Source organism: Phoca vitulina, unplaced genomic scaffold, assembly GCF_004348235.1.
Source record: "Phoca vitulina isolate PV1807 unplaced genomic scaffold, GSC_HSeal_1.0 scaffold26, whole genome shotgun sequence".
Lineage (NCBI taxonomy): Eukaryota > Metazoa > Chordata > Mammalia > Carnivora > Phocidae > Phoca > Phoca vitulina.
In genome coordinates, this window is record NW_022589729.1 from 1,977,250 (window position 1) to 2,049,338 (window position 72,089).

The window sequence follows — 72,089 nt, forward strand, 5'->3', positions numbered from 1 at the left end:
AAGTGGGTTTAAGTGCTGCATTTTTTAGGATAATTTACAGAATTGTTGATTAAATATATATTGTATTTCATTTCCAAAGCTAGCCCAAGTTTCCAGCTAATTTCAAAGCAAATGTGAGCTAATAGACAAGAAATGTTGCAGAGATTCCTTTGCAATTTCACCTTTTAACTGACTGACTTGAAAAATTAAATTATCTACACACACACACACACACACACACACACAGAGGAATTAATTGTATGAAATAACCTTTCCTTGTAGTCAAGCCTGGACTTCTACTTATTTTATCAGTCTTTCCCCGTCTTGCTTTTTCTACAAAGATTATAAGTTTCTTGAGAGCAAGATTTGGGTTTAATATTTTCCTTGTTCTAATCAAAGAGTTTATCATAGTGTTATAAATATGATATACTCTCAACAAACACTTGATTAAATAATTAGGAATTGATGTTAATTTATTGTTGCAATATATAAAAACCTTCAAGTAGCTCTAAATTCTGTCTATTCAGAAATGATGAAACCCTAAGTAATTAATGCTGATCCATACACTGAAGATCCGCATTGAATTAGGCTGTTTTGGAGGAATCATGCTATAGTCACATTCGTTGTCAACTTTCAACCAAACACTGAAAATTTCACCCGAAATTTAAAATATATCCTCCCCCATAGCAATATACTTGACTATTTTAATATGTTAGTGAATTTTCCCGGTACTTCCATTAGATCCAGACAAGCAGAGCCTTTGACCCAAGCCCTGTGCCTCAGGGGCCCAACCTCTGGACCTTTGGAGTACATTCCTTGAAAATTTCTAAGTCCTCTGCTAGTGCCTGGGACAAGCTAGAGCTATAACTGTATCCTCACAAGGTACCTTAAAGCCAAACTGGAACCCAACTGGGCCCTGGTCTCATCTTGTTTCACTTGGGGCACCCTCTGACCTTGTATCTGACATGTGGAGTTGACCAGGTGTCCCAAGGAGCTCTAGGATTCATATCCATGTGTTGTATTTGGGTGCCATGCCTAGTAGCTGATTCGAGGAGGATAGTCTACCAAGTAGGTTACACTTTCTGGCAGATGAGGTACTTCTTTCAGAGTATTGTGCAAGATCTGGCTGAAAGAATGGTGTTAACACACCAATTTGGAGCTGCATTCACTCACATGGGAACATGAGTTCAGAGATCTGAGCTACCAATTGTTCATCTTTGACCATTGGGCTTTACCTGCATATGGAGACCTTTGCATCAGTTCTGGACATTTTGTATTCTGGCAGTAGTAATGCCTCTGGTCTCCAGGACCAGAGGAAGCTGAGAAGGATGGCAGAAATTTTTTACCCTCTGCACCTCCTACCACTGATACTAACCCTGCAGTATCTTTGCTTTGTGTTGGGCAATACTGTGTAGGTGGTTGAGCCTGTATTCTCTGAGGGATTTCGATAGTTGCTCCATAATGCCAGTTGTTTCCTTCAATAAATAATCTATCTTAACTCAAACCAATGCGGTAACATCCTGCTTTCCTGGGTCAGTCTTAAGCCAGGCTAGGTGTATTGGCTAAGGCTTCAGTAACAATACCACACACTTGATGGTATACAACAACATAAATTTATTCTCTCATGGTTTTGGGGGGCCAGAAGTCCAAAATCAGATTCCCTGGGCTGAAATCAAGGTGTAAGTAGGGTCATGCTAGTTACAGAAGCTCTAGGGGAGAATCTATTCCTTGATTTTTCCAACTACTGTGGCTGCCAGCATTCCTTGGCTTACAGCTGCATCACCCAATCTCTACCTCCATGTTCACATCACCTTTCCCTCTTCTGAGTCAAATCTCCCTCTGCCTCTCTATTATAAGAACACACATGATTGCATTCAGGGCCAACTTGGCTAATCTAGGATAATATTCTCATTTCAAGTTCTATAATTTAATGCCATGTGCAAAATTTCTTTTGCATATAAGGCAAAATTTACATTCACAAGGTTTAAAGATTAAGACCTTGATCTATTTGTGTGCCATTATTCAGCCCACCACACCAGACAAAGGATAAAAATTCCAATAGAAAATATGCCACTCTCCTTGCTCCCTTTACCCACCCTCTCCAATGGTGATGATGTGTGGAAAGCAGAGGTGCAACCAACTTTGCAAGAGATCTCCTCTCTTGCATTCTTAAATGCAGTGATGCCTGCCCAAGGGTTCAAGAGAAGACATTGTTGTAAGATCTGTTGTTTACACTATAAAATTCCAAGAGGTGAATTAAAAAATTATTGTGTACATTTTCCTTCATGTCCCAAATAAGATTTGCATTTGTAGTTATCAATGAAAGACACTATTCACAGGTGGCATGATGAGTGATGCAGCATCATTTATAATGAGGTAACTAGTACTAAACAAATGGTATTGTGGGAAATGCACAGGCAAAAAGACCTATATTGTTTCAATAAAAACATGTTTCAAAGACTCATTTCTCTCACCTTTTCCTCATGGTGGGGGATATGAAAATAGGAATGGCATATTCGACAATAAAGAATGCAAAGAAATGACTCTTAGACATGAAGAGGAAAGTATGTGCTTGGATGATACAAATAATCTTCTCATGCACTGATTGGACAATAAATAAATATTTAAGTACCTCTTCTATTCATCACCCTAAAACTTTATTAATAAGTCACTATATGTCACACAGGTGCGCAAATTGTCTAATACATTTTTAAACCAAATTATTTACATAGATGGGAGCCTCACAAAACTTGTTTTGTCTGGGGCCCCCCCCCACAAGTCCTAGACACAGCTCTGAACTCTTCTATATATTGTTTCCAGAGAGGGGGAAACCTGACTAATGTTAGAAGTTTAGATACAAAATTCTTGTTCACCTACCTGATTATGTGGCAAATCGTATGAGCAACTGCTATTAGGTTTGGATTCATACTGAAATCTATGGAAGTTTTGTAAGGACAAAAGCTTTTCACATTTTTGTATGCTTAATCTCCCAACTGAGTAGGAAGCTCCATGAGACCAGGAAGTGACTGTTTTAATTCTTTAATTTTCTACAGCATTGAATGCATAGCAGGGAATCATAATATTTGGCAAATGAATAAATGAATAGCTCCATCCCTGAAAGTTTCCAAGACAGCAACATTCCCAATCTAGAATTCAGATACATTATATTGAGAAAACAGAATAAAATGGCAACTAAACTAAGCTGACCCAAAACCCAGTTTCCCTGCTCATCCCATCCCCTGGAAATAATATCATATTTGATATCCAATAGTAAATTTGATTTTTCCATTGCAAAAATAAAGTCTTTGATCAATTTCTTTCAAAGAAAAATTTCTTTCTTTACAAATTTCCAGATAAATTAGTTGCAAACATCTCCAGCAGTGGCCATTTACAGGGGGTGATATTGCTTCCTAGAACTTATTTTAAAAATGTGCAGTAGTTTTCTTGGTTGCCAAAAGGATTGTAGAGAATGATGGATGTTTAGCAGACAGGGGCCGGCAATGTGTGGCACAGTCTAGTACAATAACAAAGAAGGATGGCCCTGTGACTCAAAAATCTGCTTTAAATGATCTGAATTTTAAACCTAAATCCACATTACATGTAAAGTATTGTATATATTTTTAAAAGATTTATTTATTTATTTGCGAGAGAGAGCAGCAGGGAGGGGCAGAAGGAGAGGGAGACAAGCAGATACCCTGCTGAGTGTGAAGCCCAACATGGGGCTCAATCCCAGGAGCCTGAGATCATGACTTGAGCTGAAATCAAGAGTGGGACACTTAACCGACTAAGCCATCCAGGTGCCCCAGTATTATATGTTTTTATATGTTTTTAGTATACACTGAATTTTCCAAGATTGTAACTTCCATATCAATTGAAGAAAGAGTCAGCTTCATTTTGTTGGAAATTTTACATAATCTGGTAATAATTTTGAAAAATCACATAATTGCAGGAAGAACTACTTGTGGTATTAGGTACCCAACACAACACATATGTTACAGTTTGCATCAATAGCCGTCACATTCCCAGTATATCTACATACAGAAGCAAGCATCTAGTGACTTATTTATGACTTCTACTACAGCATTCCCAAGCATCTCTACATTGAAATGTTATGTCTTATTATCAATTGATTTCCTTTGATTTCTCATTTATATTGAAATTAGGGAATCGTATTGATTTTTAAAAGTCATGTCTGTTACAAATAAACTTCATTTTAAGATACAAAACAGGGCAGTACAAGTGATTTCTGAGACCCAGTAGTATAGAGCATTTAAATGCAGCCCTGTCTTTGCAGAACTAGAGTGTAGTTGAGAAAGATTGAGGGCACTGGGAATAGTTTGGTGTACAATGCAAGGAAGAAGGGGTGCTCATGTTCAACTATTCAATCTCAGTTGAAGTTCTTTCTGTCCCTCTGATGTTATTTCCAGCTAATAGATACACAAGGAGAAGAGCAAAGCAAAAATGGACCATGCAGAAAGACAATACTCTGGGAGCCATGGGGGAACCAATGGAAGCAATGATAATTATACTCTACTCAGTAACCAAAACTCAACCAGTTGCTCTATACAAATAAGTTTAGTCAATAATAGACAGAAATGGTACAGTTGTCATGGAAAAATTCTACCTTACCTGAGTTTATTTGAACCATTTTGAGCACAAGTCAAATGTTATATTTTCTTAAAGAAAGATCTCGGGACAAACAAACAAATGCATTTTAGCAAGACTGGAACATAAACTCCATGAAGAGACAGATTTTGTATTTCTTGTGCATATTGCTTCCCTAGCTCCTAGAATAGTGCTTGAAAAAAGTAGGCATTACATACATTTTTCTGTGTTCAATGGATGTGTGAAGGAGTGCCAGCCTTGGTACCTTAGCTTTCTGGACACTACTGTTATTATTACTAACTATTTTTGTAGGACTAGAACCTAAATCCAATATTGGGAATACTACCTTATGATGATGCCACAGAGAAAGAAACCATCCACAAAACGTAAAAACAACCTATTGAATGGGAGAAGATATTTGCAAATGATATAACCAACAAGGGGTTATTATCCAAAATATGTAAAGAATTCGCACAACAGAATATGAAAAAAAAATTCAATTAAAAAATGGGCCAACAAGCTGAAAAGACATTTCTCCAAAGAAGACATACAGCCAACTAACAGAAACATGAAAAGATGCTCAACATCACTAATCATCACCAAAATGCAAATCAAAATCACAATCACAATGAGATATTAGCTTACACCTGTCAGAATGGCTATTATTAAAAAGACAAGAAATAACAAGCGTTGGCGACAATATAGAGAATAGGGAATTCTTGTGTACTGTTAGTGGGACGTAAACTGGTGCAGCCACTATAGAAAACAGTATAAAGTCTCTTCAAAAAATTAAAAGTGGAACTACCAAACAATCCATCAATCCCATTCCTGGCTATTAGTCCAAAGGAAACAAAAAGACTAATTTAAAAAGATATATGCACCCTTTTATTCTTTGTAGCATTGTTTACAATAGCCAAGATATGGAATCAACCTAGGTGTCCATTGATAGATGAATGGATAAGGAAGATGTGATATATTATTCAGCCATGAAAAATGAAATCTTGCCATTTGCAACAACATGGTTGAACCTAGAGAGTATTATGTTTAGTGCAATAAGTCAGACAGAGAAAGATAAATGCCATACGATTTCACTCACGTGTAGGATATAAAAAAAAATGAAACAAAACAAAAAAATTAAAATATATTTTTGATAACTAATCATGGAAGATTTTCACGGGTAGTGGAATTAATCTTCCAGCCTGAAATGTGAATTGAAAAGCATGTAGAACAAGGAATTCTCTCCAGAATCTGCCTCAAGGACATGGATTCCTACAAGGAAATCTTCACTAGCCAGAAATTTGTCTCGGTTGGTGTTTATTGGAAGTTTATTTTGAAGCTGCTTGTTATTCAAATATAAGAAGAATTCAGCAAAATCATGAATCACTATCATTAATTATTCACTGGGATTAAGGAATCGGTTATAGCCGTGTCTCCTTTTAATCCTGTTTTATTAATTTATATTCTTGGCAAACTCCTCTACTAAACAGATTCAAGCTTACTGTGGGGACCCAGAGAAAGAATGGAAGGTCCCTGGGGTCAAAGAGCAGCATTTGCTTTAATTTGATAAAATAAATTAGCATGGGATTATGGGGGCTATTAGCATAAAATTCCCCACTGCTGCTACTCTGGCCTTCGAGAAAATGTTCAGTGATTATATTGACTCGGGCCTGATTCTCTATTAAATTGGAGTTTCCCAAGTAGCTATACTAAAATAGTCAGGTGGTGTGAAAATTTGCTGCTGTTTGTGAATATGTCAGTGTGCGTGCGTGTGTGTGTGTGTGCGTGCGCGCACGTGTGCGTGTGGTGTTTGTACATGCTGGCATATGGAAAAAAAAATCAAGGTGGCTTTGAACCTCAGAAAAGACCTCCAGGTCACTAGTGGTCCATCCAGCATTATTTACCTACTCCGGCAGTCGAACAAAGAGGAACAGAATATTTCCCCTGAGATATCACTTCCAAAGGTTAGAACCGAGCAAAGACTTTACTTTCTCTCTTCTATGACTCAAGCTATGAATTCCAGCACCTGAATCATCAACACGATTTAGCCTTAGGTTTCTCTCAAGAAAAACAGGGGTTTATACTTTTGACATATACTGGTCAAAATTCTGCTTCTAGATTGGCTTTAAAATTAGCTCATCTGGAGATTAAATGGTGTTCAAAGTTTTCTGGTTTTTATCGAACACACTTATATTTTCCATTGTGTGTTCTCTTCGTTGTTTTAGATTTCAGGGCTATTTACAACTGAGCTTCAATTTCTCAGCCAAAGGCAGTGTGTAGATTTTCACCTTCAAAGAGAGTGGAACCCATCACTTCTGCTACATGGGTCTTCTTAATTTGTTTCATCAGCTGTACCCTTAGTGTCTTTATTTGCATTTTGTATATGGAACACAGAACCAGGAATCACACATTCTTCCAAAGACAAAAGGTAGAAACATGCATGTACCTTATTTTGTTAAATATATTCCTGGATTTGCAAATCAGTCATACTTTAACTTCACTAAATCTATTTTTAAATATACCAACAACTAATCTTAGAATATTTTATGGTGCTAACAGTTATCTCTGCTTTTTTCTAGAATATCAATTCCAGTGTAATAATTGGTTTTGGTTCTTATAAAAAATGAAATATTGAAGTCTAAATTCTCTTTTCAATTTTTTAAAATATTTTATTTGTGTATTTGACAGAGAGAATGAGAGACCACACAAGTAGGCAGAGTGGCAGGCAGAGGCAGAGGGAGAGGGAGAAACAGGCTTCCCACTGAGCAGAGAGCCCAATGCAGGACTCGATCCCAGGACCCTGGGATCATGACCTGAGCCGAAGGCAGATGCTTAACCAACTGAGCCACCCAGAAAAGAGAAAAGATTCTCTTTTCAAGTTTATCACTTGTTACAAGATGACTTTGGTGTTCTGGGGGGATTTGAAGAAAACTGAAGCCTAGCCAAACCCTCAGAAAATGTGAAATTAGATGGAGAAGTATCTGAAGGGCCTTGCCAGACACTTATATTCTGACTCAGCTGGTCTATGGTTTGAGAATGGCTGTTCTGATGAAAATGAGTTTGAATAGTCTCTTCCCTTTGCTAATTGAGTGAATTTGTGCAACAAGGGACTTAAACTTCTAGAACCTCTATTTTCCATGTTAAAATGGATATAATCATATATGTGTCATGTAGTTTTTAAGGATTGCCTAAAATGCTGAATGTACATTTATCATTAAAGAGGATTCTCTATGTAAAATCACAGGATAGAGTTCCTTGGTGCTGTAAGACAAACCCCTCTTAAAAAAGGTAATAACTGATATTTTAATTAGAGGCACTATTCAGCCATTCTTTTTTGACTGATACGTAAGTAAATTTAAGTTCCCATCTTGTTTAGAACAGTGTGGGCAACTCTTGCACACCTGCATTTCCAAATCCCACTGGAAACAGATGACGTCACTAATAGAGCATCAAAGATCCAAAGATGACTCCCCTCCCCTTTTTCCTGTGCTTTATGGCTTTCCTCCCCCCACCCCAATATTGATGAGAAGACCTTGAATAGTTCACACTTGGGCATGGTGCCAAGAACTCCTCCAACCCACCAACACCAAGTGAACAATCTGCTAGGCAAGGACGGAGGTTCTCACCAATGCTTCATTACCCTGGAGCTACTGCTACCAGTTAGCAAATGAAAATCCTGAGATTGCTTTGCAAAAATGAGTTATTTTATTTTATGAAATTTGTATATGGGCCGTTCAAAGTTATTTGATATTAAAAATGTGAGAGGAAAACTCCACTGGGAGTCACAGAGCAGCAATAACATTTAAATAAATTACTAAGCCTGACATCCAAATAGTTTATTTTTCAATACCCCACCACTCTTCATGATAATTCCCAGCCATAACCATAATGTTTTCGGTACCAGCCTTGTTTATCACATCCCGGGAATGCTACCTGTTTTGCCTTTAATCCGATTCTGAGTGCTTTATCTTAAGAACATACTGGACTACTTGCACACATAAATAGAGGAGCGGGAAATGCTTCTCAGTGGCTCTTCTGCTGAGGGATGCCACTACAAGTGTGATCCAGTCAGAGTCAAGTTCTCTGAAGGAGGAGATGTTTTCAGTGGTCAATCCTATAGCAAAGAAAACTCATTTCATTTTTTTTTTCTATTACAACTTGACTCCTCTGAGTGCTTATCCAGAGACAGGCAATTGGTTTTAAGGACTACTCTTGCTGTCAACAGTAGATATTGATTTCTTAGGTTTTTTGTCTAAGAAACCCAAAGTAAAATGGTCACTGGGTCTGAATTTCAATGTGAGTGGTGGTGTGAGGGACCACAAATGTTGACCCAGGCCCTGCTCCTGATGATGTCTTCTGGTTTGGCAGGTCTGCTGGTGAAAATCAGATTGAAAAAGAAGGGGCCACTGGGCCTGTGTGTCACTCCGCATCACGTTCAACGTGGGGGCTGTGTGCCAGAAAAAGGGTTCAGGGCCCAGCCTGCCGTATTCTGCCCATTCAGACTTTTCCCGTCAGTCTCGGGATAGGGAAGCAGAGTAAAGATGGGGAAAAACAGTGACACAGGAACCCAAAATGTCAGACCCTGTTCCTCATCCTGCCATTAAATCACGGTGTGCTTTCCTCCTGCTCTCCTTCTAAAGCCCCATTTCCCCATTTGTAAGATGAGAATATTGGGCTGGGACATACATTCTCAATGGAGAGTCTATCACCCCCCAGGCAGACAAAAATTGGTTCTTGAAGGATTAAAAAATTCTTGACTATGGCACAGGTTTGTGACCTTTCAAAGTTCAACCCAACCCACTAAACTTACATTCATTGCCATTGAACTTCTCTGAAATTTAAATATAATTTAATTTTATCCACAGGGGTGTGATAATAGAAAAAGTTTGAGAAACAATGTGCTAAATGAGTTTTTTTTTTTTTAAAGATTTTATTTATTTATTTGACAGAGAGAGACACAGCGAGAGAGGGAACACAAGCAGAGGGAGTGGGAGAGGGAGAAGCAGGCTTCCCACTGAGCAGGGAGCCTGATGCGGGGCTCGATCCCAGGACCCTGGGATCATGACCTGAGCCGAAGGCAGACGCTTAACTGACTGGGTCACCCAGGTGCCCTGTGCTAAATGAGTTTTAATGACTTTAAAATTCTAAAATTATTGGATTCAGTGAAATACAGAGATCCCCATGAGTTGATGGGACATAGAAAATGAACTTAACAGTGTACTTTTCTATACTTATAAGTTTAGATTTGTAAAATTAAAACTAGAGTTTATTTCTTTATAAACCGTTACAAGATAAATAGTGGTATCTAACTATACCTATGTTACATTGTTTTCAGGCACAAATAACTAAGAAAAATAGAACTTTCTGAAAAACTATGATTTTCTATAAAAATTATTTAAAAATAGCAGAAGTATTTACCTATCATTAATGGAAAGGTATATGCAATTTAGAGCAAGATATAAGGAAATAAAAACCATTATCTAGAGTTCGGTATCTACTCTAAGTTTCCAACTATTAGCAAGCACAACTCCCTTTAATCTTTGTTCCAATTCTTCTTCAAAAACATGGTCAACTATTTTTCTCACTTGGTGTTTGCAAAAACAAGATCCTTTATGTTTTGATTTAACTCTCAGATGCTTAAATCTTATAGAGATGCCTCAATCCTTTAAGGGTCAAAAGATCTTACCTGCCAGTTTATGGGCATATTAGCTGGCAGATAATAATTTTGCATTCTTCCAATTCTGAATTAGCTTTCTAGGTATTCCCTATATATTTTCTCCTTTGATCCTTCTTTACACAAAGAAAAAGCAGTTTTTTTGAATGAACAACACAAAGAGGAAACACAAAGAGGAAAAGTATCAGGTGTTATGATAAAAGCATGGGCTTTTAACATGGGTTCAAATTATTGACCTTGGGAAATATCACAGTGTTGTGAGCCTCAATTTCTGTGTAAAATATCTGCCCTAGGGATATTGCAAGAACTCAATGGGTAAGTATCAAGAACCATTATAGAATTTGCCCATAACGGGCACTTCTTTAATGATGGTTATTGTTACTATTAAGCAGGTTTAAAATTATATAGTAGGTTTCTTTATATTTCAAACCTCCTAAATTGGTAGATGTCTTATGTGCTTCCTCCCTTTTCTCAGAATATCCCAATAAGCAGCATCAATGTAGAAGAAGTAATTCATCTGCAGTCCTCTTGAGAAATTTCCAAGTGTGTACAATTCAAAAGATAAGATAAAGCCTGTAGGAACAATGGAGCCAGTCATATAGAAATTGCCCGACTTTTGGATGAGCAATCTCCCATGTTAGTCAAAACAGAAGTCCTCTCCTCTTCTAGAACTCTTATTTCCAATCCCCTGTGCCTTGTTTCCCATCATCTAATGCAACAACGATGCCCTTCTTGAAACTCTTACATGTTTTCCAATGGTAACGTTTGGCCTCCTTTCTTCTCCTCACTTGAGCAACTATTGCTTTAAGACAGCTACACATCTGGCCAAGAGCTGTTACCATGTTTAATGCCCTATGAAAAAGTAAGCATTTTATAGGAGTAATTGCTGTGTCAGGCAGCTGGTGGTCAGATGCAACAGAGTTGATCCATTAGTGGCACGCCCCACCCAGAGGCAGAACGTGTGTGTGTGTGTGTGTGTGTGTGTGTGTGTGTTTGCACACTGAAGTCTGAAGGCAGTGGTTGTCAACAGTTGCTCTATCCAGGCGAATCTGAAGACTGAGCCTAACATGACAAATAGGCTGAGTCTCTTTGCAGTGGTATCAGTCCATCTTGCCGGCGCCGAACTCGGAATATGAAGTATGGGATGGTTTGTGAAGTGATAGATTGTTTTTGTAAATATTCTTACTCTAACTTTTGAAACAATTTACTGTATGTGATATTTGTATTATCTGTCTCCGAGGGAAAGGGGTCTGGTCTGCTCCTTCTGAAGATCATGGAGCTAGACAGATGATCCATTTGTTATAACAGTGTTCTTTTTCCTCCTCTTTCCTTGATTTTCGAAGAATGATTTGGGACATCAGAGGTATAAGGAAGCAATGGAGATTAGCAGTGGAAGAAAGCTGAGACCTTATCTGGTTCAACTTTAAGTGAGAAGGGAACAGAGCCCAGAAGCATCCTGGCCAGTGAGTGAGTGTGTGCGAGGGAGGCCAGGACTGGGGTGCTAATGCCCAGCAGGTACTTCCGATGGCTCATTGTTGCCTCTGGAAATGTTTACCAAGGCTAAGGAAGAAGGTCACTGAGATGGGTGCATGATATACAGTCTAGTTTGCATAGAGGGAGATTCAGATCCTTTTGAAAGATCATTAATGGATCTTCTGCACTATGGCTGACTCTGCTTTATTTATGCACAGAAAAGCACTTAATAAATGCTATTAGATTGAGTTTAAGTCAGGCACACTTCTTAAGTCAGGGTGTTTCTTAACAATTCCGTTGAGCCAACAGTTTATAAACTGGAATATCTATAACATGTAATCATGTTCCATATTAACATGTTCTAGAATGCTCTCAATTTATATGGTATCATCGCCACAAATTCACGAAGGATTTTCTTCTGGGGTATGTATCTGAAGAAACAGAATACAGGTATAAATTGCAATTTTAATAAAAAAAGTATATACAATCCTAGGATTAAAACAGTCATTAAATACTTTAAAAATTTATTTGAACTACAGAAAGGGATCGTGGCCAGAAGTCCACCAAAAATTCTTGCTCTTCCTTATATGGTAATGAAATGTGAGTGGCTACAGCTGCCCTCACTGAGATTATACGCACCCCTCGTGCCCTTTACATCCAGCTGAGGTGACATGACTAATTCTCATGAATTTGAGGGGAAGTGACATGTGTCCTTCAGGGTGAGAACCCCTGAGAAGCAGCTTAGCTATCTCTCATTTTCTTTCTTCTTCTACCAACTGAATTCAGAGCACTCCCAGGTCCTGGGGGCAGGGTGGCAGATCTGCAAGATGGAGGTGCCTGAGTTCTGGAATCTCTATGTGGAAGAAAGCCACTCGCCAACAAGGGCTACCCCCTTTTATTATTACCCGAGTTGAAACAAACTTTTATTGTGTTAGCCCCTGATATTGAAGACTCTATATTACAATAGCCAGAGTCAGCTTAATCCACAGGTCAAAGTAAAAATGACCAGGTTGGATCCTCACAAAATTTACTTTAAAAGGAAACTACAATTCTACAAAAAAAGACATCCAATTGTACCAAGTGTTGTTGGTACCAAACGAAGAGTTGTGTATTTCATACTCCATCTCTGTGATATATATACTTAGAGTCATGAACTGGGATAGTAATTGAAAGGTCAGATTGATGAGACTGGCTCCAGAGATAAGATTTCTATGACAGGTTGATGGATACTCCACTATCAAGGTGTACTTTTAATCATAATCTCATTACTTTACTTCTGATGGTTGGACTCACCTTGCAAGAAGAATTTGGTTCTGTTTCCAAACTAAGAATGGCCTTCAAGGCCAGGGGGAAAGTGCCTGAAGTAGCAGAGAGAAGGGAGACATAAACAGAGGGAGGGAGAGAGCAACAAAGAGAGAGAAAGACAGAGGGGAGAGAGACACACAAGAATATGTGAGTGGAGAGACTCTACCCTTGGAGCGGTAGAGAGGATGGAGGGCTCAAACTGAATGCAGTGTCTGCAGATGTCTCTGTAGGACCAGGAGGAAGTCATCCCAAGCCAATAAGCGTGTCATGGGGAGAAATGAGGATTTAAACTTAATAGCAAATAGATACAGCAATGCAGCTTTGTAGAGCTGTGGGGGAGTTTGGTTCTTAGCCCAGAGAGAGCTTAATAGAAGTCAATAATGAAATCATCAAGATGCAAGCATTAAATGCTTAAATGTGCTGTCTTTGCCTCTGATTACAAGGGCTTTGTTTCTCTCCAAGCACAACCTCAAAGTACACTACGGAATCCTCACTCAAAAGAAAACAAAGTACTCACTTTACAGAAATACAAGTCATGTTGTCTTAGTTCATTATCTCTTTCTTTCTGGAGGGAAAATCAAAACAAGGGCACAGAAATAGTTAAAGGTTGGAGGCAAGGGAGAGCCTCAAACATAAATTGAAATACACATTTAAACAGCTTTTCTGTAACAGCCATTCAGTTAAAAATACTGCTTTTTACATGACCCTTCCCCTCCCCCCACCAAATTCAACAGCAGTGATGACCAGTTCTTTTGCATATTTCAATTCTTTGCCAACATTTATTTATTAAACTTCATTACACTCCAGATAGGAATGTAAACACATTGTACTTGCACAAAGCAAAGGCCAGGCGCTATTTTTAGTGACACCACACCTCATGCTAGTGGAAGCATTTAGAACCAACCTGGTGTTAATTCTCCAGGAGAAACTCTCCCTGTAGAATTACAGATACTAAGATCCTAATCCTAAGGATATTGGAACTATGATAATATTATTGTTTGATGATACAAAGGACAACTCTTTAAAAACATGCTTTTCATCCATATATGTATTCATTCAAGCAGCATGTATTCAAAGCTTCTCTGAATTAGCCACTGTTCTTTATATACTGTCATCGTAGAGATGAGTATGGAATGGTTCCTGCCATTGAGAGGGTCAAATAGAATTCTTTTACTCTCTTCCAGAAATACATTTCTAAATAAAAAAAAAAAGAAGAAACCAAAGATCAAAAATTACATAGAAAATTACACTGTATTTTCCAGCATAGAGAATAGCAGTATATTTGTCAACAAACATTTCCAACTTTTCTGCTGTTTTTTGCTTTTCTACATGAAGATTAGAACACAACAGGTAAAGTGAGGGTTCTCTCTTCTCACATTTTGAAAACAGGAATATTCCTTCTAAATATGACAAAGAACTTTAGGCCTTCCTATTTCTTTTTCTGCATCCTCTCTCTCACCAACCTCAGGCAGGGAGGACATCACAGAGAAAAGACACATCGTGCTTCAGTACGTTACAAACAATAACATCCTAGATGAAGCAAGTCCGAAGTGGGAATTTAAAAACCCTCCTGCTTTGGGGCACCTGGATGGCTTAGTTGGTTAAGCCTCTGACTCTTGATCTCAGCTCAGTTTTTGATCTCAGGGTTTCAAGTTCAAGCCCCGCATGGAGCCTACTTAAAAAAGAAATGGATAAAAACCCTTCTGCTTTGCCTATTCCACTCTCCTGGGGGGTCCTAAGGCAAACATTCAAAAATGAACATCAGGTTTCCAAAATGATGGTTACCTATAAGATTCAAGCTATTGGTTTTCTCCTTCTATTAATCGGACAGAGGGCACGACAATGAATATGTACACTGCCTGTTACAGGTTCATTTATTACATTTTCTGTAGTTCATGAGTCTGACTGAGGGCAACACTGAGAAAGGAATCCAGACCATTGAATAGAATCTGTAAAGAAATATAAAATTTAGAAAGCAGTTATTTTTTGTTTATTTTTCTTTTTCAGTATTTTTTTAAATTTTATTATGTTATGTTAGTCACCATACATCATTAGTTTTTGATGTGGTGATCCACGATCCATTGTTTTCGTATAACACCCAGTGCTCCATGCAGTACGTGCCCTCCTTAATACCCATCACCAGGCTAACCAATCCCCCCTTCTTCCTCCCCTCTAAAACCCTGTTTGTCTCTCAGAGTCCCTAGTCTCTCATGGTTCATCTCTCCCTCCAATTTCCCCCCCCATTTTTCCCTTCCTTCTCCTAATGTCCTCCATGCTATTCTTTATGTTTCACAAATAAGTGAAACCATATGATAATTGACTTTCTGTGCTTGACTTATTTCACGTAGCATAATCTCCTCCAGTCCCATCCATGTTGATGTAAAAGTTGGGTATTCACCTTTTCTGATGGCTGAGTAATATTCCATTGTATATATGGACCACATCTTCTTTATCCATTCATCTGTTGAAGGGCATCTCAGCTCTTTCCACAGTTTGGCTATTGCGGACATTGCTGCTATGAACATTGGGGTGCATATGGCCTTTCTTTTCACTACATCTGTGTCTTTGGGGTAAATACCCAATAGTGCAATTGCTGGGTCATAGGGTAGCTCTATTTTTAATTTTTTGAGGCACCTCCACACTGTTTTCCAAAGTAGCTGTACCAACTTGCATTTCCACCAACAGTGTAAGAGGGTTCCCCTTTCTCCACAACCTCTCCAACATTTGTTGTTTCTTTCCCTGTCCATTTTTGCCATTCTAACTGGTGTAAGGTGGTATCTCAATGTGGTTTTTAAATAGAGATGCACTTTATATACAGTAAGAGGCACTGTTGCTCATAATATGTTCTTGTAATTGTATTTCTTTGGTGTTGGTTGTGATCTCTCCTCTTTCATTCATGATTTTACTTATTTGGATCATTTCTCTTTTCTTTTTGATAGGTCTGGCCAGGGGTTTATCAATCATATTAATTCTTTCAAAGAACCAGCTCCTAGTTTCGTTGATCTGTTCTACTGTTCTTTTGGTTTCTATTTCATTGATTTCTGCTCTGATCTTTATGATTTCTCTTCTCCTGCTGGGTTTAGGCTTTATTTGCTGTTTTTTCTCTAGCTCCTTTAGGTGTAGGGTTAGGTTGTGTGTTTGAGACCTTTCTTGTTTCTTGAGAAAGGCTTGTATTGCTATATACTTTCCTCTTAGGACTGCCTTTGCTGCATCCCAAAGATTTTGAACAGTTGTGTTTTCATTTTCATTGGTTTCCATGAATTTTTTTAATTCTTCTTTAATTTCCTGGTTGACCCATTCATTCTTTAGTAGGATGCTCTTTAGCCTCCATGTATTTGAGTTCTTTCCGACTTTCCTCTTGTGATTGAGTTCTAGTTTCAAAGCATTGTGGTCTGAAAATATGCAGGGAATGATCCCAATCTTTTGGTACCGGTTGAGACCTGATTTGTGACTCAGGTTGTGATCGATTCTGGAGAATGTTCCATGGGCACTAGAGAAGAATGTGTATTCTGTTGCTTTGGGATGGAATGTTCTGAATATATCTGTGAAGTCCATTTGGTCCAGTGTGTCATTTAAAGTCTTTATTTCCTTGTTGATCTTTTGCTTAGATGATCTGTCCATTTCAGTGAAGGGGTTGTTAAAGTCCCCCACTATTATTGTATTGTTGTTGATGTGTTTCTTTGCTTGTGTTATTAATTGGCTTATATAATTGGCTGCTCCCATGTTAGGGGCATAGATATTTACAATTGTTAGATCTTCTTGTTGGATAGACCCTTTAAGTAGGATATAGTGTCCCTCCTCATCTCTTATTACAGTCTTTGGTTTAAAATCTAATTTGTCCGATATAAGGATTGCCACCCCAGTTTTCTTTTGGTGTCCATTAGCATGGTAAATGGTTTTCTACCCCCTCACTTTCAATCTGGGGGTGTCTTTGGGTCTAAAATGAGTCTCTTGCAGACAGCATATCGATGGGTCTTGTTTTTTAATCCAATCTGATAGCCTGTGTCTTTTGATTGGGGCATTTAGCCCATTTACATTCAGGGTAACTATTGAAAGATAGGAATTTAGTGCCATTGTATTGCCTGTAAGGTGACTGTTACTGTATATTGTCTGTGTTCCTTTCTGGTCTACGTTACTTTTAGGCTCTCTCTTTGCTTAGAGGACCCCTTTCAATATTTCTTGTAGGGCTGGTTTCGTGTTTGCAAATTCCTTTAGTTTTTGTTTGTCCTAGAAGCTTTTTATCTCTCCTTCTATTTTCAATGACAGCCTGGCTGGATATAGTATTCTTGGCTGCATATTTTTCTCATTTAGTGCTCTGAATATATCACGCCAGTCCTTTCTGGCCTGCCAGGTCTCTGTGGATAGGTCTGTTGCCAATCCAATGTTTCTACCATTGTAGGTTACAGATCTCTTCTCCCGAGCTGCTTTCAGGATTTTCTCTTTGTCGCTGAGACTCGTAAGTTTTACTATTAGATGTCAGGGTGTTGACCTATTTTTATTGATTTTGAGGGGGGTTCTCTGTGCCTCCTGGATTTTGATCCCTGTTTCCTTCCCCAAATTAGGGAAGTTCTCTGCTATAATTTGCTCCAATATATCTTCTGCCCCTCTCTCTCTTTCTTCTTCTTCTGGGATCCCAATTATTCTAATATTGTTTCGTCTTATGGTATCACTTATCTCTCGAATTCTGTCCTTGTGATCCAGTAATTGTTTATCTCTCTTTTTCTCAGCTTCTTTATTTTCCATCATTTGGTCTTCTATATCACTAATTCTCTCTTCTGCCTCATTTATCCTAGCAGTTAGGGCCTCCCTTTTTTATTGCACCTCATTAATAGCCTTTTTTTTCAACTTGGTTAGATTTTAGTTCTTTTATTTCTCCAGAAAGGGGTTTCTCTTTTATCTTCCATCCTTTTTTCAAGCCCAGCTAGTATCTTTATAATCTTCATTCTGAACTCTAGTTCCAACATCTTACTAATGTCCATATTGATTAGGTCCCTGGCAGTCGGTACTGCCTTTTTTTTTTTGAGGTGATTTTTTCCATCTTGTCATTTTGACCAAAGGACAATAGATGAATGAGAGAACAAAATGCTAACAGGGTAATAACGACCCCAGAAAAACATACACTAAATAAATCAGAAGAGACCTTCCAGAAAGTGGTCGCTTTTCTGTTCAGAGAGTTGCTGCTATTCTTTTCTTTGATCTCCTGTTGAGTTCTAATTTGCATTTTCTTGATTAATAACAATGTTGAGGGCCATTCCACATGCTTATTGTTTATATTTCTATCCCCTTTCATGATGTATATATTTTTAATAGATTGTTTGTCTTGGTTTTTTTTTTCATTGTTGATTTGTAGGAGCTTTTTACTCTAGACATGTGCCCATGGTCATATATATATATATTGCAAATATTTTTCCCAGTCTGTGGCTAAAGTATTCATTTTTTGATTTTGCCTTTTTATGGATAAAATTTTTAAATTTTTATAAAGTCCAATATATGGTTGTTTTTTTCTTTTTCAGGCTATTTCTTTTTGTGCCTTAAGAAATCTTTGCCTAGTTCAGGGTTGCAAAGAAATTCATTTATGTTTTCTTCTTTAAGCTTTACATGATCCATCTCAAATTAATTTTTGTATATGGTGTGAAGTAGAAGTTAATGTTAAAAAGTAAGAAAATTTTCCTTTCCATCCCTAGAACTGAATTCAATATACATTTTGTGTGTGAGCCCACATACATCTGTAAATGTGAGTAAATGTAAAACATCATGATCTATTGCTATCTTTAGGTATACGGAGAATAAGCACACAGTTCATCATGATTGATAAATTTTCAAGGGTACAGGTAGGATAAGGCCATAGCTCCTTCTTTTAAAAGAGTGCCTACAGGAAGTCAGAGCTAACAAGGGATTTGGAAATTTTTCAGCATATTGGTTAAAATTGATATCTTCAGAACAATAAACTGAAAAATAAGAGAAATATGTTGGCCATATAAGATTTCAACCTCTCTAGAGCTAGAGGGTTTGGCTAACATCTTGGGAAGTGACTGGTTAGTCTCCAGAAATCTTTGGGAAATAGGAAAAAAAATCATTAGATATTGATTTACAGTTGGAAAAACATATTACATCTAATGATTATGTAACACCTGCACCAGGAAGTGATCCCAGATGTGGAAATGTAAATGGAAAAACAACAATGTATTAGTGATGGGTTCAATATCTTGGAAAGAGGTACAGTCATGAGGTATGCATTAAACCTAAAAGCCCTCTAGAAAGACTACAAATAAGAATTAATTATGGGTTGGGGCTTCTGGGTGGCTCAGTCAGTTAAGCATCTGCCTTCAGCTCAGGTCATGATCCCAGGATCCTGGGATCAAGCCCCACGTCAGGCTCTCTGCTCAGCGGGAGCCTGCTTCTCCCTCTCCCTGCCACTTCCCCTGCTTGAACTCTCTCTCTGTGTCAAATAAATAAATAAAATCTTTTTTTAAAAAAAGAATTAATTATAGGCATATTTTGTTGACATTTAACATCTTAATTCACCTCAGACTACTAAGATAGGCGTGCAAGACAATCTGACTCTGTTCTGAAACTAATTTTAGTACACAATCCATTAATTCCTGTGAGACTATGCCATGATTTTTATTTTCCCTGCATATCAATCATTACCCACTTTATCTGTACCAACTTTACCACTACTACACACTCTGTTTTTTTTTTCTTCATTTTCTTGGGCAAAAACATGGCAAAGGAAGTTGGTAGGAGATCCTCCAGTGTGTTAAGCCCTCTTCATGAAATTATTAAGAACCATACAAAAAAAAAAAAAAAAGAATTTTAATCTGGAAAGTTTCCCCAAATGGGATTCTTGTAATTATAATTTATTCATGCTTAAATAAAGTTGGAGTGTTTATTAAATAGAAATAAGTGGGGTTTTGCTTTAGAATGTCTCAGGTACATCAACATGACAATGTGTTATGAATATGTTATGTTTCTCAAATATGTTTGATGACAGAGCTCTTTAATAACATCTTCTGGAATCGAATCCTATTCACATTTTCTGGAATAGTGTCCTCTGGAACACAGTTTGAGAAATGACGATCTAGTCTAGACCAAACTGTAACATCATCCATGAGCCACCAGCTCTTGTAATCCTTAATGCCCACAGAAATTTTAATTTTCCCTTATATACGTTTTTAGCCATCATAGAACACTAATGAGGAAAGACACAGTAAAATTTGATGGTTTTGTACTGAAATTTGGTGGGCCTTACACTGGCCTATAGCAGACTTCTCTGTTCAAATCCCATCCAGTAGCCCCTAGCCTAATAGCTTGTCAAATCACAACGTAATTCATTCTTTTCCCCCTCCCTTGAACCTGCTGGAAGAGTTAGTATGTAAATTTCAACCTATTTTTAAGGGTTATTTTCACTCAAGTGAAATCTATCAAGGAAGGAGGGTTATTTTTACAGCATACAGCAACCGCTGATCACCATGGCAACCGGCCTGGTGAAATGCAATAAAGCATCCCTCTGTTATCGTAAACACAAAAGGGAAACACTGAAATCTAAAAGAAAGGCAATTATTGTAGAGGAAAGAAACAACACGCCAATGGAACATTTGCAATATCGTGTGACTTCACAGAGCCAAACAATATTTCCAGAGCTAGCAATGTCCAGCCTTTTGGCTCTGCTAGTTGGGACTGAACAAAGGTTGGGTGAAGAGTCTTTGGAAGAACCAGGATTGTTTTCACTTCTAAAAGACAGAACAACACACATGATTTCAAACCGATATAAACTTTTTTTTTCCTTTTCTCATTTCTTAAAACATGAAATGGGCTTAGGAAACATAGACATTAGGGAGGAGTCTGGTTTTCTTTAGGGGCATATTTTCTTGTTGGCTGTGGAATTGTGGATAGAAAAAAAAAAAAGAACAGTCTGCATGGATCGCAGCAATTGTTTTATATAGCTTCTCCTCTCTTAATTGTCTTTTACTAGGGTTATTGGTAAATTCCAAGTAAATGAAAGCAGAGCAACTGTTAACAATTACTAAAATTTAGATTCAGAAAACTCTAAGATTCATGTAAAATCCAGTGATCCAAGAGTATTGGAAGACATATAAATTGACATATAAATTGAGATAAGTTAAAGTGTAAGAATTTTTGTGCCACTATTGTAGATTAGGGAATTGGGGTCCATAAATGTTTGAGTTAAAGATGAACTGAATACAGGGGCGCCTGGGTGGCTCAGTCGTTAAGCGTCTGCCTTCGGCTCAGGTCATGATCCCAGAGTCCTGGGATCGAGCCCCGCATCGGGCTCCCTGCTCCGCGGGAAGCCTGCTTCTCCCTCTCCCACTCCCCCTGCTTGTGTTCCCTCTCTCGCTGTGTCTCTGTCTGTCAAATAAATAAATAAAATCTTTAAAAAAAAAAAAAAAGATGAACTGAATACAAAGAGTGGCTTGGAAGTGTAGGAAAAGCATTAAGGAAACTTAACAAGGCATTTTATCTTTTGAGGATATGTTTCTGCACCTACATTTATCTTGAGTATCAGTTTTTCCCTCCCCATAACGATCACTTCCGACTAGTGTATTTAGGATTGAGGGAGGACTGTCTTCCGTCTGCTCCTAGGCTCTAACCTTGATCACTACTCTGATGCTCTGCTCTGGGTACAGTTGCCTTAGCCATACTCATGGCCTGCAGATGACAGCACATCCTCTACCCCAACACAAGTCTGCTCCCTCAACATGGAACTCTGTGGAGGTGGGCCGGGTGTTTTCCCTCAAATAACTACCACGCTGAGTTCCATTTTATGGACTTTACTGTGTTTGCGTAAAACTAAAGGCAATTACATCATATGAAACAAGACAATAAAACTTACAAGTCATATAATATAACATTTATAGTTCAAAGGGAAAGTGCCCAAGGTTAAAGGATTCTTGTGTACAGTTCAGTTACAGAACTTGCTTTTGGGTCCATACTTCTCTCTGAAAAAAAGCACCTTCTTTTTTGTCTTCATCTTCTAATTTTCTCTAGCCATTTTGGAGAGCACTACCTCCTCCTCACCAAGGTTGGGCTCATCCCAAGAGCCATCCTCCTGCCTCTATCAATATGTTTCTTTATTCATCCAATAAACATATATTAAGTGCTGTATGTGCCAAATTATGATCCACACCTTGGCCATACAGCAGTGAAGAAAACATGAAAATCCAGGCCTCATGGAGCTTCTATTGTAATGGGGGTAAACGGACAACAACAACAAATAAACCAAATATGTAGCCTATCAGATGGAAATAAGTTCTACGGAGTAAAATAAAAGCAAGAAAGAAGGAGGGTGAATACAGGGGTGAAGGGGAGGAGGGAAAAGACAAATTTTAATAGGATATTCAAGAAAGACCATAGTGAGAAGGTGACATTTGAGTTAGACCCAAAGGAGGTGAGGAAACAAAGCACATAAATTCAGGAAGAGATGGGTATTCTAGCTCGAATGAGTGAAATTGCAAGGGTGCGGAGACAGGAGAATTTCCAGAACATTTGGGGAGGCCAGTGTGGCTAGAGCCCAGTAAGCAAAGAGAAAAATAGTAGATAATGAGGTGGGGTGGGGGCAGAGGAGCAGCTCCTGTTTATGTATTCATAGTCAACTCTTGTTTATATATATACATATGCCATCATGAGGGTTCATATATGGCACTATATGGACTTTGGTTTTAAAAAGAGGAGTAATATGATCTGATCTATATTTTATGAGGACAGCTTTGACTTCTCTGTTGAGAATATACTGTAGAGAGGCAGAAGCAGAGATCTTAATTTGTCAACTATTGCAATAATCCAGGAAAGAGACAATGGTGGCTGGACAAAGATGGTAGTAGAAGTAAGGTGAGACCATTTTTTTCTGCATATGTATTTGTATAGACCTATATATTTAAGACTTAGACTACAGGATTTTCTGATGGCTTTCTAAACCTGTTGAGCCACATGCAGCCTTAGAAATTGTTTGTACCTGTATGCTGGGGGAAAAAAAGTGTGTATCATTTGATCATATTCATCACTCACTATTTCCTTCAGTAGTGAGTTAGGATAATGAGTCCCAGATTGACCAACAAGTAGTCTTGGGGAATAAAGTTGTATGGGTTGGCCTTCCAATATATCTTCTTTTATTTGCATACCCGTCTTTCTGCTTCTATTGATCACAATGTATCATTTTTCATTTATATCATATCTTGCAAAGTGATAAAAAACATTATAATTCCTGCATCATGGCTCCTTAGTGATTCATAGAATTGTCTTTTAATCCTTCCCTTCACTTGATTTGTGTCAGGAGCTGTTTCAGACTCTGTACACCTGTCATTTCATCCACATACAAAGCCAAATACCTACACCTAGACATAACTGGTAGCATTTGCTTCTTCATTTTGTGCTATTGATGTTCCATAATGTCCAGACTGTGCCTTTCCACTTCAAGATTGCTAGTGTTCTATTGAGTTATCTCTAAAAGATCCTTTTGTCACTAATGTCGTGTAGGTTTCACAGGGAGTGCATGATCTTGGCCCCCATGGGGTGTGCATTCATCCAAGGGGTGTCAATTTGATTTACACCTATGGAATTTTTTCTTTTCCCTATTTTTGATAATAAAAAATTACTTCCGTTTCTCTTTTTCCTGGAAAGCATGATCTTAATTTCAATAGGGGGAAATAATCAATTACTTCCTAGAAATGTTAGTATGCATCATTCCATAACAATGCAAAAAGTTCAGTGACTTCACGCTATAGTTTGAGAATAACATACAAGGCATCAGAGACTAAAGGTGAATGTTTCTGCAGCTTCATAAGATCCAATTTTCAGAAATTCATCTCTATACATTTCATTTGCCAATCCATACAACTTTCTTTCCCAAGACTATTTGTTGGTCAAGTAGTATTCTATCCATACACACCTTTTCCCCCCAGCATGCTGGTACAGATCATTTCTAAGACTACATGTGGCTTGCTTCAGCGGCCTAACTTAGTGACAAAGTGTGTGCCTATCACTTTAGTGGAAAACATATTTTTTAAGTGTTGAGGTTAAAATATTAACCTCAAGTTTTTTAGAAATCCGATCTATGTGCAAACACTTCAATCACCAAAATTTTACTTTTTGTCCTTGCTTGATTTTTATCACTCAAAGAGGTCAATTAGCCATGATTTGTAATATTTTAGAACCACATCAAAATACTACAATAATAATATGAAGAAATACTTTACAGAGCTCAACGAAACCTAAGGCTGAAACTTCCAGCTTTTTAGAGTCATGGTTCTCCACCTTGACACAACTTCACCTTCACCATCATATTTGTCAATGCTATAAAAAAAAAAAGTCTTTCAATTTCTGGCTCTTTGTTTGATCTGCACATCCAGAACTCTCAGAAGGAACCACCAATATGTGCTTACGTTTCACAATGACTTACATGTGTAAATTAGCATTTTTTTACATTACTAAAAGAGTATAAAAAGAAGTTAAAAGATGTGAAAATTGTATAATTAATATATTGAACAAGCCACACATCTGTCTTGATCTTTCACCATGATATTAAGATTTACTGTATAGGGAAAAGCTTTCCCTGACACTGGATTTTAAAAGCGGGGGGGGGGGGGGGGGGGTACAGTGTTCGTTCCCTGACTCTTCTACTTACTGTTTACCCAGAGAGAGCCCTTAGCTACTTTAGTTCATAAACACTGTCTCAGTTCATGAATAACTAATAAAAGTCCAAAATGCATTTCATGACAAGTCTCTCCACCATAGGTCCCCGTATACTCTCTGCTTATAGAGCTAGAGGCGTTGGTGGGTCCTTCCTCTTTCTTTCCTTGCTGAGCATTTCCTTCTCTGCTCCCACTTGATAATCACTGTTTTAAACACCTCTGAGGGAGAGAAGCCCAAAGGAAAAGAGTCCAAGTAGACAGGGACAGAGCAGTTGTCTTCTGGTCATAGAGCTCTTTCTGGGCAGCGGGACAGACGAGGGCTGTCCCAGGATATTTTCACAGGTGGTACTTCCCTGGATGGGGCTTTTTGGCTGCCGCTCCCATAATGTGAACAAGACATCCCCTGAGGTGACCTTTCTCCCTTCATCCCCTGGCTCACTCCACACCCACATTCTCTCTGGTGAAACCTCATTGTCATTCCCAGGTGATCTGGAGCGGGACAGAAGAGATCTCCAAGCTGGTCTTTTTTCCACTGTGGGCCACATCTGTTCCACTGAAAACATGCCTACATGACAGCCACTTATTTTGAAGGTTTGCATTTAGTTCTGGCCCCATGCTTTGGTTTGGGGCATCTATTAAGTCTTGGTGTCTTGGCAAAGCTTCACTTTTTTTTTTAAATTTTTTATTGTTATGTTAATCACCATACATTACATCATTAGATTTTGATGTAGTGTTCCATGATTCATTGTTAAAGCTTCACTTTTAACACTTCCTGTGGTTTCAAGCAATACCTTTCTTCAAGCGGACTGGTAGGGCTGCCTGGCTCTCTTTCCCGTTTCTCAATTCACGTCACTTTTCAGTCTTCCAAATTAGTATTTCATACCTCCTGCACACGTCTCCAGCCACCATAATGTCTCTCCAACTGATGACATTCCTCATTTTGCTGAGACTGGAAGCAACCAAGTGAGAACTTCTACATTCCCACCACCAAACATACCAAGCAATCTGCCTATGTTACCTACACACCAGGTGGCCTCCCCCACCAGTAAACGTATGAGCTTTCCCCGTCCATATCAAAACTGATCCCTCCCCTTATTATCTGGACCCCCACCTGTCCACTTCTAAAATGACACTACCCTTCAATTTTTTTACCCTCTCTCTGTGCCATCAAGATTTCCCATGGAATTGAGTCATTCTCATCAGGATACACACATACCACTTCCATCTTTCTGCACTGCCTTCCTTTTTACTACCCTTCACAGCAACACTCCTTGAAAGTGGTTTTCTACGCTTTCCATCTCTACCTTTGTTCCTTCCATTCTTTCTTGAATCAACTCCAATTAGGCTTTTATCACACCACACCAATAAAACTGATCTCAGAAAGTCACCAGTGGCCATGCCTGTAAATTATTTTCACTTGACCTGAGAGCATTTGACATGAGATATTTCCTGTCTTCATGAGTCACTCTCCTCACTTGGCCCCATGACATCACTCTGCCTGGGCTCTCCCTGCTCACTGGATGCTCCTTCTCTGTCTCCTCTGTTGGCTCCTCCTCATCTTATTAACTGTGACCTTGTGCAAGTTACTTAACCTTTCTGAGTTTCCTCATTTGTGAAACAGAGTTAATAGTGATAGCCGACTGGAGATTGTTTTGATGATTAAATGAACTAATATAAATAGTGTCTGATACAAAATGAACACTACGTAGGTGTTAGCTTTTATCACCATCACCATCATCATGATCATCATCCTGACCACTTAATGCCACCATGCCCCCAGGGCTCAGTTCCTGGAACCTCTCCTTTTTACTATTTACATCATTCCTGTGGTGATTTCATCACTTTTATGACTCAAATTACCATGAAGATCCCAATAAAACCCAAATTCTTATCTGCAGTCTTATTTCCACTCTGAGCTCTAGACTCACATATTTAACTTCTTACTGACTCTACTTGATGTTCCACAGTTATTTCAAAGCAAATTTCTGATTTTGTCCCTAAACCTAAAACTCCCATGAGTTGCACTTTCTCACTAAATGACAAATCCATTCCATTGCTCAGGCCAAAAGCTTCACCTCTTCTTTGTGGCCTTTCTACCTATAATTTGCTTTAGAATGTAAGGGATAGTCAGTAGGATGGTATTTTAGTTAGGTTAACTTTGAATGTTGGGGAAGGTCAGCTGACTTGCTATCAAGAACCCCCACTACGAGCACAGCCACCCGGCATCCAATCAGTTGGGCGATCTGGCAGATCTCATTCCAGATCTGGCCACTGCAAGCCCTTCTGTTATCCCTGTCTCACTGGGCAACCAACATTTGCTGATTAGCATACTGGATGTCAAATTTAATTTTTATTGGTGAAACTAACAACCTATTAATTAGCATGGTAATGTTAGAAATGGGCTGTCTTTGGTGAAATTAAAGCATTTAACATACAAAGATTGGCTTAAACAGCTTAGAGATGCATGCAAATATTCCTCTGAGGCCTATATTCTGCAGCTTTTAGGGATGGGTCCCTGGGGTGGGATTCCTAAGTAGTCTCTGTCCAGCCGGTAATGTAGGATTTCTGATTGCAAGATTCTGACTTATAGGGCAGAGAATCCTGCCTCCTGCCTCTGCAAAGTTGCTGCTTATACCTAGAGTTTATTTTTCCAGCATGTGAGAGCTTGACTACACTAAATGGGTCTAGGTGAATCTATGAAATATTTTGTTTCTCTTGGCAAAGAATGTTTGGCCCGTACACAGCATGTCACAGAATGTGGTCTGAGATCTGTGTTCATCATAACCAGATATTTCGTTGTTCCCTCATGTCAGACGTCTTCAACAGCTACAGTCATTTCCTGAGAATAACCTAAGGATTGCACATGACCGAACTGACTCAGATCTTATCTCACACCCCCTCACTTTGTCCATCAGTGAACCCCCACCAGGCCCCATGAAGCAGGGACTGTTTTGCTTCCAATCAGAACTCCAGCACTCAGAACTGTCAGGCACATAGTAAGTTCTCAATAAATTTTGTTGGTAAATAAATCCTTAACATACCTATGGAATAAAACGTAATGTTGGAGTAAAAATTGTCTTGAATCATTTTTTTAAAAAATTTCTAAAATTGATATTCTGTGTGTGTACCAAACATCCCTACCAGACAGAGAGTCCTTAGGACTCTTAGCTTCAGAAATGCTCACCTAACACTAAGAGGGGAAGAGAAATATTTTTGCAAATTAACCTCCAGTTTGAGAGGATTTGTCTCTCACTGCCATCCTGGTGTTGATCATTCCCAAAGAAAGCAACAGCAATTTTGTTCACCCTTTGGGTGCCAGAGTGAGGAGCAGGACTCTGCCAGACCATGTACCTCTTAACAGCTGTTCACCCAGCTACACAAAGACCCTACCGAAGCCTTGAAATTGCTTCTTGTAAGGGCTTGATTACTTTCTTGGATGGGATTTTGTTTAGATTGCAGGGAAAGGGGGAGAGAATAACTGGGAATAGAGGGACTGTTTCTCTTCTCTGTTACTTTAAAACAAGGCTACACAGCCCTCTCTCGGGTCCCCTCTATCTGCTCCCAAATGGCAAAATGGTCCTCAGAAGTATCACCCAATCAAATCCTATGACTTAGAAATTAGGGATTAAATTAGGGGAACTCAGTAAAACCATAGGTGATTCCATCTGCCCCCCCTCCACCACAGCCTTGGGAGGAAGGTGGGGAAGTAGGGGGAGGGGTGGAGTGGGCAGAGTGGTAAGGGACTGGATGGGCCAGTGCAGTCCTTGGCAGGTCTAAGGACACAAGCAAAAGATGCACATGGATAATAAATCTGAGCAATAGTTGAAGAAAGTGGGTGGAGGGTGCAAAAGAAAAATCAAAAAGGTAAGTATCTGAGATAGAAGAGGAACCTAGGTTACCTTTTGAACTTGTAAAGCTGGACAAAGGAAACCTCATTTACATGAGTCCAGAGGCCAGAAGGGGAGCTTGTGCCCCCACCGCCCCTGATCAATTGCAGACCCAACAGGAAGAGACAGTCCCTTGCAAGTGACACTACCTTGACTACTGTTTTACTACCTCAGCAGGAGGAAGGAAGAATTTCTCCTTGCCCAGAAGACGCAATCAGAAAATACCACAATTCAGCCAGTGACAAACCCTCAACCACATTGAACTCACTTTCCTCCAATGAACTTTCATTCAAAGCAGCCCCCACCAACTTCCTCCTTTTCCCTATAAAGTCCAGTCCCTCTTTTTTGATCTCCTGACTTACCAGTCCTCAGCTTGCCCATCCTGAATGGCAATTCTTCTGAGAATAATCCCATTTTGTTGGTAAAATAACTGGCTATTTTAGTTGTAAAGGTCTACGCACTATAATTCTGTTCTCTGAGCTCTGAGCAGGTTTTCACAACTAAAGTCTCCCCTTTTGTTCAATCCTCTCCTTCTTCCTCCTTCTCTTTCTGAAGTCTCTACTTTTCTTTCTGGCTCTCTGCCAAAGTCCAAAATAGTGATTAGGCATCAGAGTGAGAGAGGTAGGACACTCTTAAATTCTTGTGTTTTACAATTCCAAGTTTGATTTTTTTTTCTTTAAGAGAATATATGGTCAAAAATAATGTCGCATAGTGAATTATGTCCTGTTGCACGAGCAGGCTAATTGAATAACAGATATCCTTTCAGTACTGTTACCGATCCCCTGCTTATATATTGGACTCATACAAATCTGCCTACTTTCCTCTACCCCCAGTATTGAATCTTAAATTGTCCAGGGCAAATTCATGGGACAGAAACCCAGAACTGTAGTCCTTGGTCCTGGTCCTCACTCCTCACAGGCTAGTTCTCTGGTTTCAGTGCATGTTACTTGCCTTACATCATAATTACTATCCTGTGATTTGTCCATTGAGTTTCCACCTTCATCTCCTATTTTGGTCATTCTAACAGAGAATATTTGATATAACTGGATGATTATATATGGAAGTGACTTATGTATGAATGGGGGTACCCCCTCACAGCATTTTATGCAAATCATATATGATAATGTATATTAAGTACTTTGAAAATTGTAAAGCACTATACAAATGTTATTATTCACTCATCTCTCCCTCCTCCCTGCTTTTTATCCCCTTATCCTTCTTGCAGACATGCACTAGAGGATGTGACTTCAATGATTATATGTAAGTTCCTCTCCAGAAATGCCACTGTAAGTGGTAGTTATAATGTCAAATTTCAGCAGCTGGCTCTCCAATGCGGACTTGTTTAACCCAATTGTCATTCAGCTGGTAATCACCTTTCTTTCCTGGAAAAACCGCAGGAGTGGTGCTGTATCAGCAGCGAGATGGATAATAAAAGAGAGCAACTTGGAGACGAAAGGAGAGAGAGCTGGGCCCCCGTGCATTAATGGACAATGAAAGCAAATTTGGCTCACAGTAAGGTTGGCTTCGAGCTGTAGATCATCTCTCTTCTTCCTGCCACCCTCTTAACTGAGGGGAGGAGTGTCTCCAGGAGAAGGGAAGCCATCAGGTCAAGCAAGATCTTAATTACCTGGGGACAGGTGACCATATTCAATAATTAGGTGGCTAACTCAATGAGAACCGGAAATGGAACTATTGGTTCAAAAATACCTTACATGCGATCTGACCTGTTCTCCAGAAAATTTATAGTTCTATCTAGAAAGTGTTCCTTCTCACTAAGACCCTATTAGAAGAATCAGGGTAATGTTACATGTTGGAGAATCTGAAGATATGCCATGATTCCGTGAGATCTAAGTTTAAAATATTGCAGTCACAATCTTGATACTTGCCTAACCTAGCCTGTTGAGTCAGTCAAATTCCCAGGCTTTAGTCTTGCCTTCCCTAATCCATGTTTTGTAAGTAAATATTAAGTTGGCCTTATGGAAAGTGTAAAAAGTCAAACTTAAATGTTTTAGGAAAGAATTTCACCTGAAGACTTAACATTTTATGCTAAACATCTTGGAGAAATTCTATCTCTGTAGTTAGTCTACATAGAGATACAGTCTCTTCAAAAGATTTCAGCAGAACTCAAGCCTTTTTCAACTATTGCCCAGGAGAATAAAATACCTGCTTCTCAATAGTACTTACGTTGAATGGTTGTCTCCATGTTGCTAATTGAACATTCCCATTCTATAGCTTTTCTACATCCATTTCAATATTCCCAGTATGAAAAGAGTCATCATCCTTAATGCATGGCTTTTTGGATATGACCTTAATGTCTATATACTTATTAAGAATTTTATGTCAATATTTACACATCTAGTTTCTACAGATAATAGATAAGCACTTGAAGATTGGGAACATATTTTATTTTACTCATTTCTGAGCTTCCCATGGCACTGTATTTTGCAAGTGCTCAATGTGTCTATGTTAATTGATTCAAAAGTCCTTATGTTCCAAATGTTATGTCGGACTGTCTAAATCAGGGGCCAGCAAACCACCACCCATGGGCCAAATCCAGGACCCCATCTGCTTTTGTAAAGTTTTATTGAGAAAACATCCATACTTGTTTGTTTACATGTTGTCTATGACTGTGGTCCCCTCCAGTTATAGGTCTGAGTAGCTGTGACGGTGGCAGTCTATCCCGCAAACCTAAAATATTCATTATTTGGTCCTTTAGAGAAAAGTTTGTTGATTCCTGATCTATATAAATAGTAGTGTCACAATATAAAAGAATTATTATTAGTCTTTGAAGACACCTGGGCCCAATTGAACAGAACCCACTGAAAGGTGAACAGAGTTGAAAAAAGAATCCCCATCACTTTATTCATTAATCATCCATGAATCTTACTTGGTATCCAATATCTGTCAGTCACTCTCCTAATGCTTGAAATACAGCAGTGAGCACAACAAAGTCCCAGCCTTCCTGGAGCTTTCCTTTTTGTGGTGGAGTCAGGAAATAAATGCAAAAGTAAAATAAGTTCAGAGAGTCATTAAATCCTTCCTAAGAAAATTAAACAGAGTCATGGGATAGATCAGTGGTGTCTAATAGAAATATATAACACAAGCCACATGTCTGATTTTAAGTAACCCTATTACAAAGTTTAAAAAGTGAAGTAAATTTTCATATTGTGTTTTATTTAATTCAATAGATGCCAAATATCACTTCAACAGGCAATATTAATGAGATATTTTGCACTCTTTTTTCCTATGAAGTCTTTGAAATCCAGTTTCTTTTTTTTAAACTTGTATTTGCAGCCCCTTTCAATTCAGACTAGTCACATTTCAAGGGTTCGATAGCCGCGTGTGGCTGATGACTATGGTGTTGGACAGTGCAGATCTAGAGAATGACTGGAGAAGCTTCTCTGTGAAGGTGGCATTTGATCTAACACCTTAGGAATGAGAAGAAGGCAGCTAGACAGGGGGATCAGCTGGTGCAAGAAAACGAGGCCGAATTCGGAGATTCAGGAGATGGAGTGGCTGAAGTATCAGAATAGGAGAGATTGGGAGAAAATGAGGTAGAGAGGTAAGCAGAGACTAGAGCTGCAGGGGCCTTATGCCCATCTAGGGAGCCCGATTTTAATTCTAAATGGGATGGGAACCCACTGGGTGGTTTTGAGCAAAAGAGTAACATAGACTGCTAATTCTCTTTCAAAATTTCTCTCCTTGATATGTCTCCTCTACGGTGTATAGTGGGTCAAGAATGCAGACAGGGAAACCAATGAGAAGGCAGTTTTGGTGGTCCAGTTATAAGAGAAAAATAACTTGAATGTTTATGTAACATTTATATGGATTTCAGAACCCTTATATATACATGTCTCATGGGGTTGTTAGCTAGCATATATAAAGTGATTAGCATTATGCTTGATGTATAGTAAGTGCTTAATAATTTTTACATGTTATTATTAAGGAATTTAAATCTGGAAGACCTGTCTACCTAAGCCAGAGTAGTATTTTAACAATCAGACAAAAATGATCTGTTTCCTCTGCTTCATCTCAGGTTGCTTCGTTTAGGCAAGGAGGAGAGACTTTACAACTTCTGCAGTTTGTAAGGAGTTATTATGAGGTCACACATAATAGTAGGAAAGACAGGAATCTCAGAGAATTCCAAAAACTTCTCACAGCCTGCTTACTCCTTCAGCAGCAACTGTTACTTGCCTTCATTCCTGGGGCATTTACATTCACCGGAGCCAGTTGCTTTCTTTCTTTCTTTTTTTTTTTTTTCCACTTTGTACTCCTTCGGAGAAATTCTTAGTTCTTATTACAGATTCCTAAGAGAGAGACTCTAATCCACCTAGCTACTCACTGTCATCCCTGTTAGGTTAGAGCTCTTTCATCCAGGCCATGAAGCGATCTATGGGCTGATTGCCCTTGAGTCCTGTGCCCACTCCTGGTTCAGTCAACTAAAGTAGAAGTACAGGAGGGTGAAACAGAGTTATATGGTACAGAACATGACCACTGCTGAAGAAAAAAAGGAAGTCTTCTTTCAGCAAGAACTAGTGTTAACACTTTTTCTATTAAAAATAGGATTGGGTATATGGCAGACGCTGTGATTAATCTGTCCAATATCTTGTATTCATTCAAAACATATTGCTTAACTATATGTCAGGCTCCGCTCTGGGCCCTGGGGATATATTAGTGAACAAAGCACAAATAGCTCTGCCCTCCTGGAGCGTGCATTCTACCAAGAAGACAGAAACAAGAAAACAAGAAATCAGTAAAATGTGTATGCCAGTTAGTAACAAATACTACAGAGAGATAGAAATAATGCAGGCAGAGTGATTAGCCGTGTCCTGGAGAAGACTGCTTTGATTTTGTATAGGGTGATCAGTTGAGGCTTGAAGGAAGTGAAGTGTTAGTTGCATGGTTATCTGAGGTAGGGCTGGGGTAAGAACAATCCAGGCAAAATTGAACAGCCGGTGCAAAGGCCCTGGAATGTTTGAAGATCATAGGGAGGCTCGTGTGACCAGAGGGCAGGACAGAAGAATAGAAATGAGATCAGAGAGGCAGTCGGAGCTCAGCCGCCTGGGACATTATAGATCATTGTAAGGACTTTGGCATCTACTCAGAAGGAAATGGGAAGTTGCTAGAGGATTTTGTGCAGTAGAGTGACCTGAACTGACTTCTGTTATTAAAAAGAAAACAAAAAACAAAAAACACTGCTTTATCATGAGGAAAATCCAAGGAGATACAAAGGCAGAAGCCAAGAAACCAGTTGAGAGGCTATTGCCATGCCCAGGAAACAATATCGATGTCTTAGAAGTGGTGAGAATGGTCAGATACATCAGAGAAAACTCCAGATTGGAAAGAGCTTGATCAGCCCCTCTGAGAGCTCTCCTGAGTTGGGGAAGCTGGCCTCCCTACCTCCTTTGTTTACCTGTAATTGCCCATCTGGACATGGGCTGTGGCATTATAAGCCTCCACCACCTAGGGAGAATTTGGTAGCCCTCCAGACAGCTGACTCAATAAGGCACCGTGGTTCTTGATGACTTATTTCTCAAGCTGGATATGGAATGAAAGGGAAATGTATCTGAGGAAGAAGCCAAGCCCTGAGGCAGTGATAATGGAAATGACCTGTATTAGGAGGGACCAGTTATTTCAAGGTCAACAACATGCTCTCTCCTCAGCTGGGTCAACCTTGGGATTGGAATTATGGCAGTTCCTGTTTGCTGCCTTTACCTCATGAGCCACCCATTTGGTTTCTGGTTGCAGCCATCCTGACAGAGGGCACCTGCCCACCCGTGGTGAGTGCAATCAGATGGAAGGTGCTTTCCCCACCCAGCTGCCCAAAGCCCATGCCAACCATCTGGAGTCACTAGAGCATGACTGCTCCAGCTGGGGTGGGTGAGGAAGCCCTCTGAAGAGAGCTGGAGAGTTAAGGAATCTGTGCAGTTCAGTAAAGAGAACTGGGCTCCAGTATCAATCAGGAGGTCTAAAATCTGTTCCCTACTCTCACAAGAAATATGAGAATATAACATAAATTCATTTCAATAAACACATATTAACGCTGTGTCTGCCATATAGGGGATGATAAATAACACACATCCCTAACTTTAAGAAATTCATAATATGCCAAATGAAATAAATGCATCATTGCCTAACTAAAAAAAAAAAGGCAAATATTATTTTTAAATGTACGGAAAAAATGTAGTGAGGACACAGATTAGGGTGGACTAATGCCAGCAAGAGGAAGTCAGTAATATCCTATGTTTGGAAGAAAAAGTAAAGTTTGCCAGACAAGAGAAAGACATTCCAAGTGGAATATGCACTTACAAGCATATATGAAAAGGTATGAAAATAGGTAGTATATTTGGCAAATTATAAATAAAAGATTTTAACCAGAAAATAGTATGTAGGGCAGAGTGACTAGCGATTCGGAATGGTAAGTTGTTAACAGGCTGTAAATAGCTACTCTATTGGGTATAAGCCCATAAAGCATTTCTTGTTTCCTCTTTATCAGGAGAGTACAATGATGATTTTATAAAATAGGGCATAAATAGCTTCAAAATCTGAACTTGAACTTGACTCTTTTCTCATTCATATCTCATTTTGCTTTTTCTTACTTCATTCCCTATTTATTCTACACACCACACCTGATTTTCCTTTTTACAACTCTCTCCACATTTTCCTCTATGTTCTCCCACCCAAATGAAAATAATGATAAAATGGACATCAATAAAACTAAGAAAGTATTGAAAAGGAAAAACCAAAAAATGTCCCTTCTGTATGTCTGATAGATATGCATGTTTGAAAGGTATAAGAGTTAGTCTTCACAAACATACAGAATGACACTAAAATTTTTCTCTGATTTGAGATGAAATCTATAAACCATGACTTGTTTGTATGTTAAAATGCAAATATTACAGGCACCTGGGTGGTTCAGTCGTTAGGCGTCTGCCTTCAGCTCAGGTCATGATCCCAAGGTCTTGGGATCGAGCCCCGCATCAGGCTCCCTGCTCCACGGGAAGCCTGCTTCTCCCTCTCCCACTCCCCCTGCTTGTGTTCCCTCTCTCGCTGTCTCGCCTTCTGTCAAATAAATGAATAAAATCTTTAAAAAAAATTTTTTAAATAAATAAAATAAAATGCAAATATTAGAAAATATTCGTTAATTTTCTTGAAAATAAATGCCTCTGGACCTGTGTTTCTCTTCCACAGAGTCAAAAATCTATATGCACTCATTGCCTTTTTTTTTTTTTAAATCTTTTTCCCTTTTCAAGACAATTTTCTGGGTTGAAGAAATTCTGGTTTTATTTTTTTTTATTTTTTTCGCAATATTTATAACAGCTTTATTCAATTTATTCCAATCCTAAAAATAATCCAAATATCCATCAACTAGTGAATGGATAAACTGTGTACACTCATTATCCTTATTCATACCTGAGCTTGTTGTTTTATGCTGGAATTTCTGATATATCTACAGCGTTTCTGCTGCCCATAAGAAACTAATTTTTTATCAAATCCCATATTTAGTGAGTTAGTCTACTTTCCCCAACAAATTCACTGGTAATTAGGAATAGTTTTACTGAAAAAATAAAGTATTTCTTATTTAATAGTTAATGTCCCGATACTATTTCTCTAAAAAAAATTATTGTGACTATCCTTCCCTCCATCATGTACTTTATACTCATTTCAAAAAGACATCAACTAATAAAGAATATTGTATGGTAAGCCTTTGGAGAATAACTTCTGAACGATTCTAGCTTATATTTTTAGAAGTTTTACCCATTCAACAGATGGATGTTGTCTCTTTCTGATTTAAAATTTAACCTATAATTAATCTAAGAACAAATGAACAATAAAACCTTTACAAAAAAGACATTGTAGAGGTTTTTCAGAATGGTAATGCATTGCTTAAGTTTTTCCAACTGCTAAAATTTTATTTTTATTTATTTATTTATATTTATTATGTTATGTTAATCACCATACATTACATCATTAGTTTTTGATGTAGGTTTTATTTTGTTCCGTTTTGGTTTTTTGTTGTTTTGGTTATTTAAGTGCTACAAGCAAAGAATACTACACATCTAAACATCTAAACAATCAGTAATTTCTTTTTTGAGGGGGATTTCTAATCAGTCTTATTTATTTATTTATTTATTGATGCATAATTGACATACAGCGTTATTTTAGTTTTGGGTTTACAACTTGGTGATTTGATGATTCTATACATTACACAATGTTCACCATGATGAGTGTAGTCACCATCTGTCACCATGCAACGTTATTAAAATATCATTGACTCTATTCTTTCTGCCATACTTTTCATCCCCATTACTTATTTATTTTATAACTAGAAGCTTCTACCTCTTAATCCCCTTCACCTATTTCACCCATGGCCCTACTCTCTCTCCTCTGGCAGCCACCCGTTTGCTCTCTGTATTTATGAGTCTGTTTCTCGTTTATTTGTTTGTTTGTCTTGCTTATCATAAAAGCACTGGGAAAAGCCCATCCAGATTCCTTTGAATCAGGGAAATAAAAAGATTTTTCTTCTGGTGGGGCCTTATGGTACCGTGAACCAAGTATCAGGAGACCTGGTCTGCCACCAACTAGATGTGTGACATTGGACAAGGTGCTTCAGTCTTCTTGACATGTTATCTTCACTGAAAATGAAGGGTCTGGATTTAATTCTACCTAACTGTTCTTACAACTTCAAACTGCACTGACAATAACCTCCCTAGGGTTTCCCTATTTGTAGAATTTTTAGCTACTGAGTATACTTCATGGAAGCTGCCAGTGATTCAGTGGGTCCCCAAAGCATACTTGCCACTGACTTTCCAAGGCATATCCCTATTCATCCAGATCACAAAACACCAAGTCTGGCCATTATAAGAGATTTAAATAATTTTTGGATCATTTACCAGCTTACATAAGCAAATCCTGTAAATCATCAAGCATGAATTCCCACTCATCTGGATTATAGTTTTGAAAAGCTGGATAAAGGGCAAAGCGGAAGGGGCAGAGAAAGAGAGGAGAGATAGGTGATAGAGAATTTGAGATCCAAAAAGGTATAATCCCTGCTTCAGGATTGAAGTTTGCTTTTTCATAATTTGCCCTAATGGCTCACCCAAGCAGTGAAAGGTCAGAGGTTCTTATCTCTCAGAGAGGTGACACATCCATTTATCACACTCAGACTAATGTAAATGCTTTGGATAACTCCAAAGGGGGGGGGGGGCACTCTTTATTCTAGCCTCTATATTCTTTTTTCTTCTTTTTCTTCTTTTTTTTGTTAATAAGTTTTTGTTGAACAGAGAAAATATATATGTTAATGTTCATCTTGAATTGTAAGCCATTTAAAAGGATTTCTAATGATCACTTTCATATTGAATTATTAGACAGTCAATTAATAGACACAGAGCCAATCTCTACCATCTCTTACTGAAGGGAGATGAATTACAGGGCTGTTCTGCAGGCAGATGAGATTCACCAAGTAATGTGAGTCAGAGTGGTCTGGTCCCTCCATATGAGACAGGAAATTCTCCAAATAACATTTCCTATATGTTCCTGGATAGTTTCTTTAACAGGACTTCGTTCTCCCCCACCTCTGATAGCATTCATGTGTACCCAAGTCATCGTGACCCTAAGATTATATGATTTTTAAAACACTGGGGATTCAGTGTTAGAAATCAGCCAGTTTTGAGGGCACCTGGGTGACTCAGTCAGTTAAGCGTCCGACTCTTGATTTTGGCTCAAGTCATGATCTCAGGGTCTTGAGATCCAGCCTCACTTAGGGCTCTGCACTCAGAAGGGAGTCTGCTTGAGATTCTCTCCCTCTGCCCCTCGCCCCCATTCTCTCTCTCTCTCTCTTTCTCTAAAATAAATAAATAAATCTTTTTAAAAAATCAGCCAGCTTTTTCCTTTAAGAGTCTTCAAAAACAGGGGCGCCTGGGTGGCTCAGTCGTTAAGCGTCTGCCTTTGGCTCAGGTCATGATCCCAGGGTCCTGGGATCGAGCCCCACATCGGGCTCTCTGCTCAGGGGGAAGCCTGCTTCTCCCTCTCCCACTCCCCTGCTCGTGTTCCCTCTCTCGCTGTGTCTCTCTCTGTCAAATAAATAAAGAAAATCTTAAAAAAAAAAAAAAGAGTCTTCAAAAACATGACCATCCTCAAACTAGTGAAATTGAACCTTCTCACTGAACTCACATTCTCTTTATTTTCCCTTGTCTATAAGCTTTTTCTTTTAAATCATAAGGTTATGCTAGATTGTCCACAGTTTTCTTAAATCAACAGAAAAAAGAAAAGAGGGACAGAATATTTCCGTAGATGTGTGGTGTCTGCCTGCTTCCAAAACACATACCCCCCATGGCAGGGTCAGCACTTATTTGCATAACCCATTTCCTCTCTCCCCTGTCTATAGGCTAACACAATGACCATCATCCATGTAACCAGACCATTCCTGTGTGTTTACTGAGCACCTGATTGTCTTTTCTTCCACAAGTAAGGGAATGGCATTCCTCTCCTGCACACCATACACAGGTCTACATAATAACACTATTACTACTAATAATAATAGCAGCTGCCCCTTAGCAAACATTTTCTAAGTACCAGGACTGTGCTAAGAACTTTACAGACATTGTAACTTTGAATCCTTAGAAGTACCCTTTGAAATGGGTGCTAATAACTCAATTTTATAGGTGAGGAAACCCAGACTGAGAATGGTTAAATAATCTTCCAAGATCACAAGGCCAATGAACCATGGATTTGGGAATGTAATGCAGGTCTCTGACTCCAAATCCTCTGTTCTTTTTACTATGGCCAAGTTTTTCGACACTTGGTTTGTGACTTATTCGTGACTCTTAAAATTAATTTTAAAAATTCAGAGAGTATTATGTATAGTAAGAATATCGTCTTGTGAAACTTTCAGTTTTCGTATCCGAGTGTGTGTGTGTGTGTGTGTGTGTGTACCAGAATGTGGTGTAAACTGTATTTTTCACAGTCAAAAGGAAAGCCACTGTGCTATATTATACTTTTTCCACATTGTATTAACACCTTGAGGTTAGGGATTCAGTTTTGTCTACTATTGTAGCTCATTCTCGTTGTTGATGTTAAGTAAGTATTTTTGACTGGATATGGCCATTTCATAATCAAAACACCATTCTGTTATTACATCTCTGGGTAGGGGCAGGGTCTCACTTGAATGGTGAAGTGACAGCTATGAAATATGTCTTCCATCCAGGAAGTGGAAATGAAGTAGCCCAGGTGCCCTATGGACTGAGGCTTTCTTCCTATGGTATTGACCTTGACGGAATTCACGGTTTCCCAGCAGGGCTCCTGGACTGGGAATTCACAGACCTGCATCCTTCACGTGGAGGCAGGCTTCTAGCTGGGAGGTATAAAATCAAGGTAGGAAAATGTAAAGTGCTACTGACTATTTGGGGATAGAACATAAATATCCCTGAACAGTAACAAGCAAGAAAGGGCCTAACAGCCCTAAGAGCAAAGCTCCTATACTTTATTAACTGGTCTATATTTCTGTGATTCTTTTATTTTCTATGTTCTCTGTTATTTTCCCACTGCACTTTGTCCACTATTGGAAATTTCCAGTATTTTAACTCTGCCTGTCAGAGGCAAGGGAAGGGAAGGAAAAAAATTGTTGTTCCTATTGTTAGTTTGCTTTCAAAACAGCTTCGGTTGTTTCTTTTCCTATTTTTTTTAACATGTTCTCGTAAGAAACTAAGAAAATTCAAAAAAGCATTTTAAAAAAGCTCTAAAAGTTACTAGAATTTATAAACCCAGAGAACACTACTCTTAACATGTTGGCATATTTATTTCCAGTTTTATTTTTACTTACTGGTGAGAAAATATTTTTAAATGTGGTCACATTCTATATACAGTTCTGTATCCTGCTTTTTTCTCTTCACTTTGACTTTCAAGTGTTTTCAAGTATTATCTTTTGACTTTCCACCATCTTTCAAAATATGATTTTCTTTTATTGTGTGGTTGTATCACAATATTTTTAAAATAAATCCACTTTTGTTTAACACGTATTGCTTTTGATTGTAAGGAAGAGGATTTTGTCAGTCTGTTTTTTTGTTCACTCTTACCCTTTTCCAGGTAGACATCTAATATTGTCTCCTGTCTCCTGAAACCTTCAACACCTCTTCCCCCACCTCCTTCTGGGTTGATGACCTTGCTTTTCATTTCATTAAAAATACAAACATTTTCAGATAAAAGTCTCCACCAGCTCCCTCTCCCACCATATGTATGTATTTATGTATTTATTGGCATCTTTTGCCTATTATTATTGAACTGACTGTATTCCCATTTTAGACTCACCCCTCTACTTGTGAACAAGATTGCACCCCCTGAGGACGTCCCTCTGGCAATTCCTCACTGACCAATCAGCATCATACATTCTTCCTCTGTCCTGACTCATTCATCATTCTCATCTTGCATAACAACAAATCTGGGGGATAAAATTATTTACATTTTATAGACAGCGACACTGAGCCTGGTCATGATCTAAACTGTGTCACTGTCTCTTTCCCCATCCGTTAGCTGTTGCTGGAGAATAGGCACCCCCACAATTTGGAGTCTTGAAACAACGTCCATTCAGGTAGCTCATGATTCTGCGCATTGGCTGGGCAGATCTGCCATCTAGGTTGGCTCAGCTATTTTCCGCTGTGCTTGCTCAAGCATCTGTGGTCAATGGGCAGGCAAGATGGAGGCTGGGTGATCCAAGATGGCCCCACTTTTATATTTGCCTGTTGGCAGGACGTTGGCCAGGGCACCTGAGTTCTTCTCCATGCTAGCCTCCCACTCTCCAGCAGGCTAGCTTGGGCTTTTTCACATGGTAATGATCTTGGGGCTCTGAGCACAGCAAGAAAGGGCAAGTCCCAAAACACAAGGGCTTTTCAAGCCTCTGCTTGTTCACATTTGCTAATGCGCATTGACCAAACTAAGCCATGCTATAAAAAGTAATGTATGTTGTATGGAGAAACAAAATGGAAAAAAAAGACAAGGGAGAGAGGCCGAAAGATCCTGACACCCATTCTATGTACCGGGCGGCACATACAGAGACATCACTAACTTAGTCACTTCCTTCATAGATGTTATGCAAATATCTTCATATGTCATAGATATTCTGAATATTAATTGTTTATCCTTCTGAGATGGAGGTAAACTGAGGTGATCAGCTGACCACAGGTACATGAGTGAGTCCAACAGAAAGCAGCCAGGTGCCTATAGAAGCTATCACTTGGAACCATCAATTTAGGAGATGGGGATGGGTGCTAATAATATGGATCATAATATCATTTACTGAATTTAAGAAGAAGAAACACACAGACTGGGAACAGTTGTTTCCTAGGACAGGGGATAAGGATTGATGGTAGAGAATTTTTTTATATAAATGTAATTGACTGCATGTAGCATCAGCATCATGGGAGGAAACAATGCATCTCAATTCTACTTCACATTAGGTTTTGGTCAAGGCTTATATAAACAAAAATCTCCTTTTCCCTAACCAGTCAACTACATAAAGCCTCCTTACTAATTTAGGAGAGGATGAAGACAATACAAGACAAGACAAGAGAGAATACAGGTTATCTTAGCTGACCCGGTTTATTTAAATTAAAAAATGTACAGAAAAAAAGGCTCTAGCAGTATGAAGTCCTAGAGATTACAGTGAGAGGAAACATAGGTGGTAAAGAATTTGTAAGGGGGTGAGGGGGTTGGGATCTCACATTTGGGCTCAATGGAAAGGGATGGCATTAACAGGTGAGGCAAAGCGGGACAAGGTCAGAAGCCACAAGTTCAAGATCAGGGTAAGGAATAGGGTGGGAAATTTGTACCTCAAGAAGGAGAGGCTAGAAATTCACTTATCCTTCACGTGTAAGGCGAAAAACTGGAGAGAGTGGCGTCTTTGGGGACAATTTTCAAATGTTTATGATTTCAGCTTTGACTTCTGCACAGTGAATATGTAACCACCCAGGCCCTTTCATTCCATGTGATGAAAGACACCCCAACTCCGAGGTCAGAGATACTGAGTCATAGAGAAAAGTGCTTGGATCTCTGAGTCACTTGCACCTGCAGTTGAATCCAGTTTCTATCTTTTACTAGTTGCGTGACCTGGAATAATTTACATAATACTTCTCTGAGCCTCTTCTCTTTTCTATAAAATAGAAATAACAATACACACTTTCCTGGACGATGGTGAAGATTAAATGGGGATGTATGTGTAAAGGGTGGCAAACAGATTAAATGTTCCAAAAGTAGTGTAATTAACATTGTCAGATAAAATGGATCCAATTTCTCTCTCAGTTACCTATTTTGTGACTTGGGTAAGTTACTAATGTCCACAGACATCAGTTTTCTTTTCAGTGTAATAAGGATCCTGTTGATTTGTGAGGTTCAGAGAATCCCAAAAATTTTTTAAAATTCAATACAAATATTGTAATTAGGGTCTACAGCACATCTTTTTCCTGCACCCTTGAGAAGGCTTGGAATTGGTTATTAATGTATCTGTCCTTTCCTTAGCCAGTGGTGAATAATTCCACTGCAACTAACTGGAGCTTTTGGACTGGGGTGAAGAAGGGGAGAGATGTACGGCTGGAACGCATTGCTCACGTACAGTACCTGCCCCTTGTGAATATGCTAGCATACTTTGCACAGATGTCTCTTTGTTTCCAAACAGGAAACTAATTGCCTTTCTTGTTTGAGTCTGAGAAGTTTTCCTACATTGTTCTGCAATAATGGGAGACATCTCTCCAACTTTGCAGAGCCCTTCGCCAACACTATCTCTGATCAGATGCCTCTCAGATGTCCCACATCTCAAGAGGCAACCTTCATCTTTTCAGCTGTAGATCACCTTTGTTTGGTTATCTTATATTTATTGTGTGCCAGTCATTTACAGACACGCAGGCACACCAGCACACACACACACACAAATCTGACTGAGGAAAGGTAAGTGAAGAGAAAATGCTTTCAGGCTTCCCTCTAAAGTCAGGAATCTTTTTCTTGTAATTACTCGTAACTGGTGAATCCAGGGATGATGAAATCTGCCAGACTGAGATCTCAGTAGTTGGAAATGCTCCTCCCACAGGATGTGTACCTCACAAGCAGCAGCTACCAGCCTAACCCAGCTTCCCCAGTGCCCCCTGCTGTTGTTTCCCTAGCAACCAAGCAGAGCCTGGTGTATCCTTCAAAGCCCTGCACAGTTGCTACAGAAATCCCAAGGTTTTGCTAATAGAGCCAGGTTGGGCTGTAGCTAGTGGGGGTGGGCAGACCTGCTAGCTTTGGGTAAACCCTCCTTGAAAGGCAAACCAGAGCACCCCTAATCCATCCACGTTTTACCCCTCACCCTGGTGAGTTGATGCACATGTGATTCCCCTAATTCTGTGGATGAACAGCACTGGGCCTCGGGGCACTGAAACAGTCTTCACAATTCCTTGGGGTAACAGAGTCTCATAGTCAGAGAAAGTGTATTTCCCCAGATGTTCTGGGACAGACCTAGTTTCAAATACTCTGTCTCCATGGGCATGGATATATTCGACAGTTTATCATGTGATTTGATTTTCATTTGTCATTAGGGGTGGCAACAGTGTGAGGATTTTCAGAGAGCTGGTTGGTTGGTGAAGGAGATACAGTTTGGAGGGAAACTATCTGTTCATGCTCTCAAATTACAACCAAAATGGGTGGCATGTTGCTCTTCTCAAAAGGTCGACAAGCTCTCTACTATAGAATCAACTTTTCAATACCATAGAGTTTCAATTTTTTAGATCACTCCAAAAAGTTTCTTTTGTCAACTTGGATTACAAGGTTGATCACTGGAACCACTCTCTTAGTAATGCTTTCAAATCCCCATGGTTGTCTTCCTGTGTGCCTTCCCAGAGAAGCCCAAATTCTCCATCCACCATGTAGTCTCTGCACCTTTAATTTAACAGTGGGCAAGCAGATAATCATGTGGTTTGGCCACAACCAGTCCACGGTCTCCAACCTTAGCTACACCCTTTGCTCACTTGCCCTTGATCCATCTCCTTGCCCATTTTCCTCAGTGACTGTTCCTCACCTTCAGCTCGTTCTTCCAGTCCTCACTCATCTGTCACTCCCTTCACTTTCAGGAGATGGATTCTTGTACAACGTCATCCAGAGACTTCAAGCCATCTGAAACGAATGTCTTTGACTTCTGAGCAGCTACCTGCAAATTATCTAAATAAGAAAGCCTACGTATTCCTTCCCTCCAGTCTTTTTTTTTAATTGAGGTGTAATTGACATACAACATTATATTAGTTTCAGGTGTATAACATAGTGATTTGATAATTGTATTTTTGTGAGATAATCACTCCATTAAGTCTAGTTAACAGTCTTCTTAACCTACATCTTAAGACAAAATGTCCCACTTTTACAAAGTTATTCTATATCCACATAGACATCAGTTATTGCCCACTCTGTCCTATATCTTCAACCTCTTTTTACATACTAGTTCTATCACCTAGGACTATTAGTATATCCATCAAGAATAACTGCAACATAAAACAAAATCAATAATCTTAAATCTCCTAGCTACCACCCTATCTCTCTCCCTTTCCTTAGTCAAGCTTCTTCAAATATGAAAGGACACAGACAATAACAAAATAGTTTTTTACAGGGTAAAATTAAAGCAGGGGAAGAGGCAATACAAAAGTGAAATTTTTAAAAAAGGAACAAGTAAACCAATAAAAAAGCAAACAGACTCTTAAATACAGAGAACAAATTGGTGGTTGCTGGAGGAAAGGTGGGTGAAGTGATGGCTAAAATAGGTGAAGAGGTACAAATTTCCAGTTATAAAATAAATAAGTCACAGAGTTGAAAAGTACAGCAGAGGGAATATAGTCAATAATATGGTAATAATGCTGTATGGTGACAGATGGTGACTCACTTATTGTGGCAAGCATTGAGTAATGTATAGAATCATCACGTCAGTACATCACACCCCTGAAACTGACATAACATTGTATATCAATTTTACTTCATAATACAATTTTTTAAATTCCAAAAAGTTGCAATTTAAAGCAATGGCCAAAATTAAATACTTAGGGATAATTACAATAGAATATGTTAAGACCTCTACAGAGAAAACTTCAAAATACTATTGAGGAAAATAAATAAACGCATTACTAAGTTACTTTATTAGAAATTTCAATATTATAAAAATGTCATTTCACTTCAAGTTGACCTATACATTCAGTGTTGTATCAATCAAACTCCAACTCAAAATGAAAAGGACCAAAAAAGCCAAGGCAAACATGAGGGAGAACAAAATGAGAGGACTTACAGTAATTAGGACAGTGTGATATTGGCATGAGGATAAACAAATCAATGGAACAATAAAAACAGTCCACATACACACCTGTAAAGATAGCCCTGAATAGCAGTAGAGAAAATGTGAGTGCTTCAATCATTGTGTGGGCCCAACTGGAGATATACCTATATGTCCATGTATCTATAGATATAAATATATCTTTATATGAATTATATAATATATATACTTAAATATAAGGAGATATGTGTGTGTGTGTGTGTGTGTGTATTTAGAGAGGGAGGATATCCATAAGGAAAGAAAATAAACTTGACTCTTGCCTCACATCATACACAAAAATTTATTTGAGATAGATAACAGAAACACAATAACTAAAAAGATAAAGCTTATGGAAGAAAACACAGGATTATACCCTCATAATCTTGAAGTATGAAAATATTCTTTGAAGAACATAAAAGATTAAATTAAAAATTGATGAATAGAACTTCATCAAATTTAAAAACTTCTCTCATTCAAAAGATACCAAAAGTAAATTAAAGACAAAACAAAAGTCACAGGTTAGAAGACAATCTTTACAATAGACATATCTGATGGAGGACTTGTATCCAGAATATGCAAAAAATTCCAGCAAATCAATAAACAAGACACATTACCCAGTTAGGAAGACACTTTATGAAAGAAAATACATGAATGGTCTAAAATCACATGAAAAGGAGTTTAACATCATTAACTATATTGGAAATATGAATTAAAGCCACAATGATATGTCACTGCACACTCACTAGAATGGCTAAAGTTTAAGATGAACAATAGCAAATACTGATGACAATGTAGAGCTACTGAAATTTCCATACACTGGTGGTAAAACCCTAAATGGTAAAACCACCTTAAAATCTTTTGATAATTTCTTATAAAGTTAAGTATTGCATATGTTATAACCAGCAATTCTACTTCTAGGAATTTAGCCAAGATAAATGAAAGTTTATGTCCACACAAGGATCTTCATCCATAGCAGCCCAAAACTGAAATCCCAAATGCGCCATCTATAGGAAAACGGATAAACAAATTGTGGTACATTCACACAACGGGACGCTATTCAGCAATAAAGAGTAATGAACTGTATGTTGCATGTTACTTATGTGCAACAACATGAATTAACTTCAAAAACATTATAGTGAAGTAAAGAAGCCAGATAGAGAATGATAGTGATATTCCATTTATTTGGGGCTAAAGAATAAGCAAAACTAACACAATTGGCTAAAAATCAGAACAGTGTGTATCTCTGTGAGTTTGGAATGAAATGTTAGTTGGAAAATAACATAGGGAAAATTTTTGGAATGATGGAAATAATATCTTGATTTGGATATTGATTTCATAAATATATAAATTTGTCAAAACTCATTATTGAACTGTACCTTTAAGATCTGTGCATTTTCCTATATGTAAAGTACATGTCAATAAAATAAAAATATGTCAATGTAGGGGCACCTAGGTGGCTCAGTTGGTTGAGCATCCAACTCTTGATTTTGGCTAGGGTCGTGATTTCAGGGTCATGGGATTGAGCCCCGAGCCCAGCTTTGGGGCTCTGCACTCAGCGGGGAGTCTGCTTCTCTCCCTCTCTCTCTCCCTCTGCCCCCACCCCCTGCTCATGCTCTCTCTCTCACTCTCTCTCTCTCACTCTAAAATAAATAAATCTTTTTTAAAAAGTCAATATAAACAAGTAAAAGAGGTCTGAGTCTCTCAAATCTCAAACTACCACAGTAGCCCTGTACTACTTACCCCTACTTTCACATGAGAGAAAATTAAACTTGCAGTTTCTTCATAAAAATAACTAACCAGTCATGACAAATGCAGAAAAAATCGTGTCTTAATAATCTTATTTTCCTAATACCTAGTATTAGGAGCAAAAGAAATATCTGTTGTATTAAAATGAACATTTACATAGAGAAGACCCTTATGGTATTTCCAGAATTGAGTGACTCAATGGGTTCAACCCAATCTAGTAGCTCCAGGGCCTTGCCCTGAGCCATCTTACCCAGATTATTAAAATATCTCTGTATGCAATACACATAATCTGGTATTGCTGTGCAGAGAAAGAGTCCCTTTCATTATGATTTATTTGTATACTTCCAGTTTAGTTCTTCGTTTTTCTTTGAAAGTGGGGGGAGAAATTCAGAGCCCCTTTGAGGAAACGTGGAAATATGCTGAATGTGCCATCAGAAGGGAAGCTTTCAAAACATGATTTATTGTATATTGTTGCATATTGGAAAATTCCTGAGTTCATCACCTTCCAGGATATTTCTGTACAATTACAACATTACCAATCAGGTCCCCCAGGAATATGTGCCACAGTAAGTTTGAATGGATAAACTTTGGGTTGTGTCTGATTCTTACACACACCTGAAGGTTGGAGCCTATATTGACTTGAATCATAGCTATCTTTAAAAGAGAAAAATGTTAATGAAAGTAGAGCAGGCAATCTGAAGAGATAGAGGTTATATACCACCAACAAAAGCCAGCCTTCCCTGGAACAGAATAATGGTCCTGCTTGCTGTTCTCCCTATTGGTGAGGCCATCCCAGTCCATCCAGTTCTTACTTCAGGCAGGAGGATTTAACAAACACAAACTATACCTTTTGGATCTAGTACTCTCCAGCCTCATCCTTCTTTACGCCTACCCCTGCTGCATATGTCTTGGTCTCATCATCAAGTGCTCCTCGCCTGACTTTGCACCTGAACCCTTTTCTAGAGTTTATCTTATCCTGCACACCGCTTTCCCCTTATTCTCTGATTCTGCGTCCTTATTAAAGTTTAGAGCTGATACTGAAGTTGTTCTCATAGCTCAGACCTGAACTTCACTAAAATCAATAATACACCTCTAATTTAAGGTCATTGTCTCTAGCTACTGGGAATCCAGTTCTATGATAGTGGACAGCAGACAGCATGAAGTCATCTTTTTTGATGGTCTCATTCTGGGATTGTTCATGGGACTGAGTGTATGATACAGTTGGTAGTAGCGAGGGCTCTAGAACCTGATGCCTGGATAGGAGTTTTTTTTTTTTTTTTTTACCTTGGCCATGTTGGTTAATCTCTCTGTGCCTCAGTTCCCTCATCTATAGAATAGTGGTGATAATAAGATTCAACTCTAGGGATTTCATAGCAAGTACATAAAATTATGTATGTATCCCAGTCAAGTATCTGAGGCCCTGTCAACTACCAGAGACCTAACTAATTTGACTTTACAGATCCTCTCTCCTCTTGGTTACCCCATAGCCATGGATTGGATGCCTGTAGATACACCCTGGGGCACCAGCTGAATCTTCCTCATGCTAATGATTCCTTAGGAGTGCTACTTCTTATCTTTGACAAGACTTCGTTCTAGTTCCTGTAGCTGGATCTGTTCCCCAGCATCTAACTTTCCTTCTAATTCCAAAGTGTGGCCGAACTTACTTCATCGCACTTAAAAAGAACCTGTCTTCCTATGTTTTTTATAAATGGCATGGCTACAGAATTCATATTTAAGTGCTTGTATGTTGGTTTACCTCATGAAGAAAACAGATTAAAAGGTTCAAAGCCTCTTTCGGACAATCTTTCAGCATTTATTCTTGGGCTCTTTTTTTACTCTGAAATATATATTTGACGTTTTCAACTTGTAAAATAATGTTAACTTTCATCTGTAGAATATTTTAATTTGTCAGTCAATTTTCTAGCCTTAGTTCATTTGATTTTCATAACCAGCCTTTAAAAAATGTGAACCAAGGATCAGCAAGTTTACACAACTTGCTCTGATATATATATGTATATATATATATATATATATATATATACATATATACATATATACACACACACATACACACACACATATATATATATAATATGAACCAGAATTTGAAACTAGCCAAAGTCTCCTCAATTTAAATGAGTTTGTTTTTGGAGAAATGAAATAGATAAACACAGAAATGAACATAAAAATCCCCTTATTCTTCAATATTTGCTAAAAATGAACAAAATGATATTTTGTGTCCATTCATGAGTTTCTTATGTATGGCCTTCATTTAGGCAGAGCAAAGCTAAGACCCCAGTGATGTGCACTGGGTCTTTTTTTTTTTTTTTTGATGTAGTGTTCCATGATTCATTGTTTGCGTATAACACCCAGTGCTCCATGCAGAACGTGTCCTTTTTAATACCCATCACCAGGCTAACCCATCCTCCCACCCCCCCTCCCCTCTAGAACCCTCAGTTTGTTTTTCAGAGCCCATCGTCTCTCATGGTTCATCTCCCCCTCCGATTTCCCTCCCTTCATTCTTCCCCTCTTGCTATCTTCTTCTTCTTCTTCTTTTTTTTTTTAACATATAATGTATTATTTGTTTCAGAGGTACAGATCTGTGATTCAACAGTGTTGCACAATTCACAGCACTCACCCTAGCACATGCCCTCCCCAGTGTCTATCACCCAGGCACCCCATCCCTCCCACCCCCCACCACTGCAGCAACCCTCAGTTTGTTTCCTGAGATTAAGAATTCCTCATATCAGTGAGGTCATATGATACATGTCTTTCTCTGATGGACTTATTTCACTCAGCATAACACTCTCCAGTTCTATCCACGTCGTTGCAAATGGCAAGATTTCATTCCTTTTGATGGCTGCATAATATTCCATTGTATATATATACCACATCTTCTTTATCCATTCATCTGTCGATGGACATCTTGGCTCTTTCCACAGTTTGGCTATTGTGGACATTGCTGCTATAAACATCAGGGTGCATGTACCCCCTTGGATTCCTACATTTGTGTGTTTGGGGTAAATACCTAGTAGAGACCCCAGTGATGTGCACTGGGTCTTAATTAAATCTGCTAGGTACTCTTGTCTCCCAAGAAGACCCGTCGTTATAGGTCCCATGCGCCAGGAAAGATTATGATGGCCATTCTTCTCACTAACTAGAAATGTTTTAATAATGAAGCCAGGTGGCAACCAAGAAGCTGTGGTATACACTTCCTGAGCATGACATTGAATGAGAACTCAGTTTGTGCCTAATGCAGTTGTGCCCAGCACCTGCAATGAGGTTACAGTAACATGGTACTTAGTTTTCCAAGCAACTCTTATCATCACCATGCCAATGTGATTGGGATGTAGCACTAGTCAAAAGGTGTCAGAAGGAGAGAAAGTTAGTTAGAAAGATGTGAGCATTTGGTAATATTATTGTAACAATAGGACCATCTGGGAAGTGTATATTATAGATAGCACATTCTGAAAATTGAGAATATAGCCATTAAATGTCGCTCAGAGAAAATTAGATTTGGCCAGATGATCTGGAGGAAGAGTATACCAAAGGAATGTGGCCCTCCCTGAGGATTTTGCTAGCTAGAACATTTCTGAGTGACTTTTTAGACACTGAATCCTATAACTACTCAGGACACATTCCACAGAAATTAGTAGCACTAGCCTTTAATTTATATTAGGAAAACATATACTAAAAATGACATAATTACATGTATGTATAACGAATATTTGTTATATTTGTTATATATATATTATGTATAAGTGAATAACATTTGTTATGTATAGTAATACATCAACATGCATATATGCTGACAAAGAGACGTAGTGATCCAAATTCAATAGGAGTAACCGGGGAAGGTTTCTAGAGAAATGTGTTTCAAATTCAGCCTCAAAATATAGTAGAGGGCAGGGAAGAGCAAGTTCCAACTGGGGTGAACTGAATAAGGAAAGATATACACAGTTTAAATATGAGAAATGGCAATTCCTGTAGAAGGACCGGATTGACAAAAAATGAGAAATAATGTTGGCATATAATGATGGAATTTTAAAATGCAAGAATGATGTGTATCGAAACTAAAAATCCTGCCATACCAAAATTAATCTTCTAACAGCACTGTTTGGATCACATTACTCTCTTGCTCAGAAGTTTTCATTGATTCCCATTACTCATTAGGCAGAGTGATGTCATCAGAGTGAGCTCCACAAGCAGATGTTGGTCTGCATTCTGCATTTCTAATTTACTTTCTCACTACACACCATCCCCCCAACACACACTCATCCTTTTCTCCAGGCAGTTAGACAACTGGCCATTCTTTGAAGTTGTTTTATACCGTTCCAGCTCTCTGCTTGCCTTTGTGATATTCCACCAACCTGAGTATTTTCTTTTTTAAAGCATATTGGAGGTATAATTCACATTGCACAAAATTCAACCATTTAAAATGTATAATGCAATAGTTTCAGTGTATTCAGGGAGTCATGCAAACATTACCATAATCTGTTCAGAACATTTGCCTCACCTCCCTAAGAAACTCCTATCCAATAGCAGTCACCCCCATTCCTATCCCTCTCCACCCTTGCGTTAAACTGCTAATCTACTTTCAGCCTACAAACTTACCTATTCAGAACTTTTTATATAAGTAGAATTAGAAGATACATGGCCTTTTGTGACTGGATGTCTTTATGTAGCATGTTCTCACAAATGTGTTCACATGTGTCTGTACTTTGTTCCTTTTTATGGCTGAATCACATTGCATTTTATGTATATACCACCTTTTATTTACCAATCATCAGTTGATGTACATTTAGGTTGCTTCCACTTTTTGGCTATTAGAAATGATGCTGCTATAAACATTGGTACACACGTCTTTGTGTGGACATATGTTTTCAATTTTCATGAGTATATGCTTAGTAGTGGAATTCCTGGATCATATGGTAACTATGTTTAACCTTTTAAAGAAATACCAAACTGTCTTCCAAAATAGCTGCACCATTTTACATTTCAAGAGCAATGTATAAAGTTACCGATTTCTCTCCATCCTTGCCAGAATTTGTTATTTTCTGGGTTTTTTTTTTTTAATAGTAACCATTCTAATGGGTGTGTAGTGGTATCTGTTATGTACTGTGTTATTGATTTGCATTTTCCTAATAGCTAACTATGTTGAACATGTTTTCATATACTTATTGGCCATTTGTGTATGTCTTCTTTGAGATAAAGAAGATTTGAATGCATTTGAATGTCTATGTAAATCCTTTGCCATTTTTTAATTAGGTTATTTGATTTTTTGTTATGGAGTAGTATGACTTTTTAAATGTATTTTGTATATGAATCCCTTATCAGATATATGATTCCCAAATATTTTTCCCCATTCTGAGGGTTGTCTTTTCACTTTCTTGAAGATATTATTTGCACCACACAATTTTTAATTTTAATGTAGTCCAATTTACACATTTTTTCTTTTTTCACTTGCTCTTTTGGTAGTATATCTAAGAGGGCATTGCCTAATTCAAAGTCACAAAGATTTTCTCCTATATTTTCTTCTAAAGGTTTTATAGTTTTAGCTTTTACATTTAAGTCTATGATCTATTTTGAATTAATTTTTGTGTCTGGTGTGAAGTAAGGAACGAAATTCATTCTTTCACATGGGCATATCCAGTTGTCCCAGCATCATTTGTTACTAATAAAGACTGTCTTTTTCCCCATTGAAATGCTTTGGTTCCTATGTCAAAAAACAACTGACCATAAACGTAAAGATTTATTTTTGCACTGTCAGTTCTATTGCATGGATCTATATGTCTATTCTTATGCTGGTACCACACTCACCCCTGCTCTACAGACAGGCACTAGGGGGCTGATGACACCGAGGTTCTTGGCTTGCCCCTCTCAACATGAAACCTCCGCCATATGAGTGAACTGGAACAGGTGGGATCAGAGCCCAGTGTTCTCAGTCTGCTGTACCTTGGGGTGAACTTCTGCCCTACTAGTGGAGACTGGGTGGAAGAAGAGAGCCCAGTCTTCCTGCTTACGCAGAATAGAGCTTCTGCAACACTGGGGCTGGGAGAGATGTAAACACTAGTGGCTTGCCCCTCCCAGAATAAATTTGAAGTCCCAGACTTGGACCTGGAATAACTGGCAGCTCCCTTTTTGTTGACCATACCCATCTGGATTAGAGTTCTCCAAGTATTTTCCATAAAACCTACCTCAGTGTAGGAGGGAAGTGGGTCGAGCCTCAAATGCCACAGACTCTTATTGCTGTCATGGGGGAATTTAATAGATTTTCTTAAGAATGTTTCCTCATTTGCTGTATGCCCTTAGGACAATTTCTAGAGATTTTAAATGAGAGCATCTTTTATTTATTTTTTTTGAAATAATTTTCTCCAGTTATATGGTTATTTGCTGAGGAGAGAGTCTACCACATTCCCTACTCCTCCATTCTGCAAGGAATCTTAGCATTTTCTCTTCAAGATAACCTGTCCTTTCATCTAATAACTTCTAAACTTACCACCCAACCTGTGGCCCTCACCTCCCACCCCCGCACACAGAGACACACACACACATACAGTCAATTTAGGCTACGTTTCTTTCTGGCTATATATTTCCCTGTCAAACAACATCACAAAGATTAAACTCTTTAACTTGCCAGTATTTAACACAAACCATTAATTAACCTTTCTCTTTGTTTTAATCTCATTAATCTCTCTGTTTTTCCAAAGTATAGTTTGATATAGAAATAAATTCAAAAAGGATACTTTAATGTTTCTAGGTCCCATGATGCTAGCTGTTTGGAGTGCAAAGTTAAATAAAATGTGTTCACTAAATTTGATGAGCTTACCATAGAGTGTAGATGGTAGGCTTATAAAGAAATTATTATAAATCAATGTGCTCAGTGCCATAATATGAATGGGGACAGATTTATTCATTTATAGGGCTTATATTTAAGCAATAACAACAACACTTCCTTTCTAAACACCACTACCTCCTTCAGCTATGTTTCTTCTTCCTTTTACAGACTTCATATCAGACCTTCTGGAGAATTATTTCATATATCGACTTCATGTCTTACCTCCTGTCCTTTCTTCAAACCAATGCAATATGTCATCTGCTCTCATCACTTCACTGAGGGTGCTTTTCCAAATCATCAGTGACCTCACATTGCTATATCCAAAGGCTCTATCAGTGTCCTAATGTAGCCTTATTACCTGTCTCCTTGGTCTTCTTCAAAACCCCTGAGATGAGGATCATGTTTCACTCCTTTCTGCATCACTCTGTACCTGCCATAGTGCTTATTGCATACCTGGCATCCAGTAAACACACATAGAATGAGGAAATTAATGTGTGCATCCACAAATGGCACAAATAACAGTCAATAATGTTGATATGCTTGAAGGGGAAACTATACACCTTTTTACATTGTGCCTAGAAAGTGATACAGACAACTAGTTCTTTAATAAATGACTCGTAGTTATGATGATAAAACATGCAGAAAAAGTGTCCGTGAAAGCTTGATAACTCTGCTAAAGCCACAGCTGAAGCCATTATCCTTATGTTGTTCATCTCTTGAACCATTTTAATTTCTATGAGGCTGAACTCTTTTTTTTTTTTCCTTCATTTTCTAGGAACAATTGACTCTGCTCGCCTGGCCCACGGAAGGCTCCTGGGTATCATTGCTCTGGCAGGTGGTTTTCATTTGCCTGTCCAGAGATCCTGGCACTCCTGCAGACATATCTCCCATCTCACGTGCTCCCAGCCAGGTCCCCAACGCTGTCTGCTGCTGATACAATGGCTTGTTGCATCCCAGAATAGGTGATTATAACAGTAAGGCAGGCTTCTCTTCCTTTAGTAACTCTCAGGGGGAAAAAAAAGGATTTACTGGACTATTACATTGCAAAATACATTTTTTAAAAATTTAAACTAAATACACTATTTAAAAATACATCTCTTCTACAATAATAAATGTTGTCCATTTAACCTCTGACAAAAGATGCTGAATTGGAGTGGGACCTCATTGTTAAGCCCTGGCAGCTGCTGCCTAGGTTTAGTTTCCTAAGCAACCTGGAAACTTAATTATACCCAAACAACAAGGACAAGTGTTTAGAGGAAGAAGATTAAGTGGAATCACTATCATCAAGCATCTAAGAACTGAGATTATCAAGGGAGAGAAAAAGTAAAAATAAGAAAATGCTATTTGGTGCTCAGACAAATTAGCTGCAGAGCTTTTAAAACAATAATTTTTAAGTACTTTACTATTTTAAATCTTTATTAAATAATCTTCAGGTTTTCAGTGAAAGATCAGACTACAACTGAAATTGCATTGCCTGGGATAGTGCGTGCTCCGAGGAGCTGGCTCCTAAAGCTTAGGGAGGTATTCCTTAAGGGACTACTTCATCTAGCCTTTGAACTAGACCTTGAGAAATGGGTAGAATTGGATAGGATGAAGGTTTCTGTATGCTAATGATTACAATTAGTCTATTTATTCAAATCCCTCCTGTGTTGCTATCACTGTTCACTGTTATCCTTCCTGGGATCCCTTGCGTCATCCCACTTCCTGCCTCCCCTCCATAAACACTGGCTCTGGGCAGGGTTCAAGAGTTGTGGAGAGTGTAGCTTCTCCTATGATTCCATACTATTGTCAATGCAGTCTCAAACTATTGCTCTTATTGGGTTGGGGGTCTTAAAATCAAAAGACCCATAAAAAGCAGATCTTGGGACAGGCTTCCAAGTAATTTACCAAACCTTTTATCAGCACTTATACAGATGGTCAAAGAGATCTGCTTTGACACATCTCCTTGAAGGACTTTCCCCAATTCATTCAGCAGCCTATTGTGGTATTGGAAATACCTAATTGAAAGTCTTCTTACCATTAAACCAAAATCTGCCTCCCTGTGTATTCTACCCATTGGTCCTAGTTATATCATTTAGCCAAAGCTAAACCCATTTCTATTTTATTGGACTTTTTTTTTTTTTTAAAGATTTTATTTATTTATTTGAGAGAGAGAGAACGAGAGACAGAGAGCATGAGAGGGAGGAGGGTCAGAGGGAGAAGCAGACTCCCCGCCGAGCAGGGAGCCCGATGTGGGACTCGATCCCGGGACTCCAGGACCATGACCTGAGCCGAAGGCAGTCGCTTAACCAACTGAGCCACCCAGGCACCCTTATTGGACTTTTTAAACATTTGAAGTAGATGCTATGTTCCTCCTGTTCTCTTCCCCATACCAGTGATCTCTGTTTCTTCCAATCAATTCTCAATTTCTGAAGAATAAAGGATTGGGAAATCAGAGGGATGGATATTTCTTCCATTATCAGATCTAAGTCTTTCCCTTTCATAATTTTGAAATTCTTTTCTCCACTTGATCTTAGCCAAAAGGCTGAGAAGCGATAGAAATTCTTTTCTCAATTTGCTTCTTGGTATTGGCAAAAACTGTTCACTACTTTTTTTTTATTTGACAAGACTCTAAGATGAAAAAAAAAAATCCCTCATTGTTCTCCTACTTAACAGCAAATCCCATACCCTTAACTGTCGTTTTAAACAGTTCACTTCATTGCTCTGAATAAAAGGTGGTGGATCACCTTTCAGACTTGACTACGCTGGAGAGTGCCCAACACAACCTGCACTGTTGTACACTTCCCTGTGCAGATTTGAGTCTCTGGAATAGCAGAGATGTGCTACCCACACACCTAATTTCCTCACTATAAATACTAGAAGAGAATGATTATTCAACCATTCACTTGTTTTTCTCTGTATGACCAAAACTATTTGCTCACTGACCCCCAAATAATTCTTGCTAATTATCATATCAGGTCTTTCAATTCTCAAGTTTTCACTTCTGGAATTATTTTCTGCTTCTTTCTGTTCCAATTCACTTTTGCCTCCACCGTGGAGATTTTTAGCTTTTTAGGTTTTTTTTATACACACTGTTATGCTCCTACATTTGCTCCAGAAATGCCTTCCAACCCTTGTATGTGTATATCCTTAGAAGTCTTGAATAGGAACATGGACATCTATTAACTGGGGAAAGTGTTCACATGTGTCTTCCCATTTATTTGTCCAAGTAGATTGAATGTTCCTCAAAGTTAATTATTTCTTTCACTTTTCCTCTTGTCAGCCCTAATCCAGGACCTAATCCAGAACCTAATCCATAACTACTTGGATTTCTTCTTCACATGCTTGAAGAAAAGACCTAGAATTTTATTTAAGTATTTAACTTTAGTCTTAAATACATAGATTTCAATAGTTCTATTTATAGTAACAAAAATACTTTGATGCAAAACCATGATAAATATGTAAAAATAAATACAGATGTAGACAAAATGTTGTGTGTATAAATTAGTATAAAGTAGCACATTTAAAACCAGCTAAAAAATGGATTGAGGGTCATAATCCTATGCATTAGACCATTTCAACAGCTGAATTCCTATCCAAATTTTAAGAGATAAATACAAATATGCTTTCAGTTTGATGTTTAGTAAATCATTAACACAAAGTCCTGCTTGTGCAGATATATACAATTCCCCTCTCTGCACAACTCTTAAAGCGTTATGAAAACACAGCATCTCTTCCTGTAAGTATGGAGAGTCACAAAAACCAGTCTCATGTTATGTGGGTGGCCACTAAATGAGACCTATAACAATCTTCCTCATGTGTGACCCCTCAATTTTAGCAGAAACTGGGTGGGTAGGTGAAACTGGTTGGTCTAGCTTTCTTTCACTAGTCAAGTTTCCAGCTGTGTCTGAGCTGTTCTCCTGTCTGAATGATTGCAAAGAGTCTATCCAGCATCTGAATATTTGGTTCTTAGATCACTCCTCCTGAATGGAGCCCTGGAGTGTGAAATGGCTTGGGGGATCCCCCACATCACTGCCCTTCTCAAGGAGCTGGGTCTTAGCATTCACCATCTCTCACAGGCTCACCGTGGAGGAAGAGGGGGCCTAAAGATGCGTTGTTCCCCTTTAATAAGATCTAGGTCCAAAAACCTGATCTAAGGATTTTTTTTATTGGTAAGAACCTCTTTGCTTATTCCAAAATCCAAACTATCTACAAAACAAGTTAACTACAGTCTTATATCTGGTCTTCACAAAACTGAACAACTTAAAAAAGCTCTATAGTTGGAACCAACTTATTCATGGGCATATAAAATGTAGATAACTCCAGAAATATCATGAAATCTATAACAGTATGAACAAGAAGTAACTGTAGATGATCTATCTCTTGATCAACAGAAGAAAATTTCTACACAAGTATTTATTCTTGAGGTCTTTCTCTTCCTGAAAAATACTGGGGTAGCATGAGAGGGCTGTTTTCCATAACAGATGGACAAAGAAATAAGCTGTTCCCAGGCATCTACATTAGGCATATTTAACAAGTACACTCTAGAGGAAAAAAGAAAAAAGGCTGATATCCCATTCATGAGGAATGTTGTATATCATAACTAAAATAAGTAGATTTATAGACATTCAGCTTATGAAGAATTTGGACCTCAGATACTGAATGATGGTCAATGGCAGACAGAGTGAACAAGAACCTGAGTTTTCACAGAATAAGACACAGACTAGGGTATCTCACTGGTTTGGCAAACAGCAGAGAACCAGTGTATGAAGGAAACAAAAAACAAGATTAAGTGAGAAAGTAAGGAAGTTTGTAGAATAACATTAGAACTGCATTATAGGTGTTTAAGTATATTAATTATGGTTAAATATTCATTTTTTATTTATATTTTCTGTATAATAAACTATATGCAGTACATTTAAAAAGCTTCTGTTCTCTTTAACTTATTCTTTTTTTAAATTATCTTTTCATACAGAGTCCCAGGAAAAGAACACCCTTGAGAATTGCTATAGTTTTGTATTTTTGAAAAGAATTCTTTGAAATAAGTGGACAAAATGGTCAATTGCAGTCAAGATTTGCTGCTTACGTGACAAGACAGTACCACAAAGTGAAAAAAAAACTATTTTGCAATTAGGTCTTCAAATTTATCACAATAGGATTTGGAAAATGGTGAACACACCGGGAAGACAACTAAACCATAGCCTCTGTACTCAGAGTGGTTATGCCATGGTTCACTGGTTCCCTTCGTCCACCCCCCACCCATCCTGGTAAAACCCCCCGTCTTTTTCTCCTTTACTCTGTCTAGAATATGCTAAAATAGCTTGTTTCAAAATTGTTTTTTGAAAATCAGAAGCAGGTTCTAAAGGTATTGAGACATGTGGCCATGAGTCCAAAATGTCCCATTCAATTAAGAAACATAATGATGTTCCATTATAAGATGATTACTAAGTGAGAGTGATGTCTTCTCTGTATCATTATCAGATTAGAGAGCTTCTGAGTAGGCCTATCTGAGGTTCAAGGACCCAAGTTAGTTGAGCTTTGAGATGTCAGAATTTAAGATTGGGAGATATTACATTAGACCTTCTCTGATCCAAGCCCACATTAGCTACTTTAGGGGAAAAGATGGATCCAGATGGAACCAAACTCATATCTTCAGTTTAGCAAACTTTTGTTATGCCACATTTGCCTCACGAGTATAAAACAGCTACAAAGTGGCTGACCATGTCTGTCTGTCTCTCTTTCTTTCAATTTCTCTCTTTTTTCTTTTCCATTGAATACGGCATGTAGTGGTTAAAAGAATGGGCTCTGGGTTCAAATGGACTCTCAAGTCAAATCCTATCCATCATGTATTAACCTCAGGAATGTTAGTACATTTCTTCAGACTAGTTTCCTAATTTATAAAGTGGGGATAATACCCAAATTATGGGGTTGTGGTGAGTATTAAATGAGATATTTCGTGTAATGATTTCAGCACAGTGTCACTCGTAAGTGCTCAAAAAATGTTAAATATTATTATAATTACTTTAAGTAATTCATACTTATCAAAAATATGGAAAGGCTAGGAAAGACAAGATAGAATATTAAAATATCCAATAATCACTCAATTTAAAGATAACCATTGTTAATACACACACACATATGTATACATAGAAAATACCACATGTACTTATATGTTCAAACATATTTTATATATATATTTTAGCATATTATATTACTATTTTATATCACTGAATTCACAAAATGGGATGAAATTGACTGGTTAATCACAAAATTTTTTGCAAGTTGTTCCAAACTTGATGGTTTCTAGTACTATCTTCATCCTAAAAATCTAAAAATGAATAAAGGAGCCTCACTCTTGGTGGATTTGTTATGAACTTCAGGCTGACAGTAATGCAGAAAATAATAAACTGAGTAATAATCATTTACCTTTAGATTGTACTTTTTATAAAGATTTTCAAGACTTTTATAATTACAGCATCTCATTAACCTTTTGAAGAGATCTGTGGGATAGTGTATAGCATGGTGAATCTACTGTAATGTAAAATCAGGTTAATCCAAGAAGAACCACTAAAATTAAATGCCTCTATCTAGAAAACCACACTACATGAGGCAGTGATAAGTGCTAAGAGGTTGCGTGGTTTGGTGGTTCTTGGACTCTTTCCTGACCACCTCCAGTGGGTTTGGTTTCTTAAGATAGTGATCTTGTCTTATTAATCTTTGTTCTATTCATTTACTCATTCATTCATTTATTTCTTCATTTGCCTTATTAATGTTTAATGAGATCCTACTACAAGCCCAGTGATATGCTAAAGGGTCTGGGGCTACTAAAATTAATAAGGTAACATCACTATTTCAAGGGGTTAGAATTTAACCAAGATCAACAAGCAAAGAGGAAGTTTTAGTGCACTGCGGTAAGCATGATAATAGAGGGAAGCACAGGACACTATAGAAACAAACAGAAAGAGATCCACATTCAGGCTGGAAGTAGTCAGAGAAGGGTTCTTTTTTTTTTTTTTACTATAAATTGTTATTTTTATTTATTATGACATAAGCACCAAACACTGGAAATGTGAATGGTAACCACATTTGTTACCCAAATATTGCAGTTTTTTTTCTCACATCTTTAAGATTTTTATTAGAAAAATTCACATACAGACTAATACCTTTCCATTCCTGTGTCCATTTAAAATGTGAACATAAAAAATATTAAATGAATATATGCAATGTTTTCTAATTCCATTTTAAAGAACTGAGCAAATAATATTGATATTTTATATTTGTGTTTTAAGCAAAGCTAAAATATGACAACATCTGATTTCCTCTTTGAGGTCCTGAACCTCTAGTGCCTCTGTGAACTTTCTTTTTTTTTAAATTTTTTATCGTTATGTTAATCACCATACATTACATCATTAGTTTTTGATGTAGTGTTCCATGATTCATTGTTTGTGCACAACACCCAGTGCTCCATTGCAGAACGTGCCCTCTCCAATACCCATCACCAGGCTAACCAATCCTCCCAGCCCCCTCCCCTCTAGAACCCTCAGTTTGTTTTTCAGAGTCCATCGTCTGTCATGGTTCATCTTCCCCTCCGATTTCCTTCCCTTCATTCTTCCCCTCTTGCTATCTTCTTCTTTTTTTTTCCTTAACATATAATGCATTATTTGTTTCAGAGGTACAGATCTGTGATTCAACAGTGTTGCACAATTCACAGCGCTCACCATAGTACATGCCTTCCCCAATGTCTATCACCCAGTCACCCCATCCCTACCACCCACCCCCCACTCCAGCAACCCTCAGTTTGTTTCCTGAGATTAAGAATTCCTCATATCAGTGAGGTCATATGATACATGTCTTTCTCTGATTGACTTTTTTCGCTCAGCATAACACCCTCCAGTTCCATCCACGTCATTGCAAATGGCAAAATCTCATTCCTTTTGATGGCTGCATAATATTCCATTGTATATATATACCACATCTTCTTTACCCATTCATCTGTCGATGGACATCAGGGAAGGGTTCTTAAAGAATACAACATCAAACTTCATTGAATCTTAAAGAATGTCTAGGAAGTATGCCCTAATTAGTGGTCCATGTGATCTTGAATACTTTTGCTTAATATTTATATTCTCTTAGTCTCAATTTCTACATAAATTTGTTGTTGGAGTTAACACAGATTATGTGCCCAAAGTACTTAGCATAGCATCTATCAATAGTAAATATTCAATAAAAGTTTGTTCTTTTTTACTATTGACTTGCATTGCTTTCCCACTTCATTTTGTGTCCATGAATACTCTAATTGATAAGTAATGTTCCTCTCTGAAAATATCTTATAACTTCGGAGCTGAATCCTACCTTTTGATAGGATACAAATTTAATTATCCCTGAAAAGGATTGCTTTCATTCAGGGACAGCAAAAGATTTGTAAATGCCCATGGAATATTGATAGGGAAGTAGACAGTAAGACTAGCATGTCGCACAATCTAGATGTTCCACGGGTGGTTATATAGTCATCTGTCACTTCCATTAGCCATAACTTGTCCTGAATTTGAAAGACAATTCCATTCAAAGTTATCTTTTTAAAAGATATTTTTCTCTTAAAATTCCCCTAAATCAGTTACTTTGATGTTATAAAATGATGTGCCCTCTACAATAGAAATAATATTTTAATAGATAAAAAAGGGAATTAAGAAAGCCATCAGGATTTAAGAACAACATGTTACATGATATTCAAAAATATAAGAAAATTATAAGATAAAGAGTGTAGGAAAATAATTGATTGATACCCAATTTGATCTCCCATCTTTGCAAATGGCTGCTCCAAGTTCTATTCCAAAATGGTGTTAGGGCTTTCACTGCTGTCATCAATTGCCATCAGCACTGCCTTTAACTGACATAATCACTGATTGTTACAATTAGTGCCCATTAGTATAGAGTAAAATTAGAGTCTCAGTCATATAGAATTGCCCATTATGTCCATAGAATACACAAAGTTCATCACTTATGATTAACATTACCAGAGTGAATTCAAAAGAAATTATAAAAGACCTGTCACTTTATAATGCCACCAGATGCGAATATCAGAGATGATGTACCAACTGTCAAAACTCAATGCTCTGCTATGGAATACCCAGATTTTAGATACGAAAGTATGGGGAATTATAGAAAAACATGTTTCGTGAATAGGAACTTTGAGGGGACCAGTAGACAAGGTATGTACAAAAAATGTACAAAATGCATTTGATATAGTTAGATCCCTTTGTAAAATTATTCTCCCCTCACCTTTTGTTTTTGTTTTTGTGTCACTTTAGATTATAAGCCAAAAGAGTTGCCAAAGCGTTGGTGAAAAAACGCCAATGAGAACATCATTTTTAACCTCTGACATAATTACAATAGAAATTGGATGGTTGTGATTTTCTTCTGATAGTGATTATTAACACTCCACTCTAAATGAACATGTTTTAATATAGGACTCAGGAGTTAAGAAGAAACCGTGTGATGTGTGGAGCTCCAGGCTCCATCTTGGATCATGCAGTGAGTGACCTTAAGTCCAGAATCTGCAAGGATGGTGGAGCCAAAGGCCAGAAGGAGCATGAGTCATTAATAATTGTGGAGTTACCATTCCGGTGTTGGAATGCCTATCAAATGCAAACTATATGATCAAACACTGGAAATATTAAGAGAAAAAAATTTCCACTTTGTAGACATCAATAGCTATGGAGTGTCATTTATGTTTTGACTAGGTCGCACCAATCCAATACAAATTTCAAACACTTTAATAAAATCTTTTCTATAAAATTATAAGCTTATATGTGTATATAGTAAATAAGGTTTCCATCCTATCCCCAAAGGACCAACTTTTAACTGGTACATGTATATCTTTTCAGGCATTTTCTCTGCATATAAAAGCATTTGTACACTCTAATACATAACATTCACTTTATATGTCAAATGATAAATAGATCATTCTGTTGCAACTTGACTTTCTCACCATTTTTACATCATATTTTGTATCGTTATTATAGATCTTTGATATATAATGACTGCATGGTCTGTTTAATTCTATGAACAAATATTAAGTATTTAAATTATATACTATTATCAGTATTTATTTTATGTCCTTTTTCGCTATACCAAACAATAGAGAATTAAATATTCTTGCATGTTTATCTATTTGTAGATATTTAGGATAAATTTCTAGAAACAGAATTGCTGGGTTAATATACATATACATTTTCTTTTTTTTAATTTTTTTAAAGATTTTATTTATTTATTTGAGAGAAAGAGCAAAAGCGGGGAGAGGCAGAGGGAGAAGGAGAAACAGACTCCCCACTGAGCAGGGAGCCTGATGTGGGACTTGATCCCAGGACCCTGGGATCATGACCTGAGCTGAAGGCGGATGCTTGACTGACTGAGCTACCCAGGTGCCACTACATATACATTTTCAAATGGTGAGATATTTCTATATGTAAGCCTATTATCTACATCTTATCTAATTATTCAAATCCCTTCCAAAATGTTTGCTCCAATTTGCATTCTCACCACTATGTAACAGAGCGTTAACAAACTATTAAATTCGTGCAAAAATTAATGAAAAATGTCATTTAATTTTAATTTACTTTTTTAAGTCATGAAGATAGTTGATCATCTCTGTTAACAGTTACGAGCAATTTATATTTCTTTATCTGTTTCCTTAAGTTTTTAGAAAAAATTTTCTTATTGAATTGATGGTACTTTTCTTCTTTTATTTAACAGCTTTGTTGATATATATGTCACGTGCCATAAAATCCTATTTAAGACATGCAGTTTGATGGTTTTTGGCAAATTCACAGAGCTGTGTAAGCATTATCACAATTATATATTAGAATATTTTTAGTACCCCAAAAAGAACGACATACACATTAGCAGTCATTCCCTGTTCCTTCTTCTCCTACCCCTGCCCCAGTCACAATTTACTTTCTGTATCTACAGATTGCATGTTCCGGACATTTCACATAAATGAAATCATACCGTATGAAGTCTTAATGACTTTTTCTCACTTGTATGATATGTTCAAGATTAATACATTAGCATGAATCAGTACTCCATTCCTTTTTTACTGTTGAATAACATTCCATTGTATGGATATACTACTTTTGGTTATTTATTCATCATAGATGATGATTTATCACCCATGATTTTATGTAGTAGACATCCATCATAGATATCCACTGATGGACATTTAGATTGTTTTCACTTTTGGGCTGTTAAGGATAATGTTGCTACCAACATTTGTATTCAAGTTTTGTATGGACATATGGTTTCATTTTTCTTAAGTATACCTAGTAAGAATTGAGGGAGGGGTCACATCGTTACTCTATGTTTAACTACCAAAGTGTAGTTTTCTTACATTAAGTTCTATGATCCATTTGAGCTAATTATTACATATGGTGGGAGGTAAGAAACAAAATTCATTCTTTTACATACAGATTTCCAGCTATCTCAAACCATTTGTTGTGAAGACTATACTTTCCCTATCAAATTAAATGTGAGGGTTTATTTCTACATTCAATTCCATACCATTGATGTTTGTCTTTCCATATGACAATACCATACTGTATTGATTACTGTAGCTTTGTAGTATACTTGAAATTGAGAAGTATGAAACTTTATTCTTTCTCTTTATTTCTTATTCTTAACTGTTTGGACTATACTAGGTCTTTTGCATATCCATATGAATTTTAGCGTCAGTTGGTCAAAGTCTACAAAAAAAATCTAGGATTTTTAGAAGGATTTCAATGAATCTGTAAATCAATTTGGGAGTGCTGCCATCTTAACAATATTTCATAAACATGGGTAATCTTCCCATTGATTTAGATCCTTCTTAATTTATTTCAAAATGTTTTATAGTTTTCAATGTACAAGGTTTGCACTTCTTTTGTTAAACTTATTACAAAGTGTTTTATTGTTGGGGATGTTATTGTAAAAGGAATTCTTTTCCTGGCTTTATTTTTGGATTGTTTATTGCTTATTTTTAGAAATACGATGGATTTTTGTATATTGCTCTTGTATCCTACCACATTAATGAACTTATTTATTAATTCTAATAGAGGTGTTTGTGTGTGTGTGTGTGTGGAATCTTCAATCCTCATGCTTTCCTCTATATAAGATTATGTCATCTGTGAATAATGATAGCTTACTTCTTCCTTTCCAATACAGATGTCATTCATTCATTCATTCATCCATTCATTCATTCACTTAGCCTATACCCTAAAAACTCCAGTGCAATGTTGAGTAGAAGTTTCAAAACAAACATCCTTGTTGGTCTTTGATTTTGAGAAAGCATTCAGTTATTCTCCATTAATTATATTAGTTGTGGGTTTTTTATAGATGCTCCTTATCAGGTTACTTTCTGTTCTCTGATTTTGTTATCTGGGTAATCCTGGTCACATACAATGAACTGAGAACTATCCCATTCTTTTCTAGTTTTTGGAAGACTTTGTGAAGCTTTGACATAATTTTTCTTTAAATATTTGGTAAGCAGAATTCATGATTAGAGACATCTTGGCATGGGCTTTTCTTGCAAGTTTTTAAGTTATTAATTCAGTCTCTTGTTATAGATCTAATTAGGTGATCAAGTTTTTTTCTTGGGTCAATTTTGGTAGTTTGTCTTTCTAAGAAATTGTCCATTAGATCTAAGTTACTTAATTGATTGGCATACAGTTGTTCATAGTATTCTTTCATCCTTTTTTACTTCTGTGAGCTCAGCAGTGATGTACCCACTGCCATTTCTGAATTTAGTAACTTGTGTCTTCTTTATTCTTGATCAGTCAACTTAAAGGTTTGTCAATTTTGTTGATCTTCTAAAAAACATAACTTTATTGATTTTCTCTATTGTTTTTCTATTCTCTGTTTCTTTAATTTCATTTATTTTCACTCTGGTATCTATTGTTTTTCAGCCATCTTCCCTTTTATTTCATTGGTTTTACTTTGCTCCTTTTCCTAGTTTTTTAAGGTGGGAGGTTAGGTTACTGATTTGAGATCTTTCTTGTTTTTAAAGTTTATTTGTTTATTTTTAATAATCTCTACATCCACTGTGGGGCTGGAATTCACGACTCCAAGATCAAGAGTCGCACGCTCTTCCAACTGAGCCAGCCAGGCTCCCATTGATTTTTCTTGTCTTTAATACAAGCATTTCCAGCAATATTTTTCCTTAGTACACTGCTTTTGCTCTGCCCATATGTTGTGATTTGTTGTAGCTGTTTTCTCTTCATGTATGTTCAGTTTCCTTTATGATTTCTTTTTTGACCCATTTAAAAGTGTGTTGGTTAATTTTATTATATTTATGAATTCTCAAATTTTCTTCTGCTGTTGATTTGTAATTAAGTCCATGGTACTTAAAGGAACATACTTTGTATGATTTTAAACCTTATGAACTTATTGAGGCTTGTTTAATGGCCTAGTACATTGTCTATTCTAGAGAATGCCCCCATGGCTCTTGAGAGGAATGTATATTCTGCTATTAGCTGGAATGTTCTATAGATGTGGGTTATGCATATTTGGTTTTTAATGCTTTTCACTAAATACTATTACATTTAGTGTTTTCATTTTTTATATTTAGTGTGTTGTTTTAGTATTTTTTACCAAACCCTAGTCATCTGTTTCCTTATTCATCTTCTGTCTAATTCTATCTGTTACTTAACATGGACATTGATGTATCCAACTTCAGCTGTTAACTTGCCTATTTCTCCATTTAATTATGTCAGTTTTTACATCATGTATTTTGGGCTCTGCTGTTAGGTGTGTATATGTTTATAATTATTTTATCTTCCTGATGAATGAACCTTCGTATCAATATAAAACATTTTCATTGTCTCTAGTAATAATTTTTGTCTTAAAATCCATTTTGTCTGATACTAGTACAACCACTTCAGCTCTCTTTTTGTTATAACTTTCATGGTATATCTTCTTACATTCTTTTCCCCTTTTTTGATTTTGAAATATATCTCTTGTAGATATATATAGTTGAATTATAACATTTTAAAAATTTGTTTTGCCAATCTCTGCCTTTTGATTTTTGATTCATTTACATGTAATATAACTCCTCATAAGGTAAGATTTACAACTACCATTTTGTCATGTCTTTCACCTTATTGGTGCTGTTACTATGTTATTGAGTTATAGATCTGGCCAAGATCTTGTTTGCCGCAATTGAGATTCACAATCTTAGTCACCTGAGAGATCACCAGGAGGTTGAAATTAAGCCTTGGGAGTAGGCATTTCCCCACTTTTCTGCTGTGCTCTGGGGATAATGTTTTTAACAGAGTTCTAAGAACCATCAGATCTCTCTGTTGTCTGCAATGTGCGCAGCCTTTCACTGTCAGGACACTAAGCTAGGGAGAGAGGAAGGTTATAAATAGCCCCAAGTTAAAACATCATAGGCTCTGATGTATTACTGAGATTTAATAGTGTCTCTTAGATATATGATTTTCCGTTTATTCTATGGCTTTGGTTAATAGCCAGAGTCCTGACCTGAAAGTGTTGAATGAAGTTTTTGGTTCATATTTTCATTGTTTTACTAGGAGAACAGGTTCACTGAGGATCTCACTCTGCCATTCCATTTATTGGTTTTTAACTATTCTTTTTATATGAAGGAAATCAGCCTTTTGCCTGTCATATATAAAAATATTTTTTTCCAAATGTGTCATTTATATTTTGATTTTGTTTATAGTAATTTTTTACGACTAAGAATTTTCTCTTTAAATGTTTTTATAGTCAACTATAAAAATATATTTACTATTTTAGTGCTACTTTTATTATTTCATTTTTACATATAAATCTGTGATTCATGTGGTTTTTTCAAGTGGCTAGCCAGTTATCCCACTTTAAAAGAAATTGATGAATCCATTTTCCCACATTTATTTGAAAAGTAATTTTTATCTCATACTACATTCACATATGAAGTTATATTTATATTTGTCCCAATGATCTTTGTCTGCACTAGATGTGTGCTGTTTTAGCAGAAAATGATTTATAATGTCTGGTAGGAATAGTCCTTCCTTTATAATCTTTATTTTCATATTTTTAAAAGCTATTCTAGCGTTTTTTTTCAGGGAGCACTAGAATCATTTTGACAAGTTAAAAAAAAAATCCTGTTTAGATTTTGATCAGGATCATGCTCAGTTTATAGATAAACTGTGGGAAAATCAACATTGTTCAACAGTAGGTACTCCTACCCAAGAAAAAGATACTGCTTTCCAAACTGTACATTTTCTTTTATGCTCCTCACTAGTTTTAACTTTTCTTCTTTCAAGTCTTTCACATTCTTTAGTTTATTTAGCTGTATTTTTTTTCCTTTTGTGTGAATGGAATCTTCTATTTCATTATCTTTTTACATTTTTTTGTAACCACATATTCTCCATATTCCCATTCCTTTAAAGTTTAAATGAAATTGCTTGAGCATCCATGTCATATAATAGTGGTATGTCAAGATCGCTTCCCCATGTGCTTACATAATTTTTTCTGGTATATTTGAGGAGAGGATTTTTTCTTTCTCCACATTAGCTCCTGAGATGGGTCTACTATGCATCTCACTCTTCCCTGCATCTCATGAAGATTGCTCATTTTTATGCTTCTCATACTTGAGATTCTGAGACTGTAACCCTTTTGCTTCTTTCTGTATAACAACACTAAATCATTGCTGCTAATTATACAGATTTTATTGAAGAATTGTGGTGAACTGTAGGCAATTAGAGTTCAGGCATAAAATAATTCCAATTTGAATTTCAGATAGACTTCCTATAAATTCTGTGGATCAGAATATCTGAGTTTAAAAACTGGTCCCTCTGAGAAACAAACTGAGGGTTCTAGAGGGGAGAGGGGTGGGAGGATGGGTTAGCCTGGTGATAGGTATTAAAAAGGGCACATTCTGCATGGAGCACTGGGTGTTATATGCAAACAATGAATCATGGAACACTACATCAAAAACTAATGATGTAATGTATGGTGATTAACATAACATAATAATAATAATAATAATAATAATAAAAGAAAAAAAAGAAAATGCCAAAAAAAAAAAAAAACTGGTCCCATTACTTAGTTTCTGTGGAGTGTTAAATAATCATAGAGACAATGAACATTATTTTTTTTGTTACTGTCTTGAATGGGATTGCTTCTATGGTATTACCATTAAACATGGTGTTAGATTTTAATTTGATATATTATCAAGGTTTTTTGTGGGGCAAGGGTATTTTTTTGGTGCCCTAGTTCTGCTCTGATGTTGACAGAATTCTTTTTTAGTCTTTGAATAGTGTTTAGTAACTTCCCCCTCAAACTGTGTTGCTCTTGAAATTTTCAATTATTTTTTAAAATTTAACTCATATCCCTTTGTTCTATGCTTTCTTCCAAGAAAGTATTATTTTATTACATCTTTGAGTATTTTATTTTTCATTTTTTTATTCCTTTCCTCAGGAATACCAATTATGCAAATATTGGATCTCCATTTTCTCTTTTCTAATAATATTATCTCACAACTTTTTGCTCTTCTTCATTTTGTTTTATATTTACCAAGCCATATTTCACAACACTGACTCTGTTTTAAGGAACATCTATTCTAATTTTGGATACTCTAATCTGAATAGTTGGCTTTTGAACAACATGGGTTTGGGCTGCACTGGTCCACATATATGTGGACTTTTTTATAAATAGAGTACAGTACTGCAAATATAGTTTCTCTTCCTTATGATTTTCTTAATAACATTTTCTAGTCTCTAGTTTACTTAATTATAAGGATACAGTATATAATACATACAACATATAAAATATGTGTTAATTGACTATATTATTGGTAAGGCTATTAGTGGTTAAGTTTTGGGGAGCCAAAAGATAAATTTTTGACTATGCAGGGGATTGGTGCCCTAATCCTTGCATTGTTCAAAGGTCAACTGTATATATTTCTTGAGTTCAGTCATGTCACCTTTTAACAACTTCTATTATTCAATCTATTTTTTCTTGAGTGCTTACATTTCTTTTTTGAATGAGACAATATTCTCTATAATTCACGTGTATATAAGAAATTCATATATTTTCTCATACAATTCATCTTATAAAATGTGTCTTCAACTCATTTATTATGTTTTTTCCTTGTTTAAAATATATGCTTTGCATAAGAAAAATACTGGATACTTTTTCTCCCCCTGCATATTAATCCTCTTTAAAAGGGAGAATTCTGTCTGGGGCACCTGGATGGCTCAGTCAGTTATGCATTTGCCTTCAGTTCAAGTCATGATCCTGGGGTTGTGGGATCGAGCTCAGAGTCAGGCTCCCTGCTCAGCTGGGAATCTGCCCCTCCTTCTCCTTCTGCCCCTCCCCCTGCTCATGTTCTCTTTCTCTCTCTCAAATAAATAAAATCTTTAAACAACAAAAAAAAGGGGGGGGGGAATTCTGTCTAAGCCCACTAATAAAAATGAGTTGAGAAAATGAGCTAAGGAAGTCAGCATCTCTTCAATTCAAGAATGTTGCCTTAAAATACTCTTTTATCAGATCTACTGAATCCTCCAATCTGGGTGAACAATTCTCCTGAATATGGCAAGTTTGCTTCTTGATATGAATAGATTACCTTGATAAGAAGACTGAATGACACACTGAAAATTTTGTTTATTACCTTTTATTAATA